The sequence below is a fragment of the Lampetra planeri genome, chromosome 2 (genome assembly GCF_965212315.1).
Source record: "Lampetra planeri chromosome 2, kcLamPlan1.2.h2, whole genome shotgun sequence".
In the NCBI taxonomy this organism is placed as follows: Eukaryota; Metazoa; Chordata; class Hyperoartia; order Petromyzontiformes; family Petromyzontidae; genus Lampetra; species Lampetra planeri.
The window spans coordinates 36,550,510-36,616,698 of record NC_136108.1 but is presented as its reverse complement, the minus strand read 5'-3'; the positions used below and the strand labels follow the sequence as shown (position 1 = coordinate 36,616,698).

At 53.0% G+C, this 66,189-nt stretch overlaps 2 protein-coding genes across 2 annotated transcripts in view; both read left to right on the top strand.

Annotated features, from left to right (window-relative positions):
- Positions 1-2,681, top strand: part of TMEM244 (transmembrane protein 244) — a 7,004-nt gene extending 4,323 nt beyond the window's left edge. The window contains exon 5 of the mRNA XM_078603474.1: positions 2,584-2,681. Within this exon, the coding sequence (XP_078459600.1) occupies positions 2,584-2,681 (98 nt within the window). The remainder of the gene's footprint in view (positions 1-2,583) is intronic.
- A 7,061-nt stretch (positions 2,682-9,742) lies between these two features.
- On the top strand, positions 9,743-41,262 carry LOC144733071 (rho GTPase-activating protein 18-like). Its single transcript, XM_078614812.1, has 16 exons — positions 9,743-10,808; positions 15,653-16,395; positions 20,735-20,907; positions 21,285-21,583; positions 23,890-23,953; positions 24,351-24,505; positions 25,518-25,713; positions 26,877-26,968; positions 27,530-27,607; positions 28,426-28,585; positions 31,133-31,215; positions 34,215-34,415; positions 35,097-35,231; positions 36,418-36,542; positions 37,000-37,061; positions 37,939-41,262. Exons 2-16 carry the CDS (start codon positions 16,313-16,315, stop codon positions 38,031-38,033), a joined length of 2,001 nt encoding a protein of 666 aa, XP_078470938.1. The 5' UTR covers positions 9,743-10,808; positions 15,653-16,312; the 3' UTR covers positions 38,034-41,262.
- Positions 41,263-66,189: the final 24,927 nt, after the last annotated feature.

Here is a 66,189-nt window from a genome sequence, read left to right as displayed (position 1 = left end):
GCTGCTGCTGCTGGTGGTGGCTGCTGCTGCTGGTGGCTGCAGCTGCTGCTAGTGGCTGTTGCTGCTGGTGGCTGCTGCTGCTGGTGGTTGCTGCTGCTGCTAATGGCTGCTGCTGCTGGTGGCTGCTGCTGCTGCTGGCTGCAGCTGCTGGTGGCTGCTGCTGCTGGTGGCTGCTGCTGCTGCTGGTGGCTGCTACTGGTGGCTGCTGGTGGCTGCTGCTGCTGGTGGCTGCAGCTGCTGGTGGCTGCTGCTGCTGGTGGCTGTTGCTGCTGCTGCTAGTGGCTGTTGCTGCTGGTGGCTGCTGCTGGTGGCTGCAGCTGCTGCTGCTGGTGGCTGCAGCTGCTGCTGCTGGTGGCTGCAGCTGCTGCTGCTGGTGGCTGCTGCTGCTGCTGCTGGTGGCTGCTGCTGCTGCTGCTGGTGGCTGCTGCGCAGTCGACACGCAGAGACCTCCACCGACTGCCCGGACAGCCTCCTACCGTCTGCCCTTAAGTTTCCTCCTTGGCCCCCGAACAGTTTGAACGAAGTTTTGATGAGCGGGGCTATTATTGTTCCTAATAAAACATAAATGTATCCCACACCTTCCCTTTCTATGTCTCATTCATTGCAGTCTCGCTCAGTTTCCCGCTGGTCTGGCACTGGTGGGCGGCGATTGGTGAGTACAGTGGAATCATTTCCGGCGTCTTGAGATGCGGTGACACGTTTACATGTCACCGCCGTGTAACATCGAGTGCATTGACACTATTATTGTTTGTACTCCTGTATCTCAGTCATTGTGAATCTGACGGCCGTTACATTGGCACTTCCGGTGTCGTTATTATCGAGGGAGTAAACATTTGAGTGATTCTGCGTTGGTGATGATGCACAAGCACAACCACGACAAACTCCACACGCTCGTCCACGATGCTGTGTGGCCATACAAGGGGAAACTACGGTGATGTGGTGGAGTTAGGGCAACGATATCAAATTGTGTAGGAGCCTTCACCAGCAGATGGCGCTAGAACCACGTGCCGCTGCTTCTGTCCATGTGGATATCTGTGACTTGAATGACAGATGTGGATACGAGACCTCCACAACATTTGAATTTCATTAATTCGTGCATTCATGTTATCGTGCACCAATACCAACGCAGCATCACCAAATAATGTCCACCTTCCCAAGTGTAGTTTGCTCTTTGATTTCGCCTTACTTAGTTGTTGTACAGTACTTGTTTTTATCTCATTGCTTGTCATTTTAGTGACCCAGGCCACTATTGTGAATGATACTCTCCTGGTCTCCTGAGCACTCACCTAGTTAAACAAAATAAACTTGAAGTATCCTGCTGTGGTTTTGATCACTGACTAGTGTGTGGTTGTGGTCACGTGAACACAATGAGAGGACCGAAAGTAAAAATCGGAGCAATACTTGGTACTGGTGGGTGTGGGGTGTGGGGGCGGAGCACGTGTGCCAACTAAACTCCAACCAGATAACCCTCAGCCCTAACAGACTAGCCTCAACTATTTATATTTTTACCAGGTAAAGCCCACTGAGCTACATAGCTCTTTTTCAGAAGCGGTCTTACCACAAATGATAGCTCATCAAAAGTGGTTTATCACATGGGAATTTATAGCAGTCAAATACTCTAAACGCATATTATCTAAATATGGAGGGAAAACTGGAGAACCCGGAGAAAATTCCTCGCGACCACCGGGAGAACATACAAACCCCAAATATACAGGCCTCAGGGTCAGGATCGAACCCATGACCTCCTGCATACCAGGCGAGGGAGTTAACATCTCGCCACCGCGGTACCCCATTTAGCCCCGAGCGCCATCCCTATCCCTGGCACTATTCCTAACACGAGACTCATCTCTCGGGCTCCACTCCCCCGTGCACTGCTGGCACACGTGGCCAGCACGCGGTCGTAGCGCCCTCCATCCACGTCTAGGCTCGAGGGTGTATCTCGACTAACCACAGCATGAGCAGCTGGTTGGGTTCTAGGTCGACAAGGGGATCCGTTTGCAGCCACTGCCAGGTGTCGTGTCGCGTCGTTCGGTAGCAACATAGGCTGGGGGCAGCGTGAGGTGCCGTTCCGACGGGCGTATGTCTGACAACGTCCGAACAGCATTGCATCTGGAAAGCCTGCGTCTTGTCCGAGTGGGCCTTCAGTATCCTCCATGTGTCGGGCTCGTTCAACAAAACTGAGCCACCGCAGGTGTTTGTGCTGTATATGCGCAGTGGTGTTGCTAGGCCCAGCCGACTCTGTTTCCAGACACGAGCGAGCGGTGCTTCAGCCAGTCCCCTCCTGCACGCTGTGCGCACTCTCCACTGCTGGTGCTCAGAGCACTGCTGTGATCATGACCGCCACTGTGCGGATCCTCACTGGTGAGATGCCGATACTCATGGTGAGATGTCAGTGATGTTTGTGACATGAGATTCCGGTGCAGGTAGGGTGAGATGATGGTGCTGATGGAGAGATGCTGGTGGTGTGAGATGATGGTCCTGGTGGTGTGAGCTGATGGTGATGGTGGTGAGTGCCTCCTGCTCTTTGTGAGTTGAGATGCCGTCAGGTGTCCCCTCACACAGGTGCGTCTGGTTGTGCCATAGGCTGCGGCCTGGTGCTCATGGCCACGTCGGGGCAGCTGATGGCGCTGATCGTGTGCCGAGAGCTGCCCGCCATCCCCATCATCGAGGACAGGGTGTGAGGGCGGAGAGAACGGGGACACGGAGAACATGGCGAGATGGGAGCCAAGGAGACTCGGACATAATGTAGACAGAGGGAAATGGGACCAAGGGGACACAGGGCGATGAAGTCACCGGGAGATTGAGATGCGGAGTCGGGGGGTCACAGGGACGCGGGCACCCAGGGGAGAGGGTTTCTCGGGGATTCCGGGCCGCCGCTGGGATAGAGGCCCCAAGGAGATGTGAACATTGGAGGGAAGGACCTTCACGAGCAATGGGACGTGCACTCGCATCACTTACAGTGTTTGAACATGCTAATTTTTCATATTAACGTGACGGATAGCTATACGTGGAAAACTGTCTAACTCATTATGGGTATGGTGAGGATGTCCTCTCAGGGTGTTCAGTGCCGCGCTGAGCGCTACATCGCGGTCGGATTAGCGCGTGGTGGTCCTCTCCAATTATACAGCACATGTCTGGATTTAGTGCTATAACTTTTTCGTGAATAAACCCTTTAAAAACTACTCGGAGGTCATGACCATTATGAGTGGAATATGTAAAGAGTTATTATAAGGACGTACATGAATAATGGAGCCATTTGAACAGTGTTTACAGAGACTGATCAATGTCAGCCCCATAGTGCGCGATTGCCCAGCCACTTTTGTATCCCCGTGCTGATGTTTACACACTGCATTGTTTATTTAGGGCTGAGTAGACCTAGGAGAGGCCCAGGGCCGGCTCACATATCACTTGTCACTCATGTTGTGGACGGTCAGGAATCTAACTCAGTTTGTTGACATCCTGGTGCAGTGTGAGAACGACTATTATGAGCGGTCAAAACATCCTGAGAGCATTTGCCCGAAAGCATTGCACCACCTTGTGTGAAAGAGCGGAACCGGAAGATGATGTTACAGAACTACTTCTGACATCACTTCAATCGGGCCCTATTCATCGACACTCGGGGCACGCCTCTGCGTGGGCCCGGCAAAGAGTGTTCTTTGACCTGTGGTTCGCTGCTTGAAAATCAATCTGAAATATTCAGTGATAACACCTGAAATACGCCGAATTAAGTGCAAAGTCAAATGGAGTATACTGTACTTGTGTGGCCTAGTGACCGAGCTAAGACCATTAAACTCGTGGCTGAAATCCAAATTCGAACCCTGGGTCTCGGTGATGCCACAGATCATTGTGACCTCCGAAGCACCCGGCCACCTTAAAGCGTTCGTGACTGCAGGAATTCATATTCTTGGGTCTCTCGGTAAAGTCACGTAGATAGGTTGAAAGAAAATATTTTTTAAAATAACCAAAAAACTACGAAGTTTCGATCGCAATGTAAGCAATCGTCATCAGGACGATTGCTTGCGTTGTGTTTTTTTGTTATTTTCTTTGAACCTATCTACGCGACTTTACCGAAAGACCCAAGAATATGAAGTTATGATGTATCACGAACGTCAATGCACAGGCTGTTCTCAGAACTCTGACTGCTGCCCTTGTGAATCGCATCATTCGTGGGTGATATGAAACGAGCGGCGTGAAGAGCAGACACGCAAGGGGGCTGGAGACACTTGTAGAGGTAACTTCTTTATTACAATCCAACACTCCTACACACGCAAGGGGGCTGGAGACCTCCGCTTCAGCGCTGGGGCGCACTCTAACGCAATGCACACAACCGTGCTAATAGCCTCGCGTGTTCTGAAGTGAATTTCCTTCAAATCGTTATACCCTGTACATACAAGGTGCTTTTGTAGATATATTTAAAAATAAAAGTTATTTATACTTTGAAATCCTTGTCCTCCTCTTTGTGCGAGTTTTATTGCGGATCGAGGTCGCGGCCGCTGTTTTAGTGTCACGTTGCGGTATTTAGTGCGCAAGGGTTACAGAAGCGCGCGGTTAGGGGCAGGCAGCACAAAACGGTGACCACGACCTTCGGTTTAACCACACAGGCAGTGAAGCGAGCGCAGTTGGCGAGTGTCTTTTAAAGGCAGCAATTCACTCGTGAGAACTGGTGGTGTGGTTAGAACCACAGTAGCTTGGCCGCCTTTGTCACTCCAGTGACACTGAATTGTAGTTGTGTTCATCCAATGAAGGCTCAGGCCAAGTTCAGATACCAGTTGTCACTGCTGTAAACGTGATGTCCGGCCAAGTAGCTCAGCGGTAAAGCGAGCGGTTCGTCATCACAAGGTCGCGAATTCAAATCGTGGTTGGGGGTTGACTCTGCCCCTCGTCAGCACGGCCTCGATGCGCCGCTTTGGGGAATGCCGCTTTGTGGGGAACGCAAGTGGTTGTCTTCAAGGTAGACTCACCCGCACAGTAGGAAAGTGACATTTCCACCACAGGTTCAGGGCTCTAAAGAGGAGGTGATCACTGCCTCAATGCTCATTTGAGCATAAAGTCACTTTGACTCTGAGAGATGTGTATCACGGTGAGGAATGGAAATCGTAACACGCAAAGAACCATCTGTCTACATACACATGGACAGTCGCATGCACACACATGCACGTACACATTCATTCATATCTTTAACAAGCACGTGAGAGCCCATTGAGAACAAGAGTCACTTTTATCAAAGGAGACTTTGGATCATAATATACACGTACAAAAACAAAGATAAAGAGCCCCCGTATTTCCTTTGACAGATTATTGGGGCAACTACTGTGAGCGAGCGCCCATGAAGGCTGGCACGGCACACGAAGGGGTGGGTGGCCATCACCACGCCCATCCTCCTTCGTATTCCCAGTGCTGATGTTTACACATTTTTGGCTGAGTCGTCCAAGGGGAGATTCAGGTGAGGTGCACTTTGAGGCCGTTACGCGAAGTGTGGAAAGCTCGCTAGCAGGCGGTCATGGGACAGAACCAGGTGTGTGGGTTAACTGCATGTATGTTGAACTTCTTTCGCACCGTACGTAACCAACCATGCCAATCGGAGGTGCGGAGGATGACTGGCTCATGGACCACAAAGTGCTGTCTTCAGTGTCAACTGACACACGAACCTACATCCAGACTGCAGGGGCAAGTGCTGTTTACACAATCGCCTAACATCTCTATACTGCCCGGTACACATCTACGGCAGGTGTGAATGGCTCTTAAAAGATGAAAAGCAGCAGAGCTCACTCACGTCGGAGCGCGCCATGCCTATGACGTCATCGCCCCTCACCTTTGCCCCGACCGCACTGCGCACCTTTGCCCGGAGCCGTGGCAGAGGGAGAGCAGACAGAGACGCGAGGCCGATTTCTTCTCAATACATGCAGGGCCTGCAGGTCACACACAGCAGCCACCGAGACAAGGACCACGGGACCAAGGGGGCACAGGGCGATGACGCCGCTGGGAGTTTGGGATGCGGAGTCGGGGGATCTGAGGGACGCAGGGACCTATAGGGGAAAGGGTCCTTCCGCCGCTGGGACAGAGGCCCCAAGGAGATGTGAACATTGGAGGGCAGGACCATCACGAGCAATGGGACGTGCACTCGCATCACTTACAGTGTCTGAACATGCTCATTTTTCACATTAACGTGAAAAACTGTTTAACTCGTTATTAATGGGAGAGCCTTGGATATAGCGAGGATGTTCACTCAGGGCTGATTGTCGTGCTGAGTGCTACATCGTGCTCTTTGGTAGAAACCCAAAGAGTATGAATCCTTGCAGTCACGAAAGCTTCAAATCTAGAATGCTACATCATGGTCGGATTATCGGATTTTGAGGGCCCTCCAAATTACACAGAATATATACGGATTTATTTTGGTTTAAACTTAACACTGTGCCACTGTGATTAATCCCAGTGCAGCTTGGTAACTAAAGCCAAAGCATCACTGTATTAAATATTACTTCTTTACTTCCGGCTATCTGCCGAAGTAAAATTTTTGTTGTTGTTTTAACCTTAATTTATATTTGCATTTCGCACATCATATTTATATTCCAAACCCGGAATAACAAAGATGAATCATAATGGAGCTTTTGGAAAAAGATTGAAGGGGATGGATTTAATTGACAACGATGGGCCCCACTTCAAACTAAATCTGGCCCTGAAATTCCGGACGAGCAACTCGCGGCTTCGCCTCGCAGGGCGTGTGTGGTCACACGAGGCCTGCCGCGTCTACACGGTCCCCGACCAGTTCTTATCCGTCACTGCAAGCGTCTTATGCGCACTAATCGGGTGCTCGAGGGGAATAAGCTTGAATCGGCAACCATGCCGTGTTTATAACTTTAGCCTCGCCACTGCAGTGTGACATGCGAGTCTGTGGTGCGCGCGTGTTAATAGCGTGTGGCCCACTCAATGTTTAAAATGAGTTTGGCCCTCGGTAAGAAAAAGGTTCCCCACCCCTGATGTAGCATAGCATGGTCAGCACACGGCATGGGAAAGCCGTATTGACCCTCCTCTAGGTCGGCTCAGATTAAAATGTGTACCGAATATATATGTCAAAATCAGCAACAGAAGGACAAAGACGGTGTGATTCAGCACTGTGGAGGCAGGGTTTGGTGGATCCTGTCGGGATGTTTGCAACTTTATGAAACTCTCAAACCGAGGTGGCCAGGAGATGACAGCACAGCAAGCGGGTTCTTGTGCCCGTCTATGGGGTTTCTCCGCCCCCCCCCCCCCCCCCGGTTTCCTTCCACACAAAGGAAACACGCTGGAATTTACAAAGGAATTGGCCAAACATCATAACGTGTGGCAGGACTCTCCTTACAAGAGAGTCGTGCGACTCGGTGAGACTTTCCTTGGTAAGTCACTGACACGACGCATATGAAGTTCGTTCAAGAAGCCGCACAACTCGGCACGTGGCACGCGAGGAAATGAGTTGAAGGAGCAGAAACAAATGACACCCTTCATCCATGAATTAATAAACCCCGACCCGCCCCGTCTCCCTCCCTCCCTCGCACAGTCTGTTATGAAAACATCGCATTTCCTGGCTCCGGTTCAACTTCACCGGCACAAACGGCCATTGCCGCCTATTGACTCGTAGCACAGAGAACCCTCTCATTAATGAGAGCAGATCAGGAATTTCAAACACCTTTGTGGGGCCGCGCATTGCAAACACCCGCTCGAGAGGACGGCTGTTGTAGGGGGACAACGTCCTTGGTGGCCGCTGCCTTCGGGAGAAGCTCCCTTTGGGTAGTTCCTGTAGACTACGGCAGCGACTGAATGGGCAATGGGGGCAGCGGCCACCTTGCCGCCGCTCGCCACAGGCAGACAAGGCGCAGCATTGACGGAGTTGCTGCAATCCAAGTTGACTCCACGCCCTGCCCGCTTGCGTGAGAGGTGACCGTGCGGCAACACGGGCACAGCCTTGTGCTCTGCTGGGCGTGCTGCTCTTCGAGCCATGTTCGGCGCGGCTGGGAATCGAACTCAGGGAGCCGGGTTCCTCGCGCAGTGTGATAACCGCTCACTATTGCGCCACGGCACATTTTTCAGAAGAACTGGAATAAAGTTCATAATATGTTGATCTGAATTAGTTTTTTGGTGAGGCCACGTAGTGGTGTTTATACCAATTTTTTGTAAACCCTACACCACCCGACAATATTTTCACGTTCACAATGATATCACTGTTTATACCATGTCACTGCATCGATCAAATACTGACTGACAACAGCTCCTCCTCCTCTTCCTCACTGGCGGCTTTGCGCTTCCCACGACAGAATTCTATGAAGAGGCACGATGACGTTTCGCTCAAAGCTGCCGTGAGATTTCAGCAGCAAGTGAACTCGGAGATCGAGGCCACCTCATCTGACTCTGCTTGTCTCTGTGTGTGTTTAGTTTGTCTTTCCCCTGCACCTCCGATTAGCATGGTTGGCTAGGTAAGGTGCGAAAGAAGTTCAACATACATATCCGCCGTGACATCACCAACTGGCAAAGCGAGGGTTATTCTCCTTTCTCTTTGTAAAATGGATCTGGCTACTTTCATATGTTAATGATTACGCACATTTTCCAAGAAAACAGATATTTTTCTTTAATGTGTGCTTTCGTGGAATTGCTTCGTGTGGTCATAAGAGTCCGATTGTTTTGATAATTGACTTGTGGTTACATGTGTACGTATTGCGTTGCTCTGTAATTGAGTGTAATTTGTAGTGCAGTTTAATTCCTCTTGATAGAAAACGTGGCGTCACTGATTAATAAAACGGATAAAATGTATATTCACACGTGGAGAGAAAGAATGGAGTTCTACAATATTAGCTTTCTAAATAACACACATTTAAACATATACAGTGGACTGAATGATGGATTGACAGGAGGAGTGCGTGAGCGGTAAGTATTGTGGGGAAGACGCCACTCGGCTGGCCAGCTGTTCCACAACAGCACGTCGCCATGGCGAGTCCTTGTGCGTGGGTTTGAGAGCAGACTGGGCCGGATATACCGGCTCAGCCTCCCTCCACCCACACAGAGGCCTCCTCCTCCTCCCAGTCGTCTCCAGTTTGGTGGGCGGCGAGTGACGTGGGGGGGTGGGGCGCCGATTCATGCCGAGAAGAGGGGGGGGCAGCCAGAACCACACCCCGTTGCCGCCTCCCCAGTGCGCATGTTTACAGGCCGCACCAGGTACTCATTTAGGACTCAGTCGACCTAGATGAGACACCGGATTGGTTTAGATATCACCCACCACTGTCCACTTATAAGCTGTGACCGAGAATATAACCCAAATAGCGAGGTTAGGAGAGCAGTAAGAGAACCACCGCTCCACCTCCCCACACACATATATAGCAAAAATAAAATACAAAGATCCCCCGTATAGCCTTACCAGACTGTAGGGGCAAGTGCCTTTAGCGAGGACCTCTGAAAGCCGGCACGGCACACGAGGGGGTGGGTGGCCAACACCATGCCCGGCCGCCTTTGTCTCCCGAGTGGCGATGTTTGCACACCGCACTAGGTACTCATTTGAGGCTGAGTTGAACTAGGGGAGGCCCAGGACTGGTTCAGATAATCGTCACTGGTGTTGGCCGTGAGTGAGAATCAAACCCGGTTTGCCGGATTTGTAGCGCTCTCCCCATCACGCAGACACCACGCTGCTTGCCCACTCCGTACTCCACCAGGAGATCTCTACCCCGCCCCCCGCGTTACGCGGTCTCAGTGCCCGCTTGTTGCTACTCACTTTGCAGAAGAATCTGACAGGAGGTGCGCGTGTTTTCATTGCCCGCATTGGGAACTTGCGGTAATAATTATCGTAAAATTACGGAGGAAGATCCCCGTAGTTGTGTCTAATGATCAGCCATGGTCCATTCACTGCTGGACGAAGGGCTCCCCAAAGTTTCCGCCACATTACACGATCCTGCGATGGATTAATCCACTTAGCACCTGCACGGGAATTGATTTCATGGCTCCGTCTGAGCGGGGGCAGGCCTCTTGTCCAGGGACGTTCAGACATCTGCTGCTGTGTGATTTGTGTGCAGCGGTTGTTAAAAGCCGGGTGTACAGTGTGCACACACACAGAGAGAGAACGGGGGGAGGGAGAAAGGAAGGGAGAGTAAAAGAGAGAGCGGGGGGAGAGGAGAGTGCGTGTGAGGGAAGACGATAAGAACACGAGACGGGAGATAAGGAGAGAACGAAGGGAGAGAGAGAGCAGAGTTTAGGGAGAGAGAGAGCAGTGGGAGAGTGAGGGAGCTGGGAGAGAGAGCAGTGGGAGAGTGAGGGAGCTAGGAGAGAGAGAGAGCAGTGGGAGAGTGAGGGAGCTGGGAGAGAGAGCAGTGGGAGAGTGAGGGAGCTAGGAGAGAGAGAGCAGTGGGAGAGTGAGGGAGCTGGGAGAGAGAGAGCAGTGGGAGAGTGAGGGAGCTGGGAGAGAGAGAGAGCAGTGGGAGAGTGAGGGAGCTGGGAGAGAGAGAGAGCAGTGGGAGAGAGAGTAGTGGAAGAGGGAGAGTGGTGGGGGGGGCTGAGTGAGAGCGGGGAGAGCGCGCGGGCGTCACGGCGCGCTGCTGCAAGTGTCATCTTTCAGCAAACTCGTAACGCGACACTCAGAGCGCCGTTTCATTTCTCAAGAGAACCCGGGCCGCTGCCCCCTCCTCCACTCCCCCCGAAGCTGCCCAGCTCGCATTTGTCGTTGATCGTCTCAGCCGAGGAGGTTCCATAGCGACCGAGAGATCGGAGGCGCAAACACGGCTGGACATTGTCCGGCAGCGAGCGACAGCTATTGACACCTGGAGCCCGTGCTCACGAGATTGGGCGTCAACATCGTAAGTTTGCACTCGCTCCCTCACTCGCTGGGTTGCTGGCTCACCGGTAAATACACTCACCTGTACACTCACCTGTACACTCACATGTACACTCGCTCACTCACTCGCTCACTGGTAAAATACACTCGCCTGTACACTCACTCGCTCACTCACCTGTACAAAGACACCCCATATAGCCTTAACAGACTGTAGGGGCAAGTGCTGTTAGCGAGCACCTATGAAGGCCGGAACGGTACACGAGGGGGTGGGTGGCCAGCACCACGCCCGACCGCCTTTGCCTACCTAGTGGCAATGTTTACACACCGCACCAGGTACTCATTTGAGGCTGAGTCGACCTAGGGGAGGCCTGGGACCGGTTCAGATAATCGTCACTGGTGTTGGCCGTAAGCGGAAATCGAACCCGTGTCGCCGGGTTCATAGCGCAGCGCGCTAACCGCTACACTACCACTCCCCACACTCACCTGTGCACTCACTCACTCACTCACCTGCACACTTACTCCCAAACGCACCAAGTTACTCAATAACTAATCTGGACACGCACTCGCAACACACTCGCTCGCCCACTCACCCATTAGCCCGCCCACGCATCCACCCTCGCACTTGTGCGTCCACTGACTGACTCGTTTACCAGTCAAAGCTGTACACGACGAGACACCCAACACAACAGAAATAGACGTGTCACGCGTTCACATTTGGTAAAATGTGAACGATGGCCTCAGACACGAGGGCCGACAATTGAGTTATTCAGGAGCTGCTGATTGCTTTTACATAATACGCAAATTGCGAGTGCTTTTCACGCGCGTTTGTATCTTGTTTGATACTTTCTCATCTCCTCAAGCTCAGTTACTCTTGATGACAGTCAACTCAAAGGGTTTAATTTGGAAATGTTGCCTAATCCATGAGTTCCACTTTTTGTTACTCGGTGTAATGCCCAGCATGTACCTCTCCATGCTTCCATGCACACTTTTCAGCTTTTGTTCAATTTTGTCAGTGTCCACGTTTCAAAACGTGATGCCACATCATGTTGTGTAAGATTGGGGGTCGGGCTGGTACTAGCGTCTGATTGGCGAGTTGGTGAAGATTATGGGTAGGGCCCGCGATTATATACAAAATATTTTAACAAATATCTTTGTCTGATTACACGTCTGATTGCAGTGCAATAACCACCGTAAATGTCATGTTTCTGTAACGCAATTGTAATATGAACGGTTTAAACGTACCATTTCAGAGCCAATCTTCGTTGCAAGAAAGGTATTTACCATCATATTGATTGATGGCAGTACAATATTTTCGATTTCTATTGTATCGCAGCTGGTTTTGTTCTGATGTCATTTTGCTGCATTGCTGTGCATTATTTCACTGCCGTGATTTTGGGGACGGAATAAACCTGAGGCTTGAATGTGGTCGGCAAGTTTGCTGTGCCCCAAACTGCCCTCTGTTTCAGCCCACTGCTACCTGTCGCCTTCTCAAAATCTGGCTGGTTTCGTTTTTGGCATTCACATCGCCAAATGAACGCTTGATGATGTAAATCAACTAAGCCCAATTGATTCTTCAAGTGAAACCTCAGGGAGGATTCTCCTGCATTGGGAGGTTTGTCCAATTTCATTCATGGGAGGTTGGATTGGGGTGGAGGAAATCTGGACAAAACCCCTACACGCATTCGAGGGGATGATACCACTTACAGCTGAGTCATAGATAAAGTAGTCTACTGCTGTACTACCATGTGCTGGCTGCAAGGGGAAAGAGTGTAACGGCAGAAACACTCAAATCGCAGCACCACGACCTTTAACCGCCTCGAGTGGGACAGTCGCCCTCTGCTCCCAAGTTGCTGTGACGTCACGGCCACGCTGGAACCCTTTGTGACAAGGGCTGTTTATTACATCTCCGATACCAGATCAGAGGGTGTATCCCTACATACTGTATAGAGTATGTTATGCCGTGTAAAACATGTTGAAACGCTTCACCAATTTGATCCTCATGTTTTTTTATGGCAGCATGTCATGGGACAATTAATCCATTATTAAATTTCGCTCAGCAGCACAACCCCCTTATGAAAAAAAAGGCCCACAGAAGAAGATATTGCAGAGCTACCTCTGAGATCCCTTCACTTCCACACCCGCTCTGCCACCGATAGAAATGTTCGTCTCCTGAGTAAAACTGACATTTTTTATTCTTCGAGATGGAATATAGCCAATTAAGTGCAGAACCAAATTTTACATGACGATGACGGGCTGAAACCATCAACTCACTCCATTTGAGAACCCGGTTTAATCACAGGTGGCTGAAACTTCATTTTAAACCCACGATCTCAATGATGTCACCTTAGCCCTCTTATTTCCGAGCCTCCTCAAATATATGATCTTATGTAGCTGAAGGCCGGTGGAAGGGTAGAGAGGTGGGATCCATCATGGGAGACCCAGGAGAAGAGATGAAGCATCATGACCTCTCTATGTGCTGTGACGAAGGGCCATTTTCTGAATCGTCAACTAAAACCTTCCTTTTTAAGGTCACTGTGTTGTTGACAGATGTGTTGAGATGTTTGGTATTGCGTGCAGAAGCGGCTCGATTTAGGAGGCCTGAGATTTCGAAGGCTTGGTTCTCCCATTGCTGTCTGTTCAAATATTAATTAAGTCGGTACACGCTTCGCATGCCTGATGATTGATAAACACGACGCGCAGTGAAATAGAGAGCGCTCATTTTTTAGACCAAGAGAGGCGAGTCCCCGTGTGTCCTGCGTGGTGGAGTTTGCGTCCCTCATCCCAATCGGAACACTCCGCTTCACGTGGAACGAGTTCAGTAAACACCGCATGTGCGTGGTGCTGGCCACTCAACCTCTCGTGTACCACAGTGACGGCCTTCATCGGTGCTGTTCGCCAGCAACACTTAGCACGACAGTCTGTCAAGTTCACAGGGGGCGCCTTTGTGTTGTGTGTGTGTGTGGGCCCGTGTATGTTTAGCCGATGTGAGTGTACGTGACGGATAGGTCGACTCAGCCTCAGCCGAGTCCCTGATGCGGTGTGTCAACATTAGGAAAACAGGCGGCCGGCGTGTTGCTGGCGACCCACCCCCTCGTGTGCCACAGTGGCGGCCTTCATGAGGTGCTCGCTAACAGCACTTGCACCTGCAGTCGAAGGCTATAGGGAGGACTTTGTCTTTGAAAGTGTGTGGGTACGTGTGTGACTGTGTACGCTTGTACACGTGTGTAGGTACGTGTGCGAGTGATTGAGTACAACCACAGAACCTGGCGGGGCGAGGTCTCGTGCCGTTCTTTGGCCGCTTCAGAAATAGCTTCACGTGGAACTTTGACCCTCGTGAGTGCAACGCAGCCTCGCCTCGCGTCACCACCGCCATCACCGTGCAGAGACACCGCCAACTGTTCAGACTCCTCACGGCCTCGTTCCTCACCGGACGTCTTCCGAGTCGCCTGTGTGGAACGCCGCTATGCTGGTTTGGCAGCAGGGTGATGGGCGTATGGCACTACCACTATAGTACAACGTAAACCTGCTCATAATGCTCATCCATAACTAGAATCCTATTAGGAACAATGAGGTCTCACGAGGACACCACGAGGCGAGAAGGATGTCTAACGTTGTTGACAACTGTGCCGGCCCGGTAACACAGATATGTCCTCTCAGACCTCTTTCATTCATTGGATATACTGCAATTATACAACATACATACAAACGCATCATCGATTCATTTCTTATATTAATCAGTAAAATTATCGCCAGATTCTACCGAATGTGCCCTGTACTTGGGTGGTCATCATCAGGCTGTGATGATGTGGTTGGGTGTTTTGTATTTGTTGACTCCCTCTCGTGTCGCTTTCTCAACACCACCGCCGTGGTTCCACGCAGCCTGCTGCTGCTGCCACTCTCTGTACCACCCGATGACTGCTCTGTGCTTCCAGTGTTCAAAAGCCTGCTTAAGGCGCGGCTCCGGCTGGAGCACCCACACACATGTCGGTGATGTGCACGTCTTCTTCGAACGCTGGGGAGCCGGAAAAGCCCCTCTCTGTAGCAGCGTGCACGGCACCCTCGTGTTAACCTTCTGAAGCGCTCGCTCGTCACTGTGGCATGCGCGATGACCACCACCACCACGTGGCTTTTATTTCGTGTTGTGCGCGGTGCTTTTAGCGCCATAGCGCGTGGATTTGTAGCGTTTATATTTCATTTGTTTGCTGGTGACTGTGTATTTCGAATAGAAATCGCCTCCAGTGCTGTTGCTGCTGGCGGCAATAAAAGTTGTTTAATAGTCAAGTCTGTACCACCCGAACTCAGCCTGGCACATCGCACGCGGGACTCCATCCAGCATTGGATGGATGATGGCTGCTGTTGACGATGATGGCTGCTGTTGATGATGATGCTGTTGCCAACTTACAATTAAGAACAGCGAGCAAGCCATGCGAAGAGTCGTGGATTGGAGAGAGAGGAATGCGTTCCCGAACAAATAGCCCGGACAATGAGCGTGCATTAACCGGCTACAGCAACTCACTCACTCACTCACCACACCGCAGTTTACAACACACTCTCCCACTCACCACTCACCACTGCTCATCGCACTCTCCCACTTTGGAATTGCCTGTAATCGTGGTCCCCAAAGTTGTTATAATCACTTTGCTCAATACTGTACAAGAAACGCGTTCACGCCCGATGTGTTATAACTTTGATAGTGCTGGGTGTTGCTGGCCGTCTTGCTTTTTTGGGCGTTTGTACCTGTGCGTAGCAACCGTGAAAATAATAACCTCGTTGTTATTGTGTCGCATTGGCCGTGTTACCGACCCTGGCACCTCTCTCTCCCTCTCTCATCGCGACACAAATAACCACGCACGACGCCTGACCCAGACCACAGCCGAGACTCATTCACACCCCCCCCCCCCAGGGCCCCGTGCAAGTCGGCAGGTGGAGGTGGGGGAGGCAGCAGGTGCAGGTGGGGGAGGAGCCAGGTGCAGGTGGGGGAGGGGCCAGGTGGAGGTGGGGGAGGCGGCGTGGCCGTCTCCGCGTGACCGGCAGCTCGGACGGGCTGCGTCATCGCCACGTCACCGCTATAAAGTCGAGCGTCGAGGGGGCGAGAGGAGACACGCGGGGAACAGACAGCGAGTGGCAGACAGAGACACCGAGACCGAGACAGAGAGAGACAGACAGACAGAGAGACAGACAGACAGAGAGACAGACAGACAGAGAGACAGACAGACAGACAGAGAGACAGACAGACAGAGAGAGACACCGAGACAGACAGAGAGAGACACCGAGACAGAGACACCACGAGAGTGGAGACACCCGCAGAGTCACGATCGCCAACTGTACGCGACCTGGGACACACACACTCACACACGAGTCAAGAGTACAAATACGACGGTACGCACGAAGTGACGAGCACTGAAGTACACACACAGACCAACTCGCAAGCATCAACAACATCATCAACAACAGCAACAACGTGAGAGCGCACAGAGAGACGGAGAGAGACGCGGGACCCGTGGGAGGGAGACGACCGCCGCACGGATGGAGACCCCCGCAGCCCCGAGTCTCGTGGTGCTCAAATCCTACCACGTGCGCGACGCGCCCGACTCGGCCGCCGAAACCAGGTACCCCGCTGTGTCTCCACGTACCCTCCTGTGTCTCCACGTACCCTCATGTGTCTCCACGTACCCTCCTGTGTCTCCCTGTACCCTCCTGTGTCTCCCTGTACCCTCCTGTGTCTCCACGTACCCTCCTGTGTCTCCACGTACCCTCCTGTGTCTCCACGTACCCTCCTGTGTCTCCACGTACCCTCCTGTGTCTCCACGTACCCTCCTGTGTCTCCCTGTACCCTCCTGTGTCTCCACGTACCCTCCTGTGTCTCCACGTACCCTCCTGTGTCTCCACGTACCCTCCTGTGTCTCCACGTACCCTCATGTGTCTCCACGTACCCCCCTGTGTCTCCCTGTACCCTCCTGTGTCTCCACGTACCCCCCTGTGTCTCCACGTACCCCCCTGTGTCTCCACGTACCCTCCTGTGTCTCCCTGTACCCTCCTGTGTCTCCCTGTACCCTCCTGTGTCTCCACGTACCCCCCTATGTCTCCACGTACCCTCCTGTGTCTCCCTGTACCCTCCTGTGTCTCCCTGTACCCTCCTGTGTCTCCACGTACCCCCCTATGTCTCCACGTACCCTCCTGTGTCTCCACGTACCCTCCTGTGTCTCCCTGTACCCTCCTGTGTCTCCACGTACCCTCCTGTGTCTCCACGTACCCCCCTGTGTCTCCACGTACCCTCCTGTGTCCTCACGTACCCCCCTGTGTCTCCACGTACCCTCCTGTGTCTCCACGTAACCCCCTGTGTCTCCACGTACCCTACTGTGTCTCCACGTACCCTCCTGTGTCTCCACGTACCCTCCTGTGTCTCCACGTACCCCCCTGTGTCTCCACGTACCCTCCTGTGTCTCCACGTACCCTCCTGTGTCTCCACGTACCCTCCTGTGTCTCCACGTACCCTCCTGTGTCTCCACGTACCCTCCTGTGTCTCCACGTACCCTCCTGTGTCTCCACGTACCCTCCTGTGTCTCCACGTACCCTCCTGTGTCTCCACGTACCCTCCTGTGTCTCCACGTACCCTCCTGTGTCTCCCTGTACCCCCCTGTGTCTCCACGTACCCTCCTGTGTCTCCACGTACCCTCCTGTGTCTCCACGTACCCCCCTGTGTCTCCACGTACCCACCTGCCCCCCCCGCCCCCGTCCTCTACCGGTGTGTCCATTTGCGATATTCGTGTGTGGTGGGCGGTGGTTTTCCATGCAACTGCGCTCCCGTATTCGATTCTCGGCCACGGCTAAATCTCAGTGGCTGGTGATGTTTAAACCGGTGACTGGGGCCTGGCTTCCCCAGCCATCGCGAACCCGCACTGACCAGCGTGGTGAAGTATGACCCCCCCCCCCAACACACGGCGTGGAGAGGCGTTCACCTAGCACTAGGTTGACAAAGGTGGTGGCGTGTTAATCGTTCCTCTGCTTGTGCGTTCATTTGTCGCTCCCCGTGTTCACCAACCCGTCTCGCCAGCCAACCCGATGTGCTCGCCTGCCAAGCGGTGGTTGGTGCTGAAGCCACCACCCCGCGGAGTGCTCCCCATTGCCGGTCACGAAGATCTCAACTGTACAACATCGATACATTCGCAAGACGCCCATGAAAAAGAGCCAAGGAGCTCATTGGCCATTACTGCTGAAGAGAATCAAATCGACCTCTCGTAACACCGCTCACTGCTAACGATAGTCCCGTCACGGCGCAGCGTGAGCACCCAACTCAGATGGTGCTGGGTGCAAGTGGTTGAGCCTGTAGCTACGGCTTCAGGTGTTGTACACGATACACGCTTGCGGTGTAATTCAAATGGAGACGTGGCTGGGGTCCGGGTCTCACACCGGGACGGCTGAAACAACCAGCCACGTGTATTCCCGCACCCCTGGGAGTCATTGTTTTCGTGTCATAACTGTGTTGATCAGAGCCATCCATAGGGTACGGCGAATTTTACAAACAATTTTTTACAAGGTAAGGCCCACTGAGCTATATAGCGCTTTTCAGAAGATACCTGGTCACAAATAATAGCTCCACAAAGTGGCTTATAACGTAGAAATGAGTAGCAGCCAAATACTCTAAACGGGTGTTTCTAAATGTGGAGGGAAACCCCGGAAGGCCACGAGGAGAACACGCAGAAATATACAGCTACAGCAGCAGCAGCAGCAGGCGTGGGGGTCAAGCCCACGACCTCTTGCACACCGGGCGAGGTCGTCAATATCTCGCTGGCGCGGCGCCACCTTTTAATTGGGGTGACGGCCCCGGGGTTTGGGGGGCCGCGCTTCGACGACTCCGTGTCAGATGTAACTCTTCCGCTGTCGTGTGAAGGCGTCGGTTGCGAGTGGCCTCGAGCCGTCCCTGGCAGTGGCGCAGGGTAGAGACGGTGACGAGCGGCGGCCAGTGAGTTCTTGTTGGAGACATCGGCACTGTTTTGCCCATAAATTGGACAAAAACATTACAACAACACCTGGACCGTGGCCCTCGTGTTCCTCATGTTGTATGATTTGCCATCTTGGCTTGAGAAGCGCACGAGGGATGCCCTGGGGATAAAAATCAACACTTTTGAAAGCCGCAGTTTTAATCGGTGATCTATTCCGAGACACTGAACGTTGACACCGGTGACGACGAGTTGAATTTCACCAAAGCCACTGCTGCTGAGAAGATCCACTTCCACAGGGCTGTGTGGTGGCTGGTGGGAGGTGGCGGGTATTTAAAAAAAATGTATGTTGAGAGACAAACGTGGGAAGGAGGCGACTTGTCTGCTTATTTAGCTTCATCGACATAACTTGACAAATCACGTCTGGTCATGAACGCGATTCACGTGGCATGTTCCGTGTAAAATAATTAAAAACTGACAGTAAGGGGGGGAAGTGCTGGCCGGAAATAACCAAGAGCTCCTCCACTTTCAACATCCTCATCATGCCCTCACCCCCACAGCACCCGACTTAAAAGGAGCATCATAAGTGAGCATTTTATAACTCCTAAATGCTCAATAATTTCCAGTAATCATTTGCGGGTGGTCAGGATATTCTCAGGGAAGCCTTAACATGTCCTTGCGCCTCCATTACACTTTATTTGTCCTTGACAAACACTCTGACGTGATCAATAGCCCAGAACAAATATGCAGTCACTTCGTGTTCTTTCTCGCACGTGTTCCTCAGTGCAAAAAGAGATGCGGTTTTTTTCACCTCCCATCGCCTACAAGGCTTTTTGGAAGTGCATTTCAGCAGCATTAATTCAATACTCTGGGTGGGTTTCGATATTCAGTGTCTGATCCGCAGTCAGGGTCGCTTGAACCAATGCTGGTGAAGTTCCAGATGTTATTGCCTATAGAGTTAGCTAACGGTTCAGGTAAGAATTGCATTGAGAGCAGTAGGCAGGGAGGCCAGTTGTGTGAAATGTTGATCTAATCATGTTCAGTTGATAACGGTTTCAGTTCAAGTTAGAACAGTTACAGTACTGCACACATTGTTTATGTGTGCCAGTGTGCACGGCGCCTGTGTGCATGCATGTGGCCTCAACGTGCACATAGCCTGGCACAAGCGCCGTGCTGACGTCACCACCACTTAGTGGCGAATGGCGGTTGTTGTTGTACGTGTCAACACGTGTACATCGCCTTTGTGCGTGTGGTGGTACTGGCCACCACCCACCCCCGAAAGCGCCGTGCCGACCTTCATAGGTGCTCGCTAACAGCACTTTCCCCATCAGTGTGTTAAGGCTATATGGGGGATCTTTGTCTTTATACTGCTCGCTAATATAAGTGCTCGCTAACAGCACTTTCCCCATCAGTGTGTTAAGGCTATACGGGGGATCTTTGTCTTTATACTGCTCGCTAACATCGGTGCTCGTTAACAGCACTTGCCCAATCAGTGTGTTAAGGCAGACCGCATTGTGTCCTTGCATTGCCGCCAGACACACGGTGGCTAAACTGGAACGCATCTCGAGAAGCTGCACAGAATTAGTGGACGTGTTTAATTTTAGGGAGGCGGTCACTCACAGGCAGCGAATAAAGCAGCAATGGAGTTCCATGTTGCAGTGACACCAGAGGACAGGTGGTAGCGAGCTTGCACCGCGCTTGTGAGCATAAGAATGGAAAGTGGGGAATTGTTCCACATGCCGGATGCCAACCGCGTGGTTGGCAATCCCTTTTGCGTTGCTCCTTTCATCAGTCGTCTCGTTCACGTGGATTGTACCCCTGCAAGAGTGGCCTGGGTCTCCAAAATTACCAAAAATATATAAAAAACATTAAATTAAGCACAACAATTAAGCAAATATAAATCGGAGTGAAAACATCCACGTTACAGAAGAAATCGGAGACTGTTTACAAACAATGTAAACTCACCTGGGTTGTCCGGTCCGCCACCTCTCTCCTGGGTGGTGACCAGGGACGCGATGACTCCGGCCTCCCGGCACTCCGTGTCGCCCGTGCGTCCCTCCTTCGACCGTTCGAGCTCCCAGGACTCGCTGGATGAGCTCTCGGAGCGAGACTTCTGGACTGAGGTCCACGACATCAAGGAGAGCCGGGGCAATGACGAGGCCCTCATCAAACCCGCGGACGGTGAGGCGGCCCGCTGCAGCGTGGGTACCACTGTGGCCGTGTCGGAGATGCCGAGGCGCAATTTCGTGTTGTCACAAACACAAAGATACCATAGAGGCTTCATGCACTTTAAGGAGAAGTTCTGTTAGCGAACACATAACATGCACCTGTAAACACAACTATAGCCGGCTAGGTGCAGCTTGAGGCCATTTGAAGTGTAAACCGCTCGCAGGTAGTTTGAGATGACTGGCAGATGTGCCACCAGTGCTCCCAGCTGGAGTTTGTGTAACAAAGCCGTGCGGCGTACCAACCGCTGCACCACCACTCCCACACACCTTCTCACGTGAATGTGTGTGCCTCCCCCCTCCCTGCCCCTCGCGTGTGCGCGTCTCTCACAGAGGAGGAGCAGCAGGCGGACTGGTTGCACGAGACAGGCCTCTCCACGCTCGTCGTGCAGCAGCAGCAGCAGCAGGCGGGGGGGGCCGTGGCCGAGGGCCCTGGGGGCTGTGCCGACGATGGCGGCGCTGCCGCCGCCGCGGAAGAGGAGCGGGCGCTGGACGCCGAGGCGCTGCTCGCGACGCTCACGCGCACCCAGGCGGCCGCCGCCATCCGCCGCATCAACACGTACACGCAGACGATGCGGCGCAAGAACAAGCAGACGGTGCGCGACGTGCGCGACATCTTCGGCAGCAATGTGGTGAGCAGCGCGGCGTCGCCGCGGACAAACCGCAACCTTGCTGGTGGTGCCCGATCCCTCGCCAGCTCTTCAGATGTCCGGACAGTGTGGTGTCGCCAAACGAACTCCCAACAAGTATTTAGATGCGGTCGGAAAGACCGTCCATATACTTCGCTCGGCGAGAACGGGCGTTAAACGTGGTGAACGGACACAGGACCCGTGATGCCTACTTGGCATCGCGTCTTTCGGGCCGGTGCTAGGGGAGTGCTGGCGTGGGCACTGCATCAACAAATGTCCCTTTGTCCTCCAAGTTTTCTCTCCTCCTCAGCGGTGAATCACTGTGATGGTGGCTTCTCCCACACCACAGCTCTGCTGGCCCCCCAATCCGAGAGGAGCTGGGGCCCGGCGTGATGTCACTCAACAGTTTACCTGGCACTACCCCTCGGGAACTCATAAAGAATCTTCAACACTCACCTGGAACGACTCCTAAATCGCCATCGCATCCTCCTCTCACAAATTCTGTCGATTTTTCACTTGGGAAAACGGCAAAGTAACGAGATTGAGCTTGATCGCCGATTACCGAGATGGTGTCACGGGGTGCAGCGCAGTGGCCGTGCTCTGCGGCTCGTGCACACGGCGCTGCCTTGCTACTCGCGTGACGGAACGCTCGCCGAGAACGCTCGCCACGTGGTGGGGATTCGCCAAGCCACTCGTGAGCTTATCCTGTTGATGGCCTCTTACCTGCAGGTTGAGCCAAGTTAATAACGCAATTAGATGGGCTGGGAATTCCAGGGGCTGTGGGCTTGGGCTGTAAGGCGATTAGGAAATGGCAGTACAGAAATGGCTTCTTGAATCCATCTGCGTGGAGCTTTAAGCATTATAGCTCCTTGTTGACGTGGGCATTATCCGAGTTTAGGGCTTTACAAAGTCGCGTTCACTCGGCCAATGTGCCCGTCATACTTCCCTGGTCTAGGACTTTGCACAAATCGGTGCTGGTGGTCTCGTAACCGTCGGAACTTCTGGTTCGTGGCTTCTCAACCTGTCCATGTAACAACCCCACAAGGCTTTTTCTGGGCCTGGTTTCCACCAAACGAACGGTTCCCATCGCCCGAGGTGATTTGTTGGTTTGGAGCTTCCAGACGAACGCGCCACACGAGCCGCCTGCCATTCGCTCGCTCTCCCCGCTCGCTCTCCCTGCTCGCTCGGTACCGCTTATCTTCTCAAGCCACGCACGCCGCTTCCTCTAATGGCGCAGTAAATTATCGTGGCTCGCAGCCCGGAGAGACGAGGTGCCGTCGTAAAAAAAAAAGACTGGGAGGAATAAATAATGTAAAATGCATAATAAACATCTCGCGGCCCCTTCCAGATGAAAGTAAATCATAAAATAAAAAATAACTTTACCAGGAGCCACACAAAGTAGGATTCTGCTTTGGGATATTTGCCCAAAGGTTTCGGGATAGGAATATTTGAAATGCACACACACCGTCATTAAAAATAAATTAAGTGGCTTTTAAGAATTTGAAGTGGGATTTGAAATTGGATAGGCCTCCAACTCGAATCGACCGCTGGCAATGGCAGGGGCCGTTTCCTGTTCACCGATAGGCAGCAGCAGCAGCAATGGTACTCGTGCGCTTACACAAAGTCCAATATGAAATCGAAGAACTAAGATCAAAAAGCCTTGTGTGCTTGGGCCACAATCTGAAGGTTTTCAAAGGTTGACTCAATGCATCGTCATCTTTTCCCGGAGTCGATCAAATTAGTACCACTTTGTGAAAACATAATTTGTGATTGTCACGTGGAAGCACTTGCGCTCGCTGTAGGAATGCAGAATTTCCACTGCAGGCTCGGGGCCCTTGAGTGGTAGAAATGAAAGCTTAAGAAGCGCAAGGGACGCAGGGGCGTGGAAGCCGTTGGTAGTTGGGGGAGCGACCTGTTGCACACCCTTCGATGCCCAGATCCCCATCTCCCTTTGCTCCCCTTCCTTGCTCACTCGCCGTGATGACACCGCCCCCGAGTGGCGACAGTAACGAACTCCAGTCCCAGACTTGCGCCAACAGACACGAGTGTTGCCCCAAAATAAAACAGAAACTAAACTTTTTATTTTACCAGGTAAGGCCCACTGAACTATATAGCTCCTTCAGAAGCGGCCTGGCTACAAAGGATGGCTCAATGAAGTAGTTTATCATGTGGAAATTTATAGCAGCCAAATACTCAGCGTGTGTTGATTTTAAATGTGTCACCCTCGGCGGCTCCTGGGACTCGGTGCGATGTGGAGTTGGGTTCTCGCGAATCGTAGGCGACGCTGTCTTTTCTCTGTTGTCGGACAGGACACGGACGGGATGGGAATGAGCTGCATGCAGCCCAGCTCGCAGGACGAGCTGTCGGACGACGGTGAGTGATCGCGCGTCCTGCGTTGCGCTCGCTCCGTCGTTCGCACGAGCCGGCAAGCGGCTGCGACGCTCTGCTCCGCCCGCCAGCTTCCCCGGGCACACGGAGCTAATTTGGATCGGAGCTAACCCGTCACGTCGGCATTGGGTGTAAAGTTAACCAACCCGTGGGGAGGAGGACGGACAGCTCGAGAAACTACGGAGTAAGAGAGTAGAACTCTATAATAAAGGTTATAACTGCTGGCGTCGGTGGCGCTTCTGAAGAAATTTCGTAAATTGCAGGTAACGGCCGACGTGGTCCAACTTAATACAGCATCGGTGAATGCGTACGCAATGTTAAATCAAGCCGGTACAAAGAAAAGTGTAGGAGCCGTTTGATGATTGTGGTTGTCTCGTACCAGACTCGTCGGCAGCAGCGGCGGCGCTGCAGAGGGAACGGTCACGCAACTCGGTGGTGTCGGAGACAGACATCATCTGTGACGTGCCCTACTCGGAGGAGGCATCGCAGGGGCGGCACAAACACCGGGGCGACGCCGCCGCTGCCGCTACACCGAACGTGAGTCCACCACGAGTCTTCCCTGTGCCCGCCGTGTGTGGGGTTTGGAAGTCCAACGTTCCGTGTTGTAGGTATGAACAGCAAAAATGTGGCGCTGCGCATGTGCTTGATGACATTGGAGTGGTTTCCTTGAGTTCCGTGACCAAGGGGAGAATTTTAGATTAAATCCTAAAAGTCATGTGTCGACTGTACAGCAGCTGCCGGATTTATCAGAAGTTAGAAAGCGCTGGCGACGTCTGGTGGTGGCATTTTTCATTCTGCCCACGATTTTAAAATTAAGGATCGCCAATTTGATTCCCGCCGAAACATTGCCGAACAGACCCCAAGTCTATAATACACATTTTTTGGGTTAGATCGCATGAATATAAATGTGTCGTTAAACCCGCCACCACCCGACACAGACAATTAGTAAGGTTTGTCACGTTAACAGAACGTGCCAATTCGTTACTAGTACAGCACACTGGTGTGTTGGAGAGTAAATCCGCAACATTCTTTGGGTCTTTCGGTAAAGCCAAGTATCTATCTATCTACGTGGCTTTACCAAAAAACCCAAAGAATATGAATTCCTGCAGTCACGAAAGCTTGAAGTCAAAATTTAAATCCACAACATTTACAATCCGAGTACGACGTTTCACCAGTAATTGCAACTAGCATCAGGCGACAGCCAGATTTATGGAGAAATCCTCCTTTTTCGTTCCTGAAATACAGGGATAGATGTGATGGCGTCACTTGTGAGCGCCTCACGTGCGAAGACCCCAAGTGTCGCCACTGGGTTTGAGGTTTCCCGTGATGTACCGCACGTTGTAGCACCGTCGTCATGGATGTCGCACTGCCTCGCATCGCGACGTAGCCGCACTAAAATCCCTGAAGTGACGCGGCCACGCTGCTGGGCAGCGTGGGACCTGCAGCCAAGGTGTCGCCACAAGACGAGAGCAGCTACTACGATGGACGCAGTGGCGCGCACGACCACACGCCGGGGCCTCGTGACGTCGCTCGCCATCTCCCCTTGCAGGCGGCGACGACGACGGCGCCGGCGGTGACGGCAGCGACGCTGCTGCAGCACCAGCTGGGCGTGACGCGCATCGGAGACCTGTCCCCCGAGGATATGCGCAAGGTGCACCGCGTGGCGCTTATCGAGCTCGCCGCCTTCTTCGATGCGCTGCACATCGACTTCACGCGCAACAGGCCCGTCAAAGTGCGCGCCAAAGGTGCTCACCCCACGCCCCCGTGCCCGGACGCCTCTCCGCTCACTTCCCTGTCACTCTCTTAACGCTCCGAATATGGCGGTGAAGGTGAACACGAGAGTTGTTACCGGTGACGGCACGAAATATATCGGTAGAATACCGGTCGCCGCACATTGAGGAATGTCCAGAGCAGTAACCGTTGTTGACGTTGACCCGAGAAATGAGGTGAGCTGCTCGAGCAGAGGTGTTGTGGTAATCGGCATACCGGACGTGCCGTAGAGGGGGCGACGGTTAATTACAACTTTCCGGCACTGCGGTTTAAACAGCGGCACAAGTTTCTTGAATCTCCGCTCCTGCCACCTGTGCCCACCTCGCAGTGAGCATGGGCACAGCACCACGGGAGTCCACCGGGTCGCACGTGGTGGGGTTAACTGTGGAGGATGCCCATCTCTTCCAACCAAGGAGACCAGATACCCTCGAGTGGAGGCTGTTCCACCGGCAGTGGTCTCAATTTTAGGCCTTAAATTTACCTTTTAAACCACGGTCGTTTTTCTCTTGACATTCACCCGTTGATAGCCCCATGCTTGCCAGAGACACAATCTACAAGACTGACTGCTCTTATCCGTGCCAGGCTTCAAATGCAAGGCCTCAGGGACACGACATTTCTCTTGTTCCTGTTGTTCATCTCTCCGCTTGGCGACCGTGAAACTTATCCCAACGTCCCTCTTCCTGGAGGAGGCCTTCTGATCTCGCTCTGTGTCATTCGCTGCCATGCGGCGTCTGCGGGCTGGTATTTGGTGATTGCAATAAAACCAAAACATCCCCCTTGGCGCCCGTGCCGATTGTTTGCGGTAATGGCGTCTGCATTGTCGGGGCCGCTTCCGCAACCCCGCGCCGGTCTGCCAACCTCTCAAATCATCCTGGCGCCTGCCCTCAACGAAGCAATTTCACACACGGCGAGATGATGGAATTTTGCCTTTCTCGACCTAAAATGTCTCGGCTGCGACGTTACAGGCTCGCCCGAGTTGTTATTAAAGAGCCGTCGCTGCAATGCCGCGTGGCCTGGACCCCGCGGACGAGGTCAGAAGGAGCTGGGGTTTGGTGGCGTAGAACGTCAAAGCTGGCGGACCGTTGCCCTGGTGCTCACTCTGCCCATCGCCTCTCTCCCGTCTCTCAACCGGTGGCAGATTCACGGCTCTTTGGGGTTCCTTTGAGCACTCTGCTGGAGCAGGACCAGAAAATTTCACCGGGTGTCAAAGTGCCGCTCTTTCTTCAAGAGGTAAGTGGCTCCCAGAGGTGGCTGGGAGTATTGGAGAGGTCAGATCGCTGAGCCGGCACCGCTGGGTTCAAATCCAGGTTTTGCTGCCTGTGATTAAACAGAGTTCTCAAGTGTAGTATAGTAGTTGGTGGTCTCAGTCCAGTTACCAATGACCCCGGAAAATCCCATCACAATAAAATGTGTTATTCATTTAATCTGACAATTCTATTTCGGTGATTCAAATCTTATGCGCAGTGTACGTTATTCTCATGCGCCGAGCGGGTGAAATTGCTGCCCTCTGCTGTGTGGACGAGAGAACACTTGAAGGCATCTTGAGGAGTAGTTCTACCAGGTACACTTCTGTGGGCCATTCTCTAAACAATGGCTTGTCATATGACACGACAGTGATATGACGATCTGAATTAAGATTTGGAGGAAAAATTGTGAGCGGTTTTATTCCGGAGCCTCTCATCGACTCATTACACCGAGCACGCACGCACGTACGCACGCACGTACGTACGCACGCACTCATGCGGCTCACTGCGGTCACCCCCACCGGCCCTCGTGTGTGTCCCCGTGCAGCTGTTGACGCACCTGGAGCAGACCGGGCTGGACACGGAGGGCATCTTCAGGATCCCCGGATCATCGTCGCGTATTAAGGTAGTGTGGCCCGCAGGCGACGTGCGTGGTGCACGCAGCATCGTCCCCATCGAGGAGCCCGATCCATCGTCAACCATCGTCAACCATCGTCGTCATCCAACACTGCTACATCATATGCAGCTTCACGGTCAGGATGCATCGTCCTTCGCATTGTCATTCTGCAGTGGTCATTGTTGTCATTTCACGATGATGATCATCATAATATTCATTGTCATCGCCATCTCTGTCACGATGTAGTATAACGATAGTAATATTCATCATCCATTCCTATCATTGCCATCATCATTGTCGTCGTAGTCATTAATCCGGTATTGTATCTGAGTGTTCAAGTACCAACAATTCTGGTTTTAAAAGGGGACATCTTAGACCTCGTCCAGAGGACAACAATCAGAGGGTGTTCAGGGATAACAAAATGTCTCTATAACATCAGAGAAGATGATCTGGAACTGGGGATCACACTGCCAGAAGCAGATCGGCCGTAGCCAGAGCCGATTGCCGTGGAAGTCGGCCACGCACCGACTAATTGGAGTCCCTGAGCCACGTGGTCAAGTGAAAGTCGAGTGAAGTCCGAGCCAATCGAACTGAGGAGTTGCTATTTTTTTCTATCTACGTGACTTTACCAAAAGAACCAGAAAGTATGGATTCCTGCAGTCACGAAAGCTTCAAATCAAGATGGTTGCTATGCTGCCCGGGTGAACGGCCCCTCGCGGCGATCGTTCAGCTACGTCCGCTGACTCGCCTTCCTCCCTTGCCCCCCTCTCACCTCCTCCCTCACCTCGCTCGCCGCCGGTCGCTCCTGTTCCTCTCCCCATGCTCAGAGTCTGCGGCAGGAGCTGGAGGCCGGATTCTATGACGGCGCCGTCACCTGGGACGACGTGAGGCCACACGACGCAGCCAGCCTCCTCAAGCTCTTCATCCGCGAGCTGCCGGCGCCGCTGCTCACCGCCGAGTACCTCACCGCCTTCACCAGCGTGGAGAGTACGCGCGCACGCACCGACGGGCAGTTGTGCGCACAGACACAAGTGCGCTCGCGCGATTGCACACACGGGAGTACAATCGTGCACAGGCGCACAAACAAACTCGCACACAAACATGCAACAACCACCATTCGCCACTAAGTAACGGTGATGTCACCACAGTGATTGTGCCAGGCTATGTGCATGTTGAGGCCACGTGAAGTGTCGAACGCCCGCCAGCAGGAGGTCACGGGGAAGACCCAGGTGCCATGGGTCGACTCACTGACCTGTGCCTCCTACTGTGCCGACTTGCTGTGTTTTAGCCGCCAGGCGCTCTGCTCGTTATTGTGAGCGTCGCTCCTCTGCCCTCCGTTGTTGTTGGAGTGCGACTGCCTCCAACTGCCCAGCAGCGTCTTTCACGAGCCTCCTCCACAGAAGCCAATCCTGACACCGCTGGTCCCAGTTATTGGCAAGTCCACTCAGCTCCACGTCCTCTTGTACCACATCACTCCATCTCTTCTCTAGCCCGTGCCATGCCCATTTAGCCCCCTCTATCCGGCCGAACAAAATCTGTTTAGGCATGCGGTGGCTGGGCATGCGGGCTACATGACCCAGCCAACGCAGCCTTGCCTGCCGGAGCTCACCGATGGAACTTTGCCCAGATCTTTCAGGGATTTGTGAGCTCCTCACACAATCCAGCCTGGTGAAATCTAGGATGGATCGTAGGCAGGCCAGCCTAAATGTTTCTAACCGGCGAAGATGTTCCATTAGGGGGTTCCACGTTTTGCAAGCGTAGAGAAGGAAGGGCATGACGGTGGCCGAGAAGACCTGAAGTTTAGTGTGGAGCGACAGATCAGATAGCTTCCACACAGCGTTACGCAGCCAATAAAAGATAATCCCGCTCAACTGATTCGAAGTGAGACCTCTACTGTCAAACCGAAGCCAGTCATGAGCACGCTGCCTCGGTATTGGGGAAACTTCCCACTCTCCACAACTGCCTCATCACTAATTGGGAGTTGTGGGGTGGAGTGTCTGATGGTACAACATACCCAGGTGCTTAATTTTGGTGGGGCTGATGGTAAGGCCCCACCTCTTAGTGGCACGCTCCAGGTTCAGCAGCAGCACCTCTAACTCCTCCTCTGAGTGAGCAGCAATCACTAGATCATCAGAATGCATTACATGGTTGACCAATGGGGAGCCATCCCTTGACCGCACTGGGCATCGATCAGCTTCCCATTGTATCTGTACCAGATAGATATTCCTCCGGTACAGCCATCGAAGGCTTCACGAACTACGTGGTCGAAATAGATGTTAAATAATGTGGGAGCCAGAGGACATCCCTCACGCACCCTAAGGTGAACAGGGACTGGCTTCGACTCCCGGCCCCGTAGTTTTACCCAGGCCCGCTCACCATCATGAAGGTCCTTAATGTTTGAGCAGAGAGTCAGGGACTCCGAAAGCATGAAGAACAACCCAGAGCTCAGGCCTACTCATGGTATCATGGGCCTTGACCAGGTCAATAAAGCAGAGATGTAGATATTGTTGGCATTCCCTACACCTCTGCTGTAACAGACAGACAAAATATGGCATCTATGTAGGACTGGCAAGGCGATGTTGAATAATCCTTGTCAGGATTTTTCCCGGCACACTGAGGGTTGAGATGCCCCTGTAGTTGTTAGTCTGTGCGGTCCCCCTTATTAAAGAGAGAGACCACCAGGGCATCCTTCCAATCCTGCAGAACCCGTCCAGTGGTCCAGACTGTTTTTATGATGTCATGTAGGGGAGTCTGTGCACAAACGCCACCCTCCCTCAACATTTCGCTTGGGAGATCATCTCTGCCTGGTGCTTTTCCTGGTCTCAGACTCTGGATCGCCTTCAGTACTTCCTCAGCAGATGGCAACTCAGCCAGCCACTCACAGGCAGTGACTACTTCTTCCAATATTTGAGGCACCGCATCCTCAGCAGGGTCATTCCCAATTTGCCCCATGATGTTTTCCAGGCTGAGGGATTGCCCCTCTCCCAAGGCCTCACAGAAATGCTGAGAAAATCTGCACACATGCACAAACGCACGCACGGAGAAATTCTTATTCATTGTTCGTGCTCCAGACGTTGTGTGTCGCTGCTGTGGGGCAGTCGTAATTTTGCAGGGGTTCTCTTCCCCCGCGTCTCGTCAGGCTACAAGCGGGCTGACTCCATCACTCGCCGAGCGAGATGATTTGGCACGTAATCTTACATTACTGTTATTACAGCAATGTGTTACAGTTTATTGTCTCTTACTCTAAAGCAGAGACATTAATAAAAATATTGAAATCGAGAAAGGAAATCAACTGCTGCATAAAAAAGTTAAATAGGCATCTCGACCGACAGCTTTTTTTGAGGAATGTGCATCTTTATAGCCGGCCTCTTGAGAAGTCTCCACGTGGGGTGTGGGTTTTGGTTGAACGGGGCCCAGGAGAGAGCCATGCCCTGGCACCGCGCCGCCGATCGTCAGTGCCGCACTTCGGCTCCTCGTCCAATAACCGCGGCGGGCCTTTTTTCTTCTTACTTTTTTATCCTCTTCATTTTACAGAAATTGAAATTCGAAAGCAAAGAATCCGAGCTCTCAACCTGCTCATCATCCTGCTGCCCGCAGCAAACCGAGACGTGCTCAAGGTGAGCGTTTTGCCATCCGTCACGGCCGACGGCCGCTCTCCCGCGGTCGGCCTTGCGGTCCTGGCCGAGGGCCCGATCGGTCGGGTGAAGCCTTCGCTACCGATCGCGCCGCCGGTGCCGTGCGACCAACGATCCGTCGCACCTCTCGCGGAGCGGGGAAATGGCGCTCGTGAACGGATATCGCAGAGCTCCCCCGAGTTCCCTTCAAGTGATCTCGGGTTCAGTCGCCGGGGGGCAGCACTCTCCAATTCGCCGTGCCACTGAGAGCAATGCATGCCCCCCTCCCTATGACACCGGCAACCTAGCAGCGTTTGACCGGTCACACCTGCTGATGACAATCGTAGAAGTCAAAACCAGTCAAGTTTGCTGCTAAAACACAATGGTTCAAGGGCACATTTTAAAGTTAGTCAAGTCAAGTTTTTTTTTTAACCGGTGAGAACTCGAGACACCAAGACAATAATTAGCAAGAGTGATCTGGGTTATGGGTGCAAGTGGATTTTTAAATCGACATGACAATTGGATTCGACAGATCTGAAATCGCTGCAACCCTCAAAAGCGCTAAGATACCAGTCAGCAACATCAGTAAGGATGAGCGTTTTGAGTTATTTCAATTAAAAAAGAGGCATGATATTGTCATCCTCTCAGCCGACAAGGGTAATGCCACGGTCATCATGGACAAAACCGTGTATAATAACAAAATTCAGGACCTACTTAATGATGGTAGCTACACAAACATTAAAAGAGATCCCACTAACAGCCTCGTTACAAAAACTAACAGTATCATCACTGATTCAGCTTCATTAATTGAACAGACCAAACGGTTCTCCTTAAAACCTTGTGCTGCTAAACCACCCAGATTAGATGGCTTACTAAAAATGCATAAAGGAGGTACACCCCTTCGTCCCATCGTCTCCACCATTGGCTCACCCACCTACAAACTGGCCTGATATCTGTCTGAACTTGCAGCCATTCACTGGTAAGACCACCTCAGCTGTAATTAAACTCGGCTCACCTGGTATCGTCAATTAAAGACATCTCTCTGTCCCCAGGTGATTTGCTCCTTAGTTTCAATTTAGTTTCTTTGTTCACCAAAGTTCCTGTGCCCGATACCATTGCAATAATTAAATATTTGGTCCAACAAGGACTGAATGCTGATGTACTGGCCATGGTGAGACACTGCCTCACCAACACTTCACCTGGAATGGAACATTCGACAAACAAACTGAAGGCACCCCAATGGGTTCTCCCTTATCTCCGGATGTAGCCAATGTTTTCATGGAAAAATTTGAGATGGACGCCATCCAGGCATCCACTCTATGCCCGTCCTTGTGGAAGAGATGCGTGGATGACACGTTTGTCATGTGGCCACATGGCCGACCGGCTCTGAACCAATTCCTCAACCACATCAATTCCATACACCCAGCCATCAAATTCACCATGGAGGTAGAAAAGGATGGCATGCTACCTTTCTTGGATGTCCTAATCAAAAAGAGAAGTGATGGTTCAATGAGCCATTCTATCTACAGGAAAGTAACCCATATTGATGCCTACCTAAATCCCGATTCCCACCACCACCCATCCCAGAAGAATTCCCTCATCAAAACGCTGCACCATAGAGCTCAATGTATCTCCGACCATGAAGACCTAACCAGTGAACTCAAACACATACACCAAGCTCTCAAGGCGAATGGATACTCTGACTACACAATCCGCAAAGCCATCACCCCAACCGTGAGGAGGGAGCCATCTAAGGATCCAATCAAAACCATCACCTTGCCATACATAGCAGGGGTAACCAAAAATATTTCCAAAATCATGAACAAACACAAGAGCCAGGTCCGATTTAACACAGTACATATAATTCGTGATCTGATCCTATCTGTGAAGGATGTCTTCCCTGACATGCAATATCCCGGCGTCTACAAACTAAGCCGTGTCTGCGGCAGTAGTTACATTGGGGAAACTAAGCGACACGTCTCGGACCGTGTCCGTGGGCAGATTGGAAACACAGTAGGACCAATACTTCTGCCGTGGCTGATCATTATTTTAATGCGGCTGGCTCACACGAATTTCATTTCTCTAAGACGATGGTACTTTGCAAGCCCACTGGCTATCAATAAAGATTCGTTCATTAAGCCATCCAAATTTACAGGCACAGACACAATTTCAACCGAGAGGATGGTTGTAAGCTCAGCAATCATTGGAAAGATGTCATCAACCACTTTGGGTCATGACTTGATTTGTGTTTTCTTGTCAACATCCACCGTCAGCAGTGTGGGTGTGTGGAGCGAGGTGCAATGCTTTGATTGGTGTAGACCTACTGCCGGTGTCGGCTTTCTCCTACGTTATCATTAGCTGCCCCGCCCATCTCTAAACCTTCAGAAGCTAACCTTCCTATTCCTGATGACGACCGCTTGTGTTGCGGTCGAAACGTCGTGATATTTTTAGATCACTTTATTTTAGATTTTTTTTTCTATCTACCGAAAGAACCATAGAATATCAACTACTTTCTTGTGGTCGAATACTCGGGCCCCTTTAAGACTCTGCTGGCGCCCCCACTTCCTGCCTCCCGAAGGTAGGAAACCCCCTACAAGCCACGCCCAGAATAACGCAGCTGATTATGCCAAACGACGCCCATTACCTTCCATCCAGCAGCACACGTTAGAACATTCGAGACATTTTTCGCTGAGTATTCAAAATCGATAATCGGCAAAGCAAGATTACAATCCGGCAGGGTGGCTCTGCGGTAGAGGTGAGCGGCTCGCAATTGGCAGGTCGAGATTCAAATCATGGATTGGGGGGGGGGGGGGTTGACTCGGCCCATGATCCATCTGGGGTCGATAAAATGGATACCACTTTTTGGGATGATCAACAGTGGTTGTTTTATCGAGACACTTCCCTTTTCTATTGGAATGTGGAATTCCAATCACTGTCTAAACGGGAGAATTGATTGCAATTAAACTAATGGCAGGCTGCTGCTACCGCTGCTGCTCCTGCAGGCCATCCTGGAGCTGCTGCTGAAGGTGTCTGAGGCGAGCACGGCGACACGCATGGACCTGTGGAACGTGTCTCTCATCATGGCGCCCAACCTCTTCATGTCGTCGGGCAGCGCGCTGCTGCAGCCGCTCAACCGCCAGTTCGCAGCGGCGTACGCGGGGCTCGTGCGCATGCTCGTCAAGGATCAGCGCAAGCTCTGGATCGTAAGCACCCTCGTTGACACGCTCGCCGCGGGGATCGGTGCCGCCGCGTGCGTGGACCTTAACGCACCGGCGCATGGTACGCGCGTGCATTTTCGGCTGCCTTTACCTCCCCGTTGCTGATGTTTGTAACCATTGCACTACGTACCAATTTAAGGTTGAGTCGACCTTGGAAAGGAACCGCAAATTTCTAAAACATTCGCCACCTTTGGGCTACGAACTGCGACGCGTCGTGGGAAGGAGAATGTCTTACGTTGTCAGAAAAGCAGAGAGCTGCGTGTGGATTCATCGTAGTATTGAATCCTTCTCCTTACGGTCGCTCAACCGGCAAAACACGGGAGCTTTAATGTTCTTCGAAGGCAGATTTTCAACGACAGCAGCTATCTCCTCAACTCGTGAGCCTGACACTGTTGATGAGACGCTGTATGTCAAAACCAGTCCAGTGTTTGCTTTCTTGAAACAATGCTGCCGAGGTGGTGCGCTGCCGGGGTTTATTTTTTTACAGGCGACATGGATACATGAAGGGGACTCTACTTATTAATATTGTTCGTCAGTAAGAAGAAAACGAGGACAGATGGCAGCCCTAGTCGTCGCCACCCGCTCGTGTGCCGCGCCGCCCTTAATGAGCGCGAGCCTCGCTCGTCCCCGCACGCACGGCGAACCCGCTATGTCGTGCCCTCGCAGATTCCGCCGTTCCTGCTGAGGCAAGTGCGGGAGCTCAACGATGCCAACAAGCGGCAGCCTCAGAAGGAGCGCGGCGTGAGGAGATTCCTGCGCATCACCCGCATCGACAAGGACAAGAAGTTGGAGAGGCGCGAGGTGAGGCCATTAAAAATAACAAACCCATCGCTTCCCGCGGCACGCCACCCGGCACCTCCCCCCCCCCCCCGCCCGTTGTATCTGCCCCCCCTCCCACTCGCGCTGTTTGATGGCAGGGTAACTGTTGTTGTTTTGTGTGGAGCAGGCCGGCTGTGGAACGCTGCGTGTGTACAAAGTATTTTAAAATGACGAGGGAACTGTGTGCTGACTTTGAAACGTGACCATGAAAGCAGAGTTGCTCTCCAAACGCGTTTTTAGAAAATTGCCTTGACCAATGCGTCTTGCTCCCAATGGTTTGAGACAAAACAGCGACTCCCGTTTCCAAATAAGTAAACAGACTTCCTCAGCACGCACAGCTGCCTGCAGGCTCTGGGCCGCAGCTAATCGCACAGCGCGCATGGGCTTCTGATGGTGTATGGGTGTGCGTTGTTGTGGTGTCGTGTACGCTCGCTCTGCACCGATGTGTGTGCATCAGCCTGGGCGTGCTGCACCGTGTTGCTACATGTGTACATGTGTGTGTTTTGCGCATTTTCCTATGTCTGCTATGCGCATGCAATGCATATTATACTGTGTGCGCTTGGTGTGCTTTGCACACTGAGTGAGCATGCTGAGTGTGTGTGCGCTATGTGCATGCATAAATGCTATATGTGTGTGCTATGTACTGTGTGCATACTTTGACTACTGTGCACATGTTTTGAGTGTCCGTTCACACTGGCTGCTATACACACACACCGTGTATGCTGTGTGAGTTCGGTGTTCAAGCTAAGTGTATTTTGTTGAACCAGGTAGGAACTAAAGGGACCAGGATTAAGCAAATGTAAATCAGAGAAAAAACACAATTTCACGTGCATGCTGCATGCACTATATGCTATGTGCATGCAGTGATGTGTGTGTGTGTGCATGTGGACACACACACCGGTTAGCGCGCTGTGCTTAGGAACCCAGCGACCCGAGTTCAATTCCCGCTCGCGGCCAACATTGGTGACGAATATCTGAACCGGTTCTGGGGCTCCCCTCGGGCATAAGCATCGCCAATTGGGAGACAAAGGCGGCCGGGCGTGGTGCTGGCCACCCACCCCCTCGTCTGCCGCGCCGGCCTTCACAGTTGCTGCTCGCTAACAGCACTCGCCTCGACGGTGCGCTAAGGCTATGGGGTTGGGGGGGGGTCTTTGTCTGTGTCGTGCAGGTGGAGCCGCTGTCGTACACGATTCGCGTGGCGGCGCCGCCACTCCTCTCCAAGCTGCCCATGGCCGTGCAGCTCGACGAGGGCGTGCGCGCCGGGGACCTCGTCGCGCGCTTCTTCGCCGACAGGTGCGGCGACGCCTCCGCCTCGCCTGCCCATGGGGGGCGGGGAGGGGAGGAGAGGCGCATGGGAGTCGGGGGTGCAGGGAGGTGCCATTGTTTGTTAGCGTCTCCTCGCCTCGGTTGCTGTTTGGTCTTCTCCCAAATTATACTACGATTTTATTATGATGCTAATATTATGATGCTAATATTGGTACCCGTTCCTGTCAACTTGGCTCGTCAATTTGTCCTCCTGAGAGCGGACTTTGGAGGTTGCATGTCGCATGTGCAAAACCTGTGGGGTCTAGCAGAAGGAAGGTAGTGATGAACTTTTGACCTTGAGTGACCGTGGGACATTAATTTCACTTGCCGAGTGCCAGTCCTGCTTTGGCTGCTGCCTCACCGCTTGTGGCTCCGCTGTGGTGGCGTGGTGCCGAGGTGCCGTGGTGCGGTGATGTAAGAGATGCCAACTGTGTTTTGCCCACAGCGAGGGGGGAAAAATCGTGGAGCACCAGGAATATTGTCTGCACGAGATGGGCGGCAACATCGGTGAGCCTCCTCCAAAACGGTCCATCCAACAAATGGGCAGCTGTCTCATATCGTGATAAGAGTAGGCCAAACACCATGTCGCGAGGACTGTCCTGCTCCCTCGAGTGGACCATCCTTCCAGTAGCAGTGTCACGACCAAGCAATTGCAGAAGGCTTTCTCTGGTGAAGGACAATCGGTTGCAAAGACGACACCTACATCTTCAAGGCGTCTTTGTGTGCATGTTTTACCACAGGCGCGTGCGGTTAACGCAGATTTGATGCCTTGCAAAAGGTTTCTACTTGGTGTTTGAATAACACCTTGAAAGGGTAAAGCCTATACTTGTCAATTTGATACCACCAAAAAGGGTCCCATGAACCTTTAAAGGACTTTCACTGACCCTCTAGTAATATCATTGCAGTTTCTGTATTGCAAGTGATGGAAGTCACCCCATCGTGGCATCACCGGGGTGCTCCTGCGAGTCGCTTTAAGGGTCCTCTTCTCATGAACGAAGATTTAAACTCATGGCCGACGGTGAGGGATGTGTAGCAGAGCTGTGTAGCTACAAGATGAGAGCCATCTGTTTTGTGGTGGGAGTGAAATGTTGATGTGGAGGGGCTTGAGGGCGACGCGTTTGAAAGTCATCGTGTTTTACGACAGTCCCTTTAAGCACGAGTTATTGCGCTCGGAATGTCATTTTTCACGGTGTTCATTTCAAATAAACAATCTTAATTTAAATGTAAATTACCGCCTTTCAGAGGCATGATGGGAAACGGTGACTCCACCATGGTGTATGTCCCCGGTGAGGCACGCAGACACGCGCCAAACTCTCTTACCCCTCTCCCCGCCGCGTCTCCCCGTACCTCATCCCTTATCTCCCGTGTCCCCCCTGCCCGACAGGAGACCGCTGCTTGGACTCGGAGACCCACATGAGGGCCCTGTACGAGGCCAACCCGCACGCCGACTGGGTCATCAAGCCCAAGGCGAGCGCGTAACGCCGACCTCTGGACCCTCACGACCCCTTTGCCACGGGAGGGGGCGGAGGGCACAGCACCACCTCCAGGAGCCTCCTTTCCCCTCGCCACAGACGCACCCTGACCCAGGAAGCCGACCGCAACGCTCGTCTCCGTAGCGGCGCCACGACAACAGTTTACACTTTCCATACAATTCAATTGGATCTCGTCACATCTCAAGACTCTGTACAAACATGAAGAAGAAAATAAACTGCGTTAGAATTCAAGGGGGGGCGGGGTGGTTCCGGCCAGGGAAACGGGAGAGGGGGGAGAGAGAGAAACTCCGTGGTACGGCCTCGACTGGGCAACCGGTGCCGAGCACCGACGCCGACGGGCTCCCGGGAATCCTCTGGGAGACGGCTTCTCTTCACCAGCAAGTACCGTCAGGGAGCACGGCACTGCTTGTTCTCTGCTGCTGCTGCTGCTGCTGCCTGACCTGCATTGTGGTTTTGGAGTGGGGGGGGGGCGGTGGCTGTGTCTGCAGCTGGAGGCGCCACGCGAGAATCCAGCAGCAGGTGGCAGCCTCCGCACGCCGCGGGGACGGCGCCGCACCTTCCCGACGATCCCCGTTAGCGGCGAAACCCCAGTTTTGAATTGCCTCGTCGCTTTATCGCCGTGGAGTTTAGAATGTCGTCGTTTTTTTTACTTTTTGTGGCCATTGTCAAACGTGGCCGACGTGCGCGTGCGTCGGAGCAGACCGCGCTGACGCGCGTGGGCGGCGAGGCTGGCGGCAATGGAGCGCTTCGCTCCTCCCGCGGCGCCGGCGGTCTGCGTCGCGGTGGCGTTGTGACGTCCGTGATTTGGCAGCTGTTTTCGTTTCTCAAGTTTAACAGCTGCCTCGACGTTTCATTAAAATACTTTCTTGCTGCATCGCTTGCAGGAAATCCCTGTACAGTTGCATGGAGATGCCTTCGCCTTTATTGCTTTTCCAGCCTCGTTTAGGGGTAACAAAGGGAATGAATTCATCTCCATATATTGAAATGGCCATTACTGTTTGTATAAAGTCATTGTCAGTGGGATTTGTAATTTTCCCGTCGACACACAGGGATGCGTGCTCCGTCTGTACGATAGCCATTCCATTACACACGGACAGAGGAATCGAGATGCTTTTCTTCTGAGCTGCATGTACTTGTTAAATAGCAATAAGAGGGACATTGTTAAATAGCAAAAATGGGGACATTTTGCAATGCATTTTGTAAAAACTGTCTATCGCCGTTTCTGTCGGGCAGTTTTGCTGCACGTTTGTATGTTTTACAAATCGCAGTGCGTGTGTCCGTACAACGCGGCATCCACGCGACTTGTTCAGAGCCCACGATTATTTGACAATGTCCATCGTAATCGCACACTCCGATTGTTTAGCCAATTATCCGATCGCGAGAAAAAACCCCACGCCACCATGCACCCCAAACGGTCCGAGCAGACGCAGGGACGATGTTACGAATCGCGTGTTGGTATGGAGCAGAGTCCTGGGTCCCGTCCAGGACCAAGTCGCTCGGGCGGGTCACGGTCGTCATGTTGTGGGGTCACGGGGCCACGCTACGGGGTCACGGGGCCACGCTGTGCCCGACCCGCACCCCGACGGCATGCCGTCAAACCGACTCGGTTCCGGTCCGCATGGCGGTATCTGGCTACCCGTGGGTACCGACGGGCACCCACGGGTAGCCAATCCAATGCAGGACTGCTTGTCCAGTCACTCCTTGGTAAGGATAGATGTCTTTTTTGGGCCCAAAGCAGATGTTGAACTTGTCAATACTAAGCAAGAAAGTAAATCATGAGTGGTACATTTTTCTATGTGGCCAATACAAGTACATTATGCCTGGGGTCAAAATACTATATTATTTTAACCCGCTAGTTCAGACCTTGTGGCCCAAATTCTATGGGGTAAATTCTCACCCGAGTCTGCGGGTGTCGGTGACCCGGAAAATAGTTCTGCACCTGGCACGCCTCACCCAGTGTGGCTGTGGCTGTGGCTGTCGGTCCCATGCCACCTGCCTGATTTATCAACCTGGAAAATATTGGGTGAGAATGCTCCAATTGCATCTATTTGCCTAAAATTGATGCTGCTGGAGCTTTGCTTTCTTAGGTGGCTCCAATGTCTGCGAAAGTCGTGGAATAAAGTTAGAGTGGTGAAGCGGTGAGCGGCGCAGTCCCGACGAGTTGCGTGTTGTCTACGTGGCGAGCTGCGGGTTGTGTTTAGGACATCCGGCTGTTGCTGCCAGGGTGAATGTGGAAGGTGCTGCGTTAGGCAGGGTGCAGCCCTGCAATTGCTTGTTCACAGCACTGTTGGCGGACGTAACGTTCATTTTGTTAACCCAGGTGAGAAGAGGAAGGGCCTCCGCTTGAGGGAGCTGTCGAAAGGCCCCTCTACTGGGCACTGCATTCATGGAGATCAAAGCGCTCTTGGGAAGAGAGCGGCCGCAAAGGGTCTTCTCTGCTGGCAAGCCAACCGATGCAGCTCGGATGCTCGCATCCCTCGCTCGTGGAGGGTGCGAGATGGCTCGGGGCGTTTATAATGGCTGTGTCGGAGCATTGGGGCGACACCGCTGACACCCTGCGTTCGAATCGGGGTTCAGCCGCCCATAATTAAACTGGGTTCTCGAGAGTCGTGGGATGATGGTGTTAAAATAATAATCGTGGTTCTAAATTGATGTGGAATACTCCAGCTGTGAGGGTTCCATCAGCTTGTGAGCGATGAGACACCAAAGAGCTTAGGGATGAGAGATAATGGCAGGGACCTCACAAATTGCTGTGGCATCACCTTCCGACAGGGCGACGTTACGTTGCTCTGCAAGAGCTCCGAATGGACATTTATTCATCTCCATGACACTGGTAGCACAGTTAAGATATTATTTCTTCAACATCTAAATGCCTCTTATCAGCGCTCAACCCTTCGAGTCCCATAATCACTCACTCCTAAAAGCCAGTGTCACGAGGGGGGCGCCGTGCTAATCTGTTGTCAGTCCTCGGCCAGGGGAGGAAGTTCCACATTCCTGTGATGGGGGGCAGTCAATCTACAAGACACCTCCAGCCCACCTCTCAGATTCTTGTTCCTGGACATAGGTTTTGGTGTAACTTATTACTGATGGCAACAAACTCGCAAATTTGTCCATTTTTCAAGTTGTATTTTTTTCACACTACGGTGGCTTTAGTTGCTCGCGTTGTTTATCTCGTGTCATGTCATTGCTGTCAATAAAACGGTTCCTTCGCTGTACGCGTCGTGCGATGAGTTTACGCAAGCGGCTCGAGACATGCGGCAAGGGTCGCAGGAGCTGGGCCCTGGCGTTCACACGAGGGGTGTGAAGTGGAAGGAACCGCACATTGACAAAGCGGTGGAAGAGATTTATTTCTCAATGTTTTGGGTAAAAGTTCACCTGGAAGTGGTTTATTTACTTGAAACGTTCTGTGAGCCGTTCACGGCCCTCCTATCGGCTCGCCATGTAAAACCGGCTGAATGCACTGCAGTGCCATTGGGTGATGCGTCTACGCCCAGTCTCTATACCTGGGGCCAAACCCCACACGGAGCAATATCAACACTGAAGGTATGACCGTCGGTAAAGGCATTTGGGACGTGCACAGACGGAGAGACATGAACACAGATGCAGACATGTGGAGGGAGGGAGAGACATGTACGAGTCCTCCCTACCCCGACACGCCGATTCAATCCCTGCACCGAATTGCCGAGGAGTGACCCCGAGGTGCGAAGAGAGGGCATTGGTGGCTGGAGATGAGAGGAGGATGAAGGGAGTTGGAGGTAATGGGAGAGGGGGCCGTTGGCAGCAGTGAAGCAACTGCGCTATGGATGCAAAGGAGAGAGCTGTGGATGAAGGAAGGCGCTGTGTGTGGATTGGGAAGCATTACCTATGGCCGTGGGGTGTTAAGGACAGTTATCTGCTACACCTAGATACAAAGATGCATACAATTGCAGACACTGACACGAGAAAGCCAGACACGGAGATGAGTGACAAAATGGAGACAGACACATGGAGAAGGTTGCATCGAGGATAAAACGGGAAAATTAAATACAAAGACGGACGTGGAGAGACCGACAGCATTAGATTGAAATGGAAAAAACAGGCGGACTGATAATTTCACGCACAAACCGACAGAGAAACTGATACAAAACAAATTGGGGGTGTGGGGGGGGGGCTAAACAAGTGGGGGCTTTGTGCGGGAGTTGCGCAGCATTGCGGCATGCCTGGTCACACTCGAGCTGCGAGGGGGAGCGGTGGTGGTGATGCCTCGAAGAAAATTCGTCCAATTCTCCACCCCGAGCCCTCGCCTGCTGCAGCAACACCGCCACGTGACCTTGAGTCTACTGAAGACGGCGGCGAGTCAACCGAGGCCACCAGCCCCGTGCCGTAGGGTTGGGGAGCCCCCACCCCCAAAGCCCCCACCCTGCTGAAGGTTCAAGCCCTCCTTTTACATTCTGAGAGGCAACTAATTTAATATACAGAGAAAGATAGACGCACGCAGATCGCATCGTTACTGAATCTGTCTCGCGTTTAACGTTGTTTCAAGTTTCCCTTTGCCCCATTACGAAAGGTCACGCTGCAGGGTTGCCCAGGGTCGTGGCTGCTGTGACCAGTCGGCTCGCCTGCACCGCCTCGCGTGACCCCACGTGGCGGGCGACTGCGACTCGGGGAGAAGTCGCTCGGACTCCACCCCACGAGTCGAGTCGCACTCCGTCACTCGACCCGGGGCGACAGATTTGTCCGGGCGACGCTGCCAAGCGACAAGAGGAGCGGAATAAATCAATGCCAGGCCAATTGCCCGCGCCGTCCATCACCTCCTGACGCTGCTGCTGCTGCTGACGACGACATCGCGTTTGCTATGGGTCGAGACAGAAGCGATGCCGAGTGTGGGACAGCATTCTCATGCTCGTGTCGTGTGTGTGTGTACACACACATCCGTTGCTGGATGTGTGTGTACACACAGATCCGCTGCTGGATGAAGGCCGCCCCACGCCGTCACCATCTCTCACGGTCAAATGCTGCTGCGATCCATCTCGCTCTTGCGCATGAACGGATCTCATCGCTCCATCTCCACGGCGGGTGTCCCCTTAATCGCTTTCCTGCTTGGGCTACCATGCAGTTGTTATTCCTGCACACCGATCATCATCCCTCGACGTGTGCTGCCCACCCCCATCACCAGTATGTACCACGTGGCTAATGCGGTGGCCCAATGGTTAGCACACTGCATGATGAACCAAGCCACTTGAGTTACATTTGTAGAACTTCGCTAGAATTGATATTATTCAGTTGCAGTCAGATTAGTTGTTGTCCTTGTTGTGATCCTGGTGACCTGGGTTTGATTCCGGGTGAAGGATGACAATTCCATGTATTCCATCAAATAACAGCAATCGTGCTGTGACGGTTCCACCTGAAGACGGAAGCTTGTGTTGCCTCCGAAACGTCGTGATTTTTATTTTACTTTTATTAATTTTATTTTTACCTACGTGACTTTACCGAAAAAACCTAAGAGTATGAATCCTTGCAGTCACGAAAGCTTCAAATCTATTCCATGAAACTATTTTGGGCCTCGCCGACTTGGACTCAGCCTTGAGTGAGTTGCACGGTGCCGTGTGTGAACATGAGCAGCGACTCCACAGATGCCCATTTGTGCGGCTGGCCACAGCAGCCGCTCGTGCCCTTTCCTGGCCTTCACGAGGCGCTCGCCAACAGCGCCTGCCCCAGAAAGCGCTGTAGGCTACACGAGATCGTTGTGGGAGTAGCACGTGTGTTCATCTGTCTGTGTGTTGTCTTTGGACTTGGGTGTCAAGTCGTCGTCAGAAAAAAAAACCCCCGCTTCTTGTTCGACAGGAGGATGGCATTGCTATCAGCGAGCACCTGTTAAGGGCAGCAGCGCAAATTCCGGGTCACATTTTGGCAATCTGACCACGCAGAGCCAGGAAGCCGCCTCATTTTAAGTCATCCCTTGAGTCAACCCAAGGGATGACCAGATCAGATTACCATGCAACTCGCAGACACACACACGTTGACACATGCGCGCACACACATACGTCGAGATCATGTACATCAATTCACATGCACGCGTTAATAATTGAGAGGCATTCGCATCGCACATTATTGGCCGTCAAATGCTTAAATGTCAACACAGAGCCGCGGGGGCTCGGCGGTGGAAGCAAATCATCTGTGCAGCAGACCAACTCGTTAATTACTCCACAAGGACGGGGCCTCGCAAAGAGCAAACAGCTCTCATCACGCAGGTAGCGCAACTGGGCCGGGCGTGCGGGGTCGTCTGAAGCTGCGCGAGGGACGCGATGTGTCCCTGTTGATGTTCACGCAGACAGCAAGGAGGGACCCAGTCGCTGAAGGGACCCCGTGTGGTTGACCGCGCACATTGACCGAGCACACGATGGATGTTCGTCGAGGGATGGCTATTGGCACGCGGCGTTGCGGTCAGTACGAAGACGTTCAAGCGAGATCCAGGCGGTCACGATCGACTTACACGCAGGGGAGCCGAGGGTTACACTTCCAGTTCGCTTGTCGGAGTTGGTCCCCCACCAATCATCCTTGCGGGGTAAATCACACCACGAGGGAAGCCACCAGGGGTCGGGACTTTGGAAAAGCTGGATCCCGTCATTGGAATGTAGAATTACCTCCATTGATGAATAATTAAAACGAGTACGGCCCGAGTTTGAGCAGGGATACTCTCAGGGCAAAGTTCCAGCTCTTACAGTTCAACGACCGTCCCTTCCTTGCGTTGCCCTTGATTTACTTCGCCAGGAGAGCCTCGGCGAGTCTCTATATTATTTGCTGTACTGCGATCTTCCCACTACTTGAAATCCAGCTGCATTGTAAGTTTCACGTCTCTACGTGATCCACCGACCTTTGCCTCCAAAGCGCTGGATCGTAGGCCCAACTTTGGAGGAGTGGAGGAGAGAGGTTTTGCCACATGAGCCAAGTGGAATTACGGTTCCAGGAATAATGGATTGTGTTCAATGATCTGCGTTGGTTGCCGTGATTAGATTTTACATCACCTCCCTTGCGAGAGAGATAATTAATCTCTGAGGGCCCTCGTCTCATTAATGGGAGGCTCTGATAGGCATGCTGTACACACCGACGCGTGGCAACGTCTCCTTTTGCTATTTGCATTTTCCCCGCAAAGCAAATCTGCCATGATCCCACTGCGACGTAATTAAGAGTGAGGGATCGTGTTCCGACTTCTGAACGTCTTGAAGAAGTATCGGCTCACACTGAGGGTGGCTGTTGTTGGGGTTGTCCACAGGCGTCAAACAACCACCACAAGACCACAAACAAACGGCGGAAATCCCTCCTGTTTTGTTTTAATTGCTTTCTGCTCTCAATTGCATCCCAGCTGTGCCACTGACGTGATGACGACGGCGAAATAAACGCTCTCGCAGAAAGCAGCGCACCACCCTGTGTCAGAGAACGGCCTCTGGAAGATGATAGCACATAACTACTTTTGAATTCCTTCCAATGGCCTCTTATCCGCATGCCCTGCTGGAGGTGTTTGTCGCATGGCATTTAAACCAATACTCACACATTTCAGAGCCTGGATTCAGCTGAAGTGCAACATGAAATTCAATGCAGCCATTGGAGATCAACTCACTATCTCGGAGCAGCCGGCTTGATCACAGGAGGCTCAGACTCCGATGCTAATCCAAAACCAACGCACGCATGCAAGGGAAGACAAACGACACGAGGATTACCGCACGCATAGCCCGGCCGCAGCCGACTCACTGTGTTTGTACGAACCTAATTACTCCCCCACTTCAAAGCCGAGCCTACCGATCCACCGCACTGCGGAGGCAAGAGTTGGTGGATCACGGAGAGAATGTGGCAGCTCCCACCACGTGATGTACCGCGGCTCATCGTGGCGGCCGTGGCACGCGGAACACGCGTACCACGCGCGCTACTCGCAGACGCCACGCGTCGCGGGACAGACTGATCGCAGGCGCCCCTCTCCTCGCCACGTTTAATTAGCTCATAAAACACGTCCCCACCATTAATTACTGCCACTAATTCAGTCGACACGGAGAGCCCCGCCGGGAACAGCAGGGAACCCGACCACCCCGGCCCTCCCCCACGATCTCCCTCCGCACGCAGCCTCTCTCGTCCCCCCAATGTCCATCTCCCATCGAACCTCCACACCGAGCCCCCCCCCCCTCCCCACTCAATCTCATATCAGCCCACTCAGCCTTAGGGGAGGAGAAGGGGGAGGGGCTGGGTGGTCCCTCTAGACCCATAGAGGGGTGTCGGTGTCGAGACAAGTGCCTGGGGCCGTCGCTAAATTAAATCCATGGACGAGCCCCGCGGGACCCATTGGGGCCGCAGGTGCGTGGAGAGAAGCGGCATCGTCCACAGGCTTCGAGATGCCGCTGCGCGCAGTTGGAGCGCACTCACACGCGGCGGCAACTACTACCGCCGTTCTCCACTAGGTGGTGGCCACGCCACCACGGCGCTTGTGCCAGGCTAGGTGCACCTTGAGGCTATCACGTGAAGTGTCGAAGACTCGTCGGCAGCAGATCACGGGACAGACCCAGGTGCCATGAATTTAGTGAACTCGATGACTGGCTGATGTACCACCTGCACGTACATTCATATACAAAAGATAAAGAACCCCCGTATAGCCTTAACAGACTGTTAGGGCAAGTGCTGTTTGCGAGCACCTATGAAGGCCGGCACGGCACACAAGGGGGTGTGTCTTTACACACCCCCTTGTGGCCAGCACCACGCCCGGCCGCCTTTATCTCCCGAGTGGCGATGTTTACACACCACACCAGGTACGCATTTGAGGATGAGTCGACCTAGAGGAGGCCCAGGACCGATTCAGATAATCGTCAATGATGTTGGTAGCCATGAGCGGAAATCGAACTCGGGTCGCCGAGTTCGTAGCGCAGCATGCTAACCGCTTCACTACCGCTCCCCATTAATTTACACACACACGTACACACGCAAACACAGCAATAATGCATAAGCAGACGCCACACACAGAGAAATACATGGACACACAGAAACATCAATAATACAAGAGACAAAGCACGTCTACACAACGCACACAGAAATGCATGGCACGTAAACACTCGCACAAAAATACGAACAGACACATATACAGCACACAAACGCAGAGATCCCCCGTATAGCCTCTTATACATCTAGGACAAGTGCTGTGAGCGAAAACCGATGAAGGCCAGCATGGCACTGGAGGGGGTTGGTGACCAGTACCACTTCTGGCCGCCTTTATCTCCCGATTGGCGATGTTGACACACCGCACCAGGTACTGATTTGAGGCTGAGTCGACCGAACAAACACTCTTTCACATACAAGCACACACACACACAAGCATAAACACACACACAAGCATAAGCAAGCACACACACACACAAGCACACACACACACAAGCACACACACACACAAGCATAAACACACAGCCACGTCCTCGCATGCACAGCCAACCGTACATAGGCTGCTTAAAATACACCAAACATAAGCAGGCAACAGTGGCATGCAGAAACGACGTCGGTATTTAATTACGTTTGCTAATTCCAAGCACAAATGTTACATATGGCAGCGCTCAAGTGAGAATTATCGTTTGCCTCAAGAGCCACCTTTGTGTTTCTGTCAAAGCAGGAAACAGTATAAGAAGCTCCAGCAGCCAGACAGAGAGAGAGAGAGTTGGGCTGGAATCCAACACGGGTTTGTCGCGAGCACGGGGGCAGATCGAACGGGAGGGCCGTGCCGCTGGTGCCACCGCTTCGCGCTAATTGGTGCTGGGACGCAGACGGGAAATTGACACGAAACTAATTACGGACATTACAAAGAAACCTTGGCTCTGTCCAAAAGTTTGTTACAACTGTTGAACGCCGCCGAACACGTTTAGAAGTCACTTCGTCTTACGAATGACATAACTCACAACACAAAATACCGCCAGCTCCGTGCACACACTGTAATAGTTGCAAATTAAAAATAATGCGACGAATTGGGTTTTAATTACGTGATTGGTGTTGAAAAGCCGATGCAATTATCTAGCCGCGGACTCACAATTAGCACGTCGGTTTCTGGCAGCACAGCAAATGCAAATTGGATTAAAATACACACAACACTTGGAGCACTTTATTTAATTTCACAATTAGCGTCAGCGTTGCGTCTTAAAGATGCATTCTTGGAATTACATCGAGAGAACGGGTTCATCGCAGGTTAATGACGCTGCTAAGGGAAGCGCGTGTGGGCAGGACACGCCGTGGCCGGGAGGGTTCGTGGCCGATGGTCGTGCACAAGAGCGGTCATCAGCTCACGTGGAGGTGCGGCCTCGATTATTACATCGGAGGTAGCGAGAGGTGATGGGGGGCTTCAGCCAGCAGTGGGTTGACCATGGCTGATGGTGATTTCTCTTTGAACACAGTGGCGTGCGAGCGCTGTGTAGAGGGTTGTAACGGCGCATGTGGCGTGTGGCAGCACGACTGCTCGGCCCGTCTGAGTCGTGAACGGCTCGGAGGAGGATGCGGGTTACCGATGGCGTCCTTCCTCTGGACGAGGTGCAGCCACCTTCCCTATGGCGCCCGTGTTTGCGTGCGCCACGCCGACCCATCGTGCACGACCCATCGCGGCGTGCGCGGCTCAGAGGGAGCGCTCTTGCCAATGGCACCCGGTCATACAGCAGCACCTGTTCACCGCCTACCTCTCTGTTCACACGCCTGCCTCTGTTCACACGCCTGCCTCTGTTCACACGCCTGCCTCTGCTGGGGAGACTTCGAGGGTCGAAGCCAGTCAATGATGCTTGACAGTATTGGTCTGGGAAGCCAATAGGGTGACAGACTAAAAGTATTCCTGTTCGTGTGGAGAGACAGCGGAGTTTCACTTCTATTTGCACAAGCACATCATGCGATGCTGTGGATCATTGCTTACAGAGACGGCTTTACCGCGCATTACTGATAGCGCCCCACGGCTCCGCACGATGTGTTTGTGAACCGAGATCACGAGAGGGGTCAGCCGCATCTCACCGACACCACTGCGCCTTGACAATCTGTTTGTTGTCCTGCAACCGCACCTCAGATTAGCACGGTTGGCTACGTACGGTGCGAAAAAAATTCAACACACATACAGTACACACGTCCCATTGCTAGCGATGAGGTTCAACAGTGGTGCGTGCTCGTCCTCCGTCTGGCCTCCCTCACGAGAAGTTACTCGGCTGGCTCAAAGTAGTCGGGATTCTCGGCGTAAGGCGCTTACGCCTAACCATGATAATCAAGTATCATTGTACCCCATATTATTATAATACTGAGGACAAAATAATTCGAGATGGATGTGGCATGCCAAAACATATCCTGGGACAGTATTCCGCACTATACATTCAGCATTGGTTCTGCGTTGCCGCGGCACCCCGTGATCGCGGCAAGATCGCGGCAAGATCACGGCCACTTCCCCACCGCCGCCTCCCACTGCGCTCCTCGCCAAGTCGCGCATTTTAAACACAAGCGGCCATTTATCGTCTGCCCCATTTGTTTACTAATCTATACGCGAGACGCAGTGCAGACAGCTCAATGCATCACGCCGGACAGACGCACACGGCGCAGAATTCGCGAGGTCACCGAGCGCTCTCGCAACGCTGGGTTCGTTTTGTTGCTTTTTTGTCAAATTGATCGAGCAGCGAGCAGTGCACAATCTTGTGTCAGAGATCGACCCTAGACGATGACCGCGCGGAACTATTTTGGTGAACGGGTCCAGGCTAAGTAAGTGACTTTCTGGTGCCACCCGAGAGGGAGACTCGTGATTTGTACCGACAGCTTAAGATCGCCGATAGAAGTAAATTATTACGCAACGCGATGTAATACACTTGCGTCTCACGGAAACAAAACACAGCTCTCTCATTCAGAGTTACAATTGTCGCCAAATTAAGTCACAAATGAATAAAAAAAATGACCTCTGCAACAATAGCTACACGTGGGGGACCTGTGACGTAATCACGTGGGGGACCTGTGGTGTGATCACGTGGGGGACCTGTGGTGTGATCACGTGGGGGACCTGTGGTGTGATCACGTGGGGGACCTGTGGTGTGATCACGTGGGGGACCTGTATTGAGATCACGTGGGGGGGACCTGTGGTGTGATCACGTGGGGGACCTGTGGTGAGATCACGTGGGAGACCTGTGGTGAGATCACGTGGGGACCTGTGGTGTGATCACGTGGGGACCTGTGGTGTGATCACGTGGGGACCTGTGGTGTGATCACGTGGGGAATTTGCGTGGTGTGATCACGTGGGGGACCTGTGATGTGATCACGTGGGGGACCTGTGGCGAGATCACGTGGGGACCTGTGGTGTGATCACGTGGGGGACCTGTGGCGAGATCACGTGGGAGACCTGTGGTGAGATCACGTGGGGACCTGTGGTGTGATCACGTGGGGACCTGTGGTGTGATCACGTGGGGACCTGTGGTGTGATCACGTGGGGAATTTGCGTGGTGTGATCACGTGGGGGGCCTGTGGCGAGATCACGTGGGGGACCTGTGGTGTGATCACGTGGGGAATTTGCGTGGTGTGATCACGTGGGGGACCTGTGATGTGATCACGTGGGGGACCTGTGGCGAGATCACGTGGGGGACCTGTGGTGTGATCACGTGGGGGACCTACTCTGATTATGGTTGGGCAGCTGAAGCCCGAATTTGAACTCCGGATCTCAGCAATGCCGAGCCACCCGCCCGCCTCTGATTTGTACCGTTCTGACCAAACTGCATCAGAGCTAAATGTTGCTCTGGATGCCACACTGACGGGCCGAGTTAAGTTGACACGTTAAGTTGATTGTTAAGTTAAATTGACATGTCAAGTTAATTGTTAAGTCAAATTGGCATGTTAAGTTAATTGTTAAGTTAAATTAACGTGTATTTATCCAAGAAAACCTTAATGCGTCTCACTCCTCTCTCAGGAGGATTCTGCATGGGGTTGTTGGACCAGTTCCGTTAATAATTGTTCATTGCAGTATCTGGAGAATCGCCAAGCATTTGAGGAATCGATACCACTCAAAAGTCCGCACAGACGTGTGTAGAAACCCACTGCACTTGTTGTACTGACACCTCCTCACCGCCACACACCCGAGTTTGTTTGGAATTTTCACAAATCTCTATACGATCCATCAACCCTGGCCTCCAATGCGCCGGATCACATGTGCGCGGGCCGCACGTTGTGAAATTGGTTCCATATCGCCGATGTTTTCATCGGTGTAACATTTGTTCAGAATAATCCTCGCACGATAGAAACAGGTACCAATGAGACTCCACGCGGGCTTTGCAGATGTAATCTGTCTGTCACAATTACCGTCTCGTACAGGGGACCTGTCATGGCCCTGAGTAATTAAACTCAAGCTGACTCTGGATGCAGAATCTGTGGTGCGTGGAATTCTCTGCCGTTGGGTTGCGCAGCGCTCCAACCACCGCGCCACGCGAGGCTTCCCAATTAAACACCGGCAGACAACGGTGCACTGAGAAAATTACTTTCCCCTGCCATACGAACGTCGCATTCATGGTTCCCACTGCTGGGTTAGAGCCGTCAAATTAAATGAAAGTAATTTTAATCTACGGCCTCTAGTCAATCCACTGCTGAGTGAAGACCTCCGCACGCTATGTCAGTAATGGGGGTTGTTTGACCATACTTCACCACGCAGGTGACTGCGGGTTCGTGAATGGTTAAGGAAATGGACTACGTGAGCGCTCACCGAGTGAGTTGGCACCTGGCGTTTGCGCGCTGGTGGTTACGCGACATGAAGACGCCACCAACGCCGCCCCAATGAGTTTGCTTTTCCATGATGCCCAGAGAGATGTATTCAGTGCTCGAGCCCGGCTCTTTAAAGTCGTTTAGCTTCAAGTCCAAAATGTGTCCGCAAAAACGTAAGATTTGTTCGAGCAGAAGAGGTAGCAAAGGCGATTGACAGGAATTCACAACGGCCATGTCAGAGCACGGGGCAGCTTGTATTGAGACCTGCCGAAGGGACTACAAACATAGTTTGATGTTGTCCTGAGTGAGAGTTCTCGATGGAATGTTCATCGTTTGGCATGGTGCTATTGGCACACATCAACTATAGCTGTGGGAAGATGCATCATCGGTGCCACATCCGGACGTGCCCTGTCAATTGTATTCCCACCGATTGAGTCACTGGCATTCATTACTTGCAATTGTTTAGGAAATTCCACAACGCAGGCAACTATGGCAACTATCCCTTGTTGGCACTACTGGTGGCCGGATGCCATGTGTAGTATTATATCAGAGCATGGGAACATGGCTGGAATGTACGGTCTAAATAAATAAATAAATAACGAGCGCCGTGGCGCGCGCAGCGCTCGCTCCCCGAGGCCAGCGCTGATGAAGGAGGCGGCGGCCGGGCGACCCAGCGCCGCGAGTCCACGGGGAGCGCCGCTTAGCGCCTTCCAAGTAGCGCGCGTGCGTGGGAGGGTGGAGGTTGGGGCAGGGGGTAGGGGCAGGAGGAGGTAGTATCGTGGTGGTTGAATTGAGTGGTGGCGCTGCGGTTAGTACACTGCGCTGCGAACGCGGCTCCCTGAGTTTGGCTTCCCGTCACGGCTCAGGGTCCTTGAGCCACTGGCATGTTCCTGTGTAATTGGGACCACCGAGGATGGCAAATGCTGCCAATTATTTTATTGGAGTCTTTTTTTTCTCCAGATCACAAATGTGTCTTGTAACAACGTAAAGGCGGTATTTGTATGTGAGGAAATGCTATGAAGAGAATGGCATTGCAGTATGTTTGAGAGCACATTGTTTTTGGAAATGGTGGTGTGAAACGCGCACAGATTAGAAACGATGGGAGTAGGAAGTGTGTCGCCGACGCCGCGTGGACACGGCGCTGCTGCTCACGTCGGACCCTCCCCGTGGTGGATGACTGCGGTGTTCACCATCGAAATTGGTACCGAGCAAACTCTGCGGCTCATGGGCTATAAGGTCGGTGGCGAGCGATAGCTGAAGCAGTCGTGGCCATGCCCCTAGGTAAACTCAGCCTTAAATTAGTACACGAAGCCAGATTCACATCTTGAAGAAACATCATTTAAAGCGCCGCCTGAGGGATTTGCTGGATCCTCAGGGATTGAGACGGCCGCTTTTCGCGAAACGTGCGATGGACCCGACATTTGATAACAAATGCACCTGGCCAAGCGTTTATTTTTACCATCGTTATTCCGCAAGTTAACACAGAAAAGCCTCACCGAATCTCCACTTTTATCCAGGAGGGGCCCTGTCACACTCGATGCTGCTGCCGAGTGTAATCCCAATTGTCAGTTGAACTTCTTTTTTACCGTACATAGGCAACAATTACATTATTCGCAGGTACTTTTTTTACATTGCGGAGTTTTGTCAAATACGTGACGAAAGCTTCGCATCGAATAGTTACATTGTGGGTTTCCTTTTAGCTGTGGGAGTATCCAGAGGAATTCCTTGCAGAAATTTGGGAGCACAAACTCCACAATGCGCCCGAGTCAGGAATTGAACCCAATTGTTGTCTTGTTGCGAGCGTGTCACCACTGCGCTACCCTGCGGCACAGCGCACTCATCTTAACGTAACACCTCGTAATGTACAGTCATGCCATATATTTATACAGGAAATCCTGAGTGGATAAATAAACGACAACTCTCTGGCCATCGGAAGTGGAGCAGCAAGCGAGTCCATCAACCCATCCGTGTGGACGTTTCACGCGTTTTGCTTTCGCCAGCGCAATGGGATTTATTCGTGCACTCCGTGTTCCTCCCAAACTGAAGCAGTCCTTTAACACGTGCCGCACGCATGCTCAACATCCCAACCAAAGCAGGACCCTCTTGTCGAAGGGTCTTGAGGCTCTGCAAGGCTTCCGAGTTAAAGGAATGCCGCTAATGTGGCGGACATCGCTTGCGCTTCCTCGCCCGTCTCATCCACCAACACGAAGCTGCGCGCGCAGGTGCACTGTGAGAGCGCTCATTCACATCCACTCACACCCCACCACCACCCATCAAATAAACTACCACCAACACCCACGATACAAAGATAAAGACAAATATCCCCCATATATCCTGAACAGACTGTTGGGGCAAGTGCTGTTAGCGAGGACCTATTAAGGCCGGCACTGTACACGAGAGGGTTGGTGGACGATACCACCCGCCATGCACACCATCACCTCTCAAAAACACAAACCATAACCCCCTCTTCACACACACCGCTACCAGCATCTCACCAAATACACACACCATGACCCCATAATAACCCTTCCCCACACACACCATCACCCCACCATCACCCATCCCCACACACAATCACCCCACCACCACCCCTCTCCATACAAACACACACACAAACACACCCCACCATCACCCCTCCCCAACCACACCATCACCCCACCACCACCCCGCCCCACACACACACACCTGACCATAACCCTTCCCCACACACACCATCACCCCACCATGACCCCTCCCCACACACACCATCACCCCTCCACAACCACATCATCACCCCACCACCACCCCGCCCCACACACACCCCTCACCATAACCCTTCCCCACTAACACACTCACCCCACCATGACCCCTCCCCACACACACCATCACACACACCATCACCCCTCCCCAACCACACCATCACCCCACCACCACCCCGCCACACACACACACTCCTCACCATAACCCTTCCCCACACACACCATGACCCCACCACCACCCCTCCCCACACACACCATCACCCCACCATGACCCCTCCCCACACACACCATCACCCCACCACCACCCCTCCCCACACACACCATCACACCACCACCACCCCTCCCCACACACACCACCACCCCACCACCACCCCTCCCCACACACACCACCACACCACCACCACCCCTCCCCACACACACCACCACCCCACCACCACCCCTCCCCACACACACCATCACACCACCACCACCCCTCCCCACACACACCACCACCCCACCACCACCCCTCCCCACACACACCACCACCCCACCACCACCCCTCTCCACACACACCATCACCTCACCACCACCCCTCCCCACACACACCATCACCCCACCATGACCCCTCCCCACACACACCATTACCCCACCCTGACCCCTCCCCACACACACCATCACACCACCACCACCCCTCCCCACACACACCACCACCCCACCACCACCCCTCCCCACACACACCACCACCCCACCACCACCCCTCCCCACACACACCATCACCCCACCACCACCCCTCCCCACACACACCATCACACCACCACCACCCCTCCCCACACACACCACCACCCCACCACCACCCCTCCCCACACACACCACCACCCCACCACCACCCCTCCCCACACACACCATCACCTCACCACCACCCCTCCCCACACACACACCATCACCCCACCATGACCCCTCCCCACACACACCATTACCCCACCATGACCCCTCCCCACACACACCATCACCCCACCACCACCCCTCCCCACACACACCATCACCCCACCATGACCCCTCCCCACACACACCATCACCCCACCACCACCCCTCTCCACACAAACGCACACACCCCACCATCCCTCCCCACACACACACCATCACCCCACCACCACCCCTCCCCACACACACCATCACCCCACCATGACCCCTCCCCACACACACCATCACCCCACGATCACCCCTCCCCACACACACCATCACCCCACGATCACCCCTCCCCACACACACCATCACCCCACCACCACCCCTCTCCACACAAACGCACACACCCCACCATCACCCCTCTCCACACAAACACACACCATCACCCCACCACCACCCCTCCCCACACAAACACACACCATCACCCCACCATCACCCCTCTCCACACAAACACACACCATCACCCCACCATCACCCCTCTCCACACAAACACACACCATCACCCCACCATCACCCCTCTCCACACAAACACACACCATCACCCCACCATCACCCCTCTCCACACAAACACACACCATCACCCCACCATCACCCCTCTCCACACAAACACACACCATCACCCCACCATCACCCCTCTCCACACAAACACACACCATCACCCCACCATCACCCCTCTCCACACAAACACACACCATCACCCCACCATCACCCCTCTCCACACAAACACACACCATCACCCCTCCTCACACACCTCTCCGAGCACCTTCAACTTTTGGCTGCCAGTTTTGAGCTCTCCGCCGCTGCTGCCAACCTTTGCTCAGCTGGCATTTGGAAATAATTGGCACGGGAGCCGTTCCGGCGAGCACGGAGTAAGCGAGCAGTGGGGGGGGGGCAGCAGGCGAGAGTGCTCCTCCGGCAGGTACTGCAGCAGCCCTCATTGGTGCTCGCTATCAGCGCTTGCCCAAAAACTCTCTTGAGGCTATACGGGTGATCTTTATATTTGTATTTTAATCGCATGCAAGTGAGACCTTGATCCAGCAGTGGAATGATGATGGCTGATGATGACGAGTGGCCTGCGCAACCAGCCGGTGTGGGCGGTGCACGCCAGGGAACCGACGCTGTGCAGACGGGGTAGGTGGATCACGTAGAGATTTGTGATACAGTACTCCCAAAGCCGCCGCTGGCCTGCGAGGTGACGAGGAGATGGCAGTACAGCAAGTGGGTTGGCGAACCTATCCGGGCAGATCTGTGAACGTTCTCCCGTCTGATGCGTGCGGCTTCTCTTCGTGTCCCGAATTCCTCCCAAACGCTCGCAATGTTGACAGCAACAATCGACCGCGTCTTAAGACACCACAGAGAGACACCGCGCGTGCTTAGCATGCAACTTGGAAAGGGCAGAAAGTTAAAAACATTGACCGCGAATCAAGTCCATGACGTGAAAGATGTTTTATCGGGGGGGGGGGGCTGCATTGGAACAACGTCTGTGACTCCCACAGCCTGCAATTAACGTAGTGGCTGCGCCGCCAGGGTGCGCAGGACGTGTGAGATTGACTGCCACACTCCAGGGCATGTGGAGGGGGAGGAGGAGGGAGATGTTGGAAGGGAGACGGGGGGCCTCGTTCCCAGGTGCAGACCACGAGGCGCTCTGCGCCTCCGCGGGGTTTGCCGATGGCGCCGCGCTCTGCTCGGAACTCTTCTCACGGCGCTTTCCAAAAGCACGACCAGGAAGCGTTGATGCGTCACCTCTGCCCGCCTGTCTCCCGCAACGAGGGAGGTCAGCACGGTGAATCTCGTCGAGATGATCCCATATACGAGGCATTCGAGTTTCAAGTTGTGTTACTCTCAGTGACTAAATTACAGTCCTATGTGGTTGTATATATGTGTATGTTGATCTTCTTTCGCACCGTACGTAGCCAACCGCACTAATCGGAGGTGTGGGGGAAGGACAACACACTAACCACAGAAAGGAGTGCTAACGAAATGATTTTCCATATAGCTGATTTAAAATTGCATAGCTCCAGTGGCTTCCTGGTATCGCAACGAAGAGGGTTCCAGACGGCCGCAGAAGCGCATCTGAAAGCGGGCGATGCAGTGACCGTCTTTGTTCGATGAACAGCCAAAAGCCGCCGCCGCGAGGATGAGCGGAGTTCGTGTGATGGTTTTTGCTCCCTGACGAGATCAGTGAAGTGTGGTGGTTCATTTGTGGCGAACACTTTGTGCGTAACAAGCGCGACCTTAGAATGTTTTCGTTCGGCAACTGGAAGCCAATGCAGCTCAGCGAGCACCGGTCGGACATGGTGAGATCTTGAAGTGCCAAAGAATGTTGTACTCGCTGCAGCTTGCTCATGTTTTGTCAGACGTCCCGTAGACATACTACGCGAGGGTGAAAGAGCCGTGCCATCTCCATACCAAAGATTACCCAACACATTCACAGTGACTTTCATGGGACTGTCTGGAATTATGGAACTGCCCCCATCATAGCGGAGGGCAAAGGAACGCACTCTTCCACGTCCACGCGCAAAGGCCACACTATCGCTGATGAGCCGCGGGAGAATCGAAGAGAATGAACGCCGTTGGAAAACATTTGTCGAGGAGGTCCCTGTCCAAGCGGATGGATTCGACGTTTCCGATCCACATAATGGAGGCCTCTTTCATTCCTGAAATGGTGGACACATCAGAGCGCTGCAAATCCTGTTAGGGTAAATCTTTCGTGGTGAGCGGGACGTGGGCCATTTATTTATTTACTTATTGCCACCGCCGCCTATTTGCTGCTGGGCGGTATCCACGTGGGGAGCAGTGCGGGGAGACGAGGGGGGGGGGGCAGGATGGGACGGGTTGCTTGCGTTTGTAATAACGCAGGGTTCGCTGCGTCTGCCCTTGGACGTCCTTAATTTGAGAGTGATCTCATTACATCACGGGCTCAGTCGGGATGTGACGCGCGCACGAATTACGCGAAGAAGCCGATGTCGATTCATCATCGCGCACACCGCCCGGGCTCCGGTTCCACTCCAATATCACCCCGGGGTCCCCGCTCGCCCTCGAGTCTCCTCCATTCTGCCTCTGCACGATCACTCCGCTTGAGGCGTTAGACCAATTGCCTATTCAGACAGCAATTTGAATAAGCAGGTACTCGGAGGAAAATCATGCAAGTGAGGGAGTACTAGAGTAACGTCAGGTCACCAACCTATTTGATGTACTGCCTCGTACATGCACCGACTGCTGGCCCTGCAGGTGCGTTGCACATGGACACAATTCAAGAGACAGCGTTCCTCCGTGTAACCGTGAACACTGTGAGCGAGTCGCAGCATCTGTGAAGGCCGACACGTGACACCTTGGAGGGGGTGGCATGGCTCGCCTGCTATGATTCTAGATTTGAAGCTTTCGTGACTGCAAGGAATCATATTCTTAGGTTTTTTCGGTAAAGTCACGTAGGTAAAACATCAAAATTAATGAAAATAAAATCAAATAAAAACAAAAATCATGACGTTTCGGAGGCAACACAAGTCTCCGTCATCAGGTGGGACCGTCACAGCCGAATTAGCTGCATCACTTGATGCATCACTTGATGCAGCTAATTCGGCTGTGACGGTCCCACCTGATGACGAAGACTTGTGTTGCCTCCGAAACGTCGTGATTTTTGTTTTTATTTTATTTTATTTTCATTAATTTTGATGTTTTACCTACGTGACTTTACCGAAAAAACCTAAGAATATGATTGCCTGCTATGATGTTTACGCACCGCATCAGATGCTCATTTCAGTCTGAGTCAACCTAGTGAGAACTCCGGGAATGCTTCAGACATACAGAACGGAATGTTTTCGTTGCCAGGAATCAATTTCGGGTGGCCAGGTTAAAAAACAAGTGGCGGTGACGTCACAACAGCGCGTGTGCCAGGCTAGGTGCACTTCGAGGCAACGTGAAATGTCGAAGGATCTCTGGCAGGAGGTCACGGGACAAACCCAGGGGCTATGGGTTGAGATGACTGGCTAAGAGGGCGGACACACGCACACTCAGTGCTCCTAGTAACAACAGTGACGGTCGGGGAAGGAGGAGGAGGGGGGGCTGGCGACACAGACATCCATCTTAATCCCTCGCTAACGGGACGCGTAATAACGCACTGAGTTACCACGCGATGATTACGGATACCCGCGTCAAAACGGCCGCTGCGCCGTTTCCATTATCAGGCGAACGCAATTAGGGTCGCGGAGCGTGCGGGTTAATGGACGGCAGGGGTGGGGGGCATCAGCAGGCAGGCCCCACGGGGTGGGGGCACGATTCGCGCAGCCCCTCGTATCAATCCCCTGCTGGATGAGGCCTCCCGTCCGACTCTCCGCGCCGCGAGGCTGGCGACATGCAGCAGACGCCGTCAGTGCAGATTGGTGATGGGGTGCGTCGGCCAGGATCCGTCCACAGGCCGCTCACCACCAATGTTCGTCGTAGCGGGAATGAGGGTTCAGGTCACCGGTAAGCACTGCGCCACCCCTCTACTGGTCCATAGACGTGGGGGGCCTACAAGTACGGTACAATCGATTGTGCTGCACTGCCCGCAACGTAGGCCCGCAGCAGCCTATAGCAACCTGTTACGCAGTGGTCCACCCATCCAAGCACTCTCCATGCTCAAATCTGCTAAGCTGCCGAGATCTGACGATATCGGACACATGCTGAGTGATTAGATCATAGGCCAAATCGGTCGTAGGCATTCAAACACACGCGCCCACACACGCGCGTCAATACAAATGCGCATACCGCGGTGTGTGCGCGCATTCATCACAAGCACGGCGCCACGCACACGCACGCCGACACATTGACAGACATCCGCTTTCATCACCATCAGCCACGGTCAATCGAATATTGTATGCGGGCCTCCCAACACCGTTGTGTTTATGGGGGATGGTTTAACCATACTTCACCATGCTGGTCAGTGTGGGTTGGTGAAGCAGGCGAGGACATGAACGGTTGAGATCATTCGCCACCGATGTCAGCCGTGGTCGGGAATCAAACTCAGCGGAGTTCAAAGAACAGCGCCCTAACCATTGTGCCACCGCTCCGTACCACGGAATGCTTAATTAAAATCCTCGATGTGAATCGAATCGTAATTCCTGCAGCATTTAAATTCATTAAACATTGATTCGTGATCGCATTCCTAGAAAAGCAACTGCTCAGACGATATTGATCGGATCACGTGAGAATTCCACATTCGTTCAGTTCAACAAACTAAGGTCGTCCATTTTGTTTGCGTGCAAAATGAGGCCGATCCGATTTTCCCAGTTCACCAGCGACCGACACGGCCAGAGGGCGGCACGCGGCGTGGACTTGGTCATACACACGTGCAGGTATTTGATGGAGACAATTACATTGGACACAGTTGGGCGAGGGCACATTAAGCAAATACTCAGTGCACCAAGAAACTCAAGGGACACCGGATTCATGACGATACTATTAGCACGAATTAAAATCCTAATTAATATAATGAATGAACATTAATAATGAATGCATCTCTTACACTCGTCCGCAGCTCTCTCTCATCTCACTACATCTCATCTCATCTGCCACTCTCTCTTCTATCCCATTACACGTCTCTGTCCACGTTTCTCTCGTAGGCCTCACTCTTACCTCTCGTCTACACATCTCGCGTCTCGCAAGCGTTTATCAATTGAAAGGAGCTTCCCAGAAACCATAACCTCTCGTTAGGGTCCCCAATTGCCCAGCACCACCACTAAACCTTCATAATTGCCAGTTGCTCGACAACAAATACAGTAGATAGTTAATTTGACTTCGCTGCAGAAAAAAACACAATCACGTTTATATCGCGGTGTTATTGGGGTTGCGATGACAACTGAACTCGTTTCAGCAGTAGAGCGAGTGGCTCGCAATCGGAAATTTGCGAGTTCAAATCCTAATTGGGGGGTTGACTCAGCCCATAATACCTCCGGGGTTGATCAAATACGTTCCACAACATTTGGGGAAATCAACAGTGGTTGTCCTACGGTTAGATTCTCCCCCTGCCATCGAAACGTGGAATTCCCACCACTGGCTCAGGCCTGTAAACGGGACACGCGCACAGCCACATCACAATGCTCATTCCAGCAAGAAATTCGACTTTTACTTCCTATATTATATTCAGAGTCAACATCAACCTTCGGGTAATCGTCGAAGCAGCAACAATTTAATTCACTGCTGCGCTAGCGACTTTAAGAGCGAGGCCATGCACGGCTGACTGTACCAAACCCAGGGGGCGACTTATGGTGGCAACGCAGACCAAGGCAATACATCAGTGTAAGCTGCTCGCCGCCCAAATTGCCAATCAGTCTTTTGTGCGTTCGCGGGCCTTCTTACAAATTACTGAGCGGGACGCAACGCGGGGAGATTGGTTAAATTTTCCTTAGCAAATCAACAAATCCATCGAAGTGTGAATGCGCGTGTGTGTGTACGAGCGTGTACGGGACTGCACGGGAAAAGTTGTGCAGAGGACAGCTGCCCCGCGAGCCATCCACACCAGTCTGCTGCCATGCATGTTTTGCAATATGAGCATCATCATTCTTACCATCAGCCACGACCGATACACTGCTGGTTGAAGGTTTCCCCATGCCGTGTCCGTCATATTGGTTGTTTTGACCATACTTCACCACGCAGGTCAGTATGGTCTGAAGGGAGATGCCCAGAACCAGTGATCACTCGTCACGATGTTAGCCGTCGAACAAGTCATGTCTCGGGTCGCCCATCGCAACGGTCGACCGTTGCCAGCCGCCGTGTCGTGAACGCACGGCAGCGCTCTTCGCTAACCCCCGACACGAAGAGCTCCTGCGACACGACAATCCACACCCAGTAGCAGCACGTGAGCCGCCCGTCTCATAGCGGAGTCTTCGTTGCGGAGGTTTCGAGCCTGCGCCAAGATTGTCCACAGAGCGCCTCTCGGCCTCAAAGGTGCACAGGCTCCAGGTGCAGAGGGCACCACAGCCTCCATCCCTCCCTCCCCTCTCGCCAGCCACTCTCTTCCCGTGGATTTGGTGTATGGGAGGGGAGGGAGGAGGGATGAAGGTAAGAGGCGAAGTGGCCGATGTCCGTATCGGTGTCTTGAGCTCGAAATCTATGAATGGATGTTGATGATTTGGATCGGGCATGATTCCCCGTGCCGATGAAAAGCAATCAATACTAGCCCCCACAGCCCCCGACTAGCATGTTATGACGTCTTCACTCTCACGTGCCTAAGTTGTTGTTGTCGACCTTTCTGGGAAATGCCATTCGTGTAATTATTGTCAAGGCGCTAGATGAATGTGTTGAGAAATGGAAGAAACATGGCCTCGGTAATTTGCAGCATTACTGTATTTGTAAAGGACGCAGACCAGAATGCGCGTGTCCATAGTGCAGACCAAAGGGGCGGTCGTCAGAGCCGGCACGGGGGCTCTGCTCGTCTCGCGCTCCCAAGTCACTGGTGCTGGGATTTCCCAATTCCTATGACAGGAACAGGAATTTGTTCCAAACAACGGCTATTCTTGTCGTATTTCCTTACTACTGACTGGTGGGATTAAAATATAACTCGCGACATTGTGAGCGCACATCTACGCGTAAAAGAACTCACTCGTGCCCTTGCCGTCGATTGCACAGACAGACAAGAGACGCAGCATCCCACCCGCCCGGCGTGTACCCCACCTCGTCACAGCGCGGGTGCTAAGCGGGCTTGAGCCTGGGGAGTGTTGAATGGGCGACCACCACCACGCATACCAACACGAGCGTTACACCCTACTGCGGGGCTACGTTATCAGCAGAGGGCATTGCACCAACATCAATTGTTATACTGCACTATACTCCGACGTCTATGCACCGAGCTTTCACTAACCTGCACTGCGCAGCGTGGCGAGGTATAGTCGAAGGGGGCTTCTTCACGCCAACCCGCTCGCAGGCGCCACTCACAGTGGGCACGGTGGCCGGGCGAGTGAAGGGAGCGCGCAGCATCACGATGCGGTGTGCGCACGGACACGAGGGGTCGAGTGGTTGGAGGACAGGAGGAGCCGCAGCGACTGAACCAGGGCCACGACTCATTCTCTCTGCATGGCAGCGCCGCCTCATATGACTGCTCGTGTTGTCGCCTCGTACTGAGACCCACGTCACATCTGGACCATTATCATCATCAATGTGATTGTTCTTACGAGTGGAATCGTAACTCCCATGCGTTCGAGATGCCAATGCATGCAGCAATGTGGGGCCCTGGTGCCGGTATTAGAGGCAGGTGGCTTCCGTTGTACACGTGCTATTTGCAAAGTAAGCAGACGCCAGCTCATCACGTGCCTTTGTCTCTCCAGCAAGAGAGACCCTCGGCTTCACAGAGCCAGCTGGTGCCCCCGATCCAGAGCGCCTCTTCAAGTGGCTGCGGAGGCAATTACCTTGATTGGTGAATGTACCGCGCGTGATTCGTCACCATCACCGTCGACAATTCAGCGCATGTTCACAGCCGTATCTGCTCGCGGAATGAGCTCAGTGAGGATCTCCGCGGGCAATGCGTGAAATAAAAACGATAACACTGCGAGTAATCACTGGGAAACTCATCAATGCAAACGAGTAGACGATCAATGCTGTAGCTGATATATATACAAACCTCTGCGACTGAGTAATCCAAATTCTAGCAGTTTTCGAGAAGGCCTAGAAAGCTGAGATTTTGCACATATGCAGTACAGTCCAGGCTTATTTTGAGAAATATATTTACATGTATTTGTGCACCCCACAAATGATAGATCGGACTTGTATTGGTTCCACTTGCAGCGCTGACCCAGCCAGAGTTCCACACCGCTCCAAGCCCGTTGACAACCACTGGCACTGTGTGTCTTCGACTTCTGGCACCGGTGAATCAAGCAACTTGCCTCCCGCAGAGTGAAAAATATAGTCCATAGAAAGCGGTTAACGCCCTCTAGCAGTTACTATAAAAATAAATATAAATGTGTGTATATAAACAGAATACAGAGAACCCGAGAGAATAATTACTGTATTAGATTTAACACAAGATCACAATGGTTAATGCATAATCAAATGCCAAAGGAGAAGAGATTAAGATTCACGATTATAATGCAATTATATTTATCAGGGCTATCTAAAATTAGGGAGTTGTATCTCAGCAATTGAATGCATCCGCGAAACGTCCCCCCAAGGAGATGGAGCGACGAAAGAAGCTCATGCTAGCTTGGGGAGGCATTCATCCAGCGGTAGATTGACCATAGCTGCTGCTGCTTATGTAAGGTGGATCGTTCCCGCCATAGGAACATGGAATTCCCACCACTGGCTCAGGGCTGTGAGCAACAAATGAGCATCGCCTCATGTTTGTGGAGCAAACCCACACGACGCTGCGCGCTACGAGCCCGGTCGTCCAGGTTCGAGTCCTGCTCACGGCTAACACCAGTGACGACTATATACCTGCATGGCTTCTGGTCGACTCAGCTTACAATGAGTACCTGGTGCGGTGCGTAAACATCGCCACTGGGGAGACAAAAGCGGCCGGGCGTGGTGCTGGCCACTCACCCCTTCGTACGTCGCGTCGACCTTCACAAGTGCTCGTTAACAGCACTTGCTCCTACAGCCTGTCAAAGCTACACTGGTGATCTTTGTCTTTACTGTGAACCCAAAGTGAAACTCTGCTCTTGCCTGGTTACTTGTTGATGGTTGGCTACGCACGGTGCGAAAGAAGTTCAATTTGCTGCTGGGTGAAGGTCTCCCCATGAGCATTGCTTGACCACGCTCTACCACATTGATCAGCGCGGGTTGACGAATGGGGGTTGCCCAGGGTAGGTTGAGATATAACTCGTCATTGATGTTAGCCGTGCTCGGGAACCGAACTCATGTTGCCCGGTTCATAGCACAGTGTGCCAACTATTGCGCCACCGCTCCCCCACAAATACATTTTGATATTTGGCTAAAAATGATCCGGCTGGGAAAGGCGCCTCATTCCTCCAGCCCAGACCCCACGACCCCATCGCTACCCAACTCATCGCGTGCACCAATCTTCTCGCCCACACGCCGTCCACGTGCGCTCCGATCTATAATACACATCGGCGTCTTATCCCAGCCCTATCGCGAGAGCCTGTCGATTGGCAGAGGGGTGGGGATAATGGGGGAAGCGGGGGGTGCGGGGGGGGTCACGGGGATTCAAGGATCCCACGGGACCCAAGTCGAGTCCGGCTGAGATGCGGCGCGGCCAGGGACTCCCGTCGGTGGCGGCGCGATCGACGTGGGCCGCCAGGGGCGCGTGCCGGCGTCTCTCGCCCCTCCTCTCTCATTGCCATCGATCCAGAGGCGAGTGCTCCCGGGCCCTCATCACCACCTCCCTGCACCCTCAGCCTCAGCAGCTGTAGCAGCAGCAGCTAGAGCAGCACAATCACCAGCAGCAGCTACGTCATCATCATCATCACAAAAACAAAGATCCCCGTGTAGCCTTAACAGACTGTTGGGGCAAGTGCTGTCCGCGAGTAGCACCTATGAAGGCTGGCACGGCACACGAGGGGGTGGGTGGTCAGCACCATGCCCGGCCCCCTTTGTCTCCCTAGCCACGTTGTTTACACATCGCATCGGGTACTTATTTGAGACTGAGTCGACTTAGTGGAGGCCCAGGACCTGCCTGGTGCCGTCTTTCTCGCTCGCCTGCGCTTGCTCACCACACCCCGAGTGTCTCTCTCTTCCAGAGCGAGCGAATATTGTTCGTCGGCGCGTTACTCGTGAACATGATTAGATTACCATTAAACGGAGAGCCGGATTTATGAAAGAAACGTATTGTCTGCTTATCTACTG

Coding starts and splice junctions, on each gene's coding strand:
- LOC144733071 (XM_078614812.1), top strand. CDS start 16,313: ATGGAGACCCCCGCAGCCCCGAGTCTCGTGGTGCTCAAATCCTACCAC. Junction 20,908..21,284: donor CCTCATCAAACCCGCGGACG/GTGAGGCGGCCC, acceptor CGTCTCTCACAG/AGGAGGAGCAGCAGGCGGAC. Junction 36,543..36,999: donor GCGCGCTTCTTCGCCGACAG/GTGCGGCGACGC, acceptor TTTTGCCCACAG/CGAGGGGGGAAAAATCGTGG.